The sequence below is a fragment of the Apium graveolens genome, chromosome 5 (genome assembly GCF_009905375.1).
Source record: "Apium graveolens cultivar Ventura chromosome 5, ASM990537v1, whole genome shotgun sequence".
In the NCBI taxonomy this organism is placed as follows: Eukaryota; Viridiplantae; Streptophyta; class Magnoliopsida; order Apiales; family Apiaceae; genus Apium; species Apium graveolens.
The window spans coordinates 123,686,769-123,758,857 of record NC_133651.1 but is presented as its reverse complement, the minus strand read 5'-3'; the positions used below and the strand labels follow the sequence as shown (position 1 = coordinate 123,758,857).

The following is a 72,089-nucleotide window of genomic DNA, read 5'->3' as shown; positions in this document are numbered from 1 at the left end:
TCAGCATATTTCCCACATTACAAATATAATCACGTCTTACATTTTTGAAGAAACAAAAAATTAATAAGGATCGACTCGTAACCTGTTTCTCTATTTTTCGAATAGGTTACATTATGTGTCACTTGGAAGAACACCTCGCACCTAAGCAGGGAAGGTTTGCACCTCTTTTAAGCTGTTGTGTAAAGCGAGGCATTATTTCCTTCTGTCTAGGCACAGGGTCTGGGCTGATACAGAAGGGGGCTCAGGGTGATTGAGCCCACCCCTAGCCTCAAAAATCTTAATATTAATGTTACAAATTTAAGATAAGTTGTACTTCAGCCCGCTCAATTAAAATTTCAGACCACCTACTTTGAAGACTACTTGATGCTTATAATTTTTTTCCTATAAGTGAAGCCCCTCTCTCCCCAAATTCCTGGAGCTGCCACAGCCTAGGCAAGAACCATGTGTTGCACGAGGTGCTCCTCTTTTAAGTTGTTGCACGAAGCGAGGCATTGTTGCCTTGCGCTTAGGCATGAGCATTCTTTAACTATGAATAGAAGTGAACAAAAAATGATTGAACATTTAATTGCTAGACATTCCAAAATAGAAGCAATTCCAGAACTAATGAACAAAATTTTGCAAAATATATAGACAAACATGTAGCTAAAATACATAACTAAAAGTTCATGGTTAAGATTTGAATACATAACTAAAAGTTCATGGTTAAGATTTGAAGGAATCACGGGGCTTAAAATATAAGGTGTTGAACACCATTTAGACCCTCTGTCCCTTTACTTACACAAGTAATAGAAGTGATTAAATAATGTGAGTACAAGGTAAGATGTCGAAAGGTTTAGAGATGACTATATATGTTAGGTCAATATTTTCAGGCATCAGATCCTAGCTTTATACAAACTTCATTAGCATACACTTTATTCATAGTAAGATGAAAACATAAGCTGTATAGATGATCGCAAGAAAATTCAGAATGCATATTAATAAATTCTTTATTGTAAAAAGGCTAAATGACCCTTGTATTGACACTTTGGTCATTCACAATTCAAATATATGAAGTGGATCCTCCCTTAACCACAGTTTTGTGGTATGATTTCTAAAGAATTTCTGAACATAATTTTTAACAACTAAACGTACATGGGATTGGTCCATAGGTGTTTTTAGACATTTTCGTGATCACTTATGGTGCATCAGAAAATTCAGAATACAAACCTTTTAGCAACCACAGGATCATTACTGTACATTGAAATACCTGCCTCGACACGAGATAGCATGTCCAAACTAATTGTTGGGTAATGCGTGTAGCATACATATAACCTTGCAACCAAACATCCTCGCAACAAGATATGCAAAAGCATATCCACTTTATCAAAATAATATATAGGAACCAATTTGCACAAGGCTTCCCATGAAAGAAAAACTGAACCAAAACTTTGACTGATCATTGTAAAGCGGGTATATGTGGTATCTTGAATCCACTTCATTTTGTTTAGATGTACCACCTGATATAAGAGAAGTAAGCTACGTGAAAAGGATGAAAAGGATGTATGTTTACAGTTTACACCATTAGTCACCCATAGCATCCGCTACAACTTACATTCTACAACTAAGGGTTAAATCCTGAACTCGACTTGATAGACCATTTCACAACAAACTTAACTAAGAAACAGATGCAATTTGCTACAGTTTTTATATAGAAGGGGACACTTAATTTTAACTAGTGACGAGACTACCTACAGTGTGACTGCACAATTATTTTTCTCCAAATGTAGACATTTTCATTACCAATAAAATTGCTAACTTCTTTCCTGGTAGGATAATACATAAGAGACAGATTCGAGACTTAGTTACTAATTAAGGACCGAAATTCATCCAATGTGTCATACTTGAAGCATCTTCTGTACGCTAGTCAAAGCAATTTTCAATTTAAATTATTCAGTTTCAGCAGTCAACCACTAAAGTTTCTTTGGGCATCATCGACAAAAATGCATCCTCGACCAAACAAAGAGCCAATGATTGGCAAGTTCTCAGCCCTGTCTCTAAATTAGTCCGACATAACAGCAAAAAGACTTACAGTGTAACCACTGAAATAACAGTATAACATTTATATTGTTAATACAAATTGCTACTACTATAAACAGCAATTATATTTATTTATCAGGCAGATAGAACACAACATACAAACATACTCGCACTTATAGCGGTGGATACAAAAATTTATAAATGGTGTGTCACCGATGAATGATTAAGAATTAGACGCGCGTAAAAAACTTTTTACTGAGGCTAAAATGCTACATAATAACACTTATCTAATCACACAATCCCAAAACAAAATCCCAAACTAACTAAATACAATCCCAAATTAACTAACTGAGACTTATCAAATCACAAATTAACAAGCTAGCGAAAATAGAAAAAGAGTAAAGTAAAACATCTATTTGACAATTCGAAAAACAACTTGTCAACACTAGTATACTCTTGTTTTTCATTGATATGACCAACAAATGAGATGATTTTGGAATAAAAGTTGTACTTGTAGAACAAAATGAGACTTTTGTTATGCAGAAGTAGGAAAATAGTGATAGAGAATGGAGCCCAAGCCTAATCCGTATAAGCCGTAAAAAAAGAAATAATTTCCTTGAAAATAATGGTGTGTCAAGTGACACACCAAGCTGTTGTAAAACTCACTAACAAGTATAGCAACATAGAGGCAAGTGTATAAAGAATTTAACAAGTTTAGGCCAAGACCACAGTTAACAAAACAAAACATGCAGGTAAACAAAATCAGTAACTGAAATAACGAAGAGAGAAAGAAAGATGTACCCGAAACCATAGCTTTCAACAGTGACTGAAATAAAGGTTTACAGATACAAAATGCCAAGAAAATAATCACAGCTGAATCACCAGGCCTTGCTCGAAGTCCTGGCTGCTCTTGAAGAGATTATTGCCCCCTACCTGCTGCGTTTGAGATGTACGCAATATCTCAACCAGGATAAAACAGCTCGGAGTTTATGTTAACAGCAGCAACAAAACCTCCACTTCGACCAGCACCTCAGTCGCCGGAAAATATCAGCACTTCAGGACTTATGGGAGAGAAATGCAGAGAGGTTGAAGAGAAGAGATGAGAATGTAGTGTGTTGTATTCATTCAGTTTAGCCTCTATTTATAGGAGAGGAAAAATGAAACTGTCCACACACTTAATGTCTGAATTAAACTGCTCCATTAATGAAAAAATCAAAACTGATCAGATTTTGAATTCATAAATGAAAAAAAATCAAAACTGAACAGCTTTTGAATTTAAATTATTTGTAACAGCTTTTCACATTAACACCCACATTATTATCAGAACTTAAGTTAAGTTCTGATTCGACTCATCAGTACTTAAGTTCTGATTCGACTCATCAGTACTTAAGTTCTGATTCTGATATCAGAACTTGTTAAGTTCTGATTTTATTCATCAGTTCTTAAGTTCTGATTCTTATATCAGAACTTGTTACAGATCAGATTATTTGCAGGTTCAATATATTTAGACTACTTAGCCTATTTCAGAACTCAGCCCAATAATCCAATCACCGATAAATAAATTCGAATTAAAATAATTCTCAAATAAATAAAATCCTCGCCCAGGTCGCCTCGCGTACGCGAGACGCCGAGACATTCGCCCAAATCGCCCTTCGACCCGACCCGGTCCGGTCCGGTCCGGTCCGGTGCGGTGCGTGGCGGGGCGCGCGTGTGTGTGTGTGTGTGCGCGTGAAGCACACAACAACACAATAGACCATCACACACCTTAGTAGTTGTATACTACTCATGTGGGTAATACCATATAAAACACACAACCCCCTTTATTTATTTCAATGTGGGACAAACATTCTCAAATTTTCCAAGCTTTTCCAAGCTACTTTCATCTCTCATTTCATATGGATTTCATTAAGAAAATTCTTAAAACCATACATGAAAATTTAAGTTCAAATATCATTGAACAATTTCCAATCATTAGATTTTAGGATTAACATCAAGAACATAATTAAATTAAGCTCTAAAATCCTAATTTTCTAACAATCCCCCACAAATCCATACAGAAATGTGATCAATTTCCCATCATGACTTGTTTTTCAGAGTCGGTACCCTTCCGGGTTTGAACCCTCCTAATTCCTCTACTTCAATGGCTATCGGACTCAGATGGAATGTTTCACCTTGAATCTTAATCCGTTTAGTATAACCATATTCCATAGACGACGACAAGTCAAAGGTTATGGTGCCAATCTACGGCTTTGAGACATTAATGGTCATGTCTCGATCCTGTTCGTCGAATGCTTCAAGGATTAACCCTATCCTCTAATTGCGACCACACAATTACATTCGCTTAGCTGGGCATCTCCAGAGATATACTGCCTCTATCTCGTCAAATGACTTGATCCCATTCAGAGTTTCAACACTCTTGCTTTTCTGGCAGTGTCAGTACCTTCTAGGTTTACAGGGGATAGATTCAGATACTGTAGTATCATCTATGTAGCAAAGGTACTACCAACTCATCCTTACAGCTTGTTATTACCCATTGAATACACTTCAAGGGATCTCCTCTCATGTGTATTGGGTTCCCACTGTTGATGAATTATGATGGGTTGACAATCCCATCCCCAACCTTGACTTAAGGACCACTGCAGGTTCCAGTCCTTTAGTAAGAGGATCAGCTATATTATTCTGAGTTCCTATGAACTCTATAGCTATGATCCTATCAGTCACTAAACCCCTTATAGACTTGAGTCTAACTTGGATGTGTCTCTTAGTTTTAGCATTATGCTTTTTACTGCTAATCTTGTCGATAGTTGTTCGACTATCACAGTGAATAGAAATAGCAGGAAGCGGTCTGCTTACTACAGGTATTGCAGACATAAGTCCATGTAACCATTCAGCCTCCGTCCCTGTGGCATCAAGTGCACACAACTCAGCCTCAAAAGTAGACCGAGTAACAATAGTCTGTCTGCTTGACTTCCAGGATATTGCTCCACCAACCAAGGTGAACACGTATCCAGTCACTCCATTGGAACCAGACTTCTTAGCTATCCAACTTGCATCACTGTACCCTTCAAGCACACCAGGAAATCTCCTGTAATGTAAACTAAGGTACATTGTGCCTTTTAGATATCTAAGTACTCTATCAAGAGCATCCCAATGAGTTCTGTTTGGACAGCTTGTATATCTCGCCAATTTAGACACAGAATATGAAATATCTGGTCTAGTACAGTTAGCAAGATACTGCAAGCTCCCAATAATCTGAGAATACCTTAACTGAGACACAGGCACTCCTGAAGTATTCTTGACAAGGGCAACTTTCGAATCATAAGGTGTACTAGCGATTCTACACTGTGAATAACCATATTTCTCAAGTATAGATTTCTCTATATAATGAGATTGAGTCAAGGTTATTCCTTCAGTGGACTGAATCAATTTGATTCCAAGAATCACACTTGCCTCACCCATATCCTTCATTTCAAAATGCCTTTTCAAGAATTCTTTAGTCTCGTTAATAATCTCAATATTGGTTCCAAACAATAAAATATCATCCACATATAGGCACAAGATAACACACTCATTACCTTTAACTTTAGTGTAGACACACTTATCACTTTCATTAATCTTATAACTGAAAGGCAATATAGTTTCATCAAACTTTTTATGCCAATCTCTGGGAGCTTGTTTCAAGCCATAGATGGACCTGATCAACTTACATACTTTCCTTTCATTGCCTGATGCAACAAATCCATCAGGCTGATCCATATAAATCTCTTCCTCAAGTTCACCATGAAGAAAAGCCGTCTTTACATCCATCTGATGGATGATAAGACCATGGACTGAAGCCAATGCTATAAGCATTCGGATTGTTACCATTCTTACAACTGGAGAGTATGTATCAAAATAATCAATTCCTTCCTTTTGCTTAAAACCCTTAGCTACCAGTCTAGCTTTGTACTTATCTATTGAGCCGTCAGGGTTCAACTTCCTTTTAAAGACCCATTTGCACCCAATAGTAGAACACCCAGGAGGGAGATCAACCAACTCCCATGTTCCATTGGAAACAATAGAGTCAATTTCACTCTTGATAGCGCCCTTCCAGTGCCTTGACTCAGAAGAATCCATAGCTTGCCGGAAAGTTAAAGGTTCGTCCTCGATATTGTAAGTGATGAAATCACCTCCAAAATCCTTGACTATTTTTGCACGCTTACTTCTCCTTGGTTCCTCTAATTCCTTAGGAATAGAGCTACTACTAGGTTCCGCCCCCACATTTGTCATCTTTTCCACATGATCAGGAATAGAACTTGATGTGTGAGTAGGATCTTCCTCAGAAGTCGTTTCAGGTATTCCAGTCTTCATAGGGTAGACATCCTCAAAGAATGTCGTATCTCGAAATTCAACTATCGTGTTTGCCACTATACCATCTATGTCAGATTTTAACACTAAAAATCTCATAGCTGTAGTGGTTTCAAGATAGCCCAGAAAGATACAGTCAACAGTCTTTGGACCTAGTTTCTTTCTCTTGTGTTCAGGAACAAGCACCTTAGCAAGGCACCCCCACACACGAAGATACTTAAGACTAGTCATCCTGCCTTTCCATAACTCCAAGGGTGTTTTATCCATGTGTTTCAGAGGGACTCTATTCAAAATATGGCAAGACGTATTTAGAGCCTCTCCCCACATGTATTTAGGCAACCCAGAGTTAATAAGCATACTATTAATCATATCTTTAAATGTTCTGTTCTTTCGCTCAGTAACCCCATTAGACTCAGGTGTGTATGGTGGAGTAACTTCATGAACTATACCATTGTTTGCACAAAATTCATTAAAAGCATTACTCGTATACTCACCACCTCTATCAGATCTCAATCTTTTAAGTAACTTACTAGTTTGTTTTTCTACTTCAGTTTTATATATAATGAATTTACTAAGTGCTTCATCCTTATGTCTAAGTAAATAAACATAACAATATCTACTACTATCATCTATAAAAGTAATGAAGTATCTAAACTGGTCCTTGGTCAACACACCACCAAATTCACAAATATCAGTGTGTACTAAATCTAACAAGTTTAAATCCCTAACAACGTTATGAAAAGGTTTCCTTATCTGTTTAGCAGACACACATACTTGACATTTAGAATTCTTTTCTATGGTATATTTTGGAATCAACTCTAAGTTCATCATGTTCTTAAGAGCACCAAAGTTTAAATGACCTAGTCTAGCATGCCATATATTTGAGGATTCAATACAATTAACAGTAGGAATAACATTATTATTCAAACTTCCCAAAACGGGATCCGCATTAATAACAAATAAACCATTTGACAAGTAACCCTTGCCAAAGAATGTACCAGTGTGAATAAGAACTACTTTATTACACTTGAACGAAATTTCAAAACCACTAGAAACTAAACAGCTTCCACTTATTATATTTCTACACATGTCGGGAACATGATGCACTCTCGTCCGAGATAGAATACGTCCTGAAGGGAACTTCAGATCCACGTTTCCAACTCCATGTACTTGAGCAGCACTAGCATTCCCCATCTTCACAGTCAGGCTATGACTCTGTTAATAAGATACAAATAAACTAATATCAGCACAAATATGTACATTAGCTCCAGTATCTATCAACCATTCATTTGACAGATAGGTAGAAAATATCACAGGGTTGTAGGATACATACCGGTCAACGTTGGTTTCAGAAGCCGTAGCCTCACCAACAACCATGTTCACTACAGGCCCACTTGCGGTTCCAAGCACAACATTTGCTTGTGCTACCTCGGTTTTCTTCGCTTTCTTCGTAGGGCAGTCCTTACTCCAGTGCCCAACCTGCCCACAAGACCAGCATGGTTTGTTTGCCTTGGGTTTCTTGGCCTTGTCCTTGTCACTCTTAGGTTTATTACTATTAGCTTTCTTAGCAAAAGCCTTCCTCTTTTGTCCTACAGTTGCTATGTTTACCTTCGAGGTACCGTGTTCAGTTGGCATCACATGTCCCTGTTTGGACTTGTGTTGTTCTTGCACCGAGATGTCCAGCATAAGGTTGGTCCAGGTGATCTCTCCTTTCTGTCTTTTCAGGGAGAGAGAGAACTCTTCCCAAGACTTCGGGAGCTTTTCAATCACACTCATCACCTTGAACTTCTCCGGGAGATTCATTCCAGACTCCTTCAAAGCATGCACTATCATCTCGAACTCATGCACCTGCTCAGTCATGGACTTATTGTCCACCAGCTTGAACTCGAGGAACCTTGCCACAGAATACTTTTCTAGACCTTGTGAGTCAGTATTATGTGTCTGGTCCAGCTTCTCCCATAAGAGTTTTGCAGAGTAGGCATCAGAAGAATAGACATCAAACAAAGTGTTTGTTAGTGCCGCCAGAATGGCCGCTCTAGCCACTCCATCCTTCTCAGCCCACTTCGCAAAAGCCTTAACTGTGTCAGCCTTCTCTTGATCCACTACTGGTTTCTCATATTCCACAACCGGCCACAGACCCTTTATAGTCAACCACAGCTTCATCCTTTTCTGCCAGCGAGAAAAGCCAATGCCACCGTTGAATTTCTCCGGTAAACCGGTTAGTTCAACAGCCTGTGGGAAACTATAGGTGGTCCAATCAATGGCCCCAGCAGTTACACCCGAACTGCTACCACCACCAACGATAACCTCACTTTCGTTAACCATTATGCTAAATTCTAAATAACCAATAATCTCTTCAAGAATGTTGTAAAACTCACTAACAAGTATAGCAACATAGAGGCAAGTGTATAAAGAATTTAACAAGTTTAGGCCAAGACCACAGTTAACAAAACAAAACATGCAGGTAAACAAAATCAGTAACTGAAATAATGAAGAGAGAAAGAAAGATGTACCCGAAACCATAGCTTTCAACAGTGACTGAAATAAAGGTTTACAGATACAAAATGCCAAGAAAATAATCACAACTGAGTCACCAGGCCTTGCTCGAAGTCCTGGCTGCTCTTGAAGAGATTATTGCCCCCTACCTGCTGCGTTTGGGATTGTAACGACCCGCACATCCGGACCATTAATTCTAAACCAAAACTAAAAGCAAATACAATTTCTTGATTAAAAAGTCTATTACAGAGGTCACTATTACAAAAGCGCAGCTAACGGAACCGGTCCAAAAGTCAATCTACTCCAATCCTAAGTCCTCGAACTCCAATATTATCCAACTCGAACTCTTAGGCGAAACCTGAAATTGTAAGAATGAGCTACGAAGCCCAGCAAGAGACCAATCGATCCAACTAGTAGGCCAAGCAACTTATACACACATAACAAAATATGATATTTTATATGATACGATATACGAAACAAACACTTTCGAGATATATTCTTATTCTTATTCTTATTCGATACACAAAATACATATAATCACATAACAACAATAATTCAAAACCCATAATCCATGCCACGACCACTACAACCCGGTGATAACGGTCCTAAATTTTCATAAAACTGTCACTACAATCCGGTGACTGCGGTCCTAAGTTCTTATTCGATATTTTCACAAACCATGGCACAAATCAAAGATCTCAAATTATCGTCTAGACATCACATATATACATCGATACATATTCTATATCACATAATAATATCAAATATATGATCACTTAGCCCAAGTTTTGATAATCAAATATAAACGTACAACACACAATTTTGAAAATACTAGTAAGATCGATCGAAAACTTACCTAAAAACCTGACCAGATCTGAAACTACTCGATTTTGACCCTCTAAATGACAATTTCTTGGAAAACACGAAACATCAAAGTTGTAGAGAACGAAAAGACCTTTCCGAAAAGTCCAGAATCACTGAATTCTGACTTACGATGAATTTTCTACGAATTTTACAAAACAGCTGATTTTTGCTGAGAAAGTCCTACGAATTTTAATGATGAAAACAAGGAATACGAATATGGTGTATTTATAACGATACAAAACCCTATTTCTTAACCTACAAGTTATCCATATTAGAATCTGATCCAAATTTTAGGCCCATTAGTCTAATTAAATTTTAAATCCTAATCTTAATCAAATTTTAATACTTTTTTCTATTATTCTATTATTAATCGAATTCTAAAAAATTACGGAATATTACATATATGTAATATTATCCATATTAGTTATTATTATCCATATTAGTTATCCATATTACATATATGTAATATTCCGTAATTTTTTAGAATTCGATTAATAATAGAATAATAGAAAAAAGTATTAAAATTTGATTAAGATTAGGATTTAAAATTTAATTAGACTAATGGGCCTAAAATTTGGATCAGATTCTAATATGGATAACTTGTAGGTTAAGATATGGGGTTTTGTATTATGTAATATTCCGTAATTTTTTAGAATTCGATTAATAATAGAATAATAGAAAAAAGTATTAAAATTTGATTAAGATTAGGATTTAAAATTTAATTAGACTAATGGGCCTAAAATTTGGATCAGATTCTAATATGGATAACTTGTAGGTTAAGAAATAGGGTTTTGTATCGTTATAAATACACCATATTCGTATTCCTTGTTTTCATCATTAAAATTCGTAGGACTTTCTCAGCAAAAATCAGCTGTTTTGTAAAATTCGTAGAAAATTCATCGTAAGTCAGAATTCAGTGATTCTGGACTTTTCGGAAAGGTCTTTTCGTTCTCTACAACTTTGATGTTTCGTGTTTTCCAAGAAATTGTCATTTAGAGGGTCAAAATCGAGTAGTTTCAGATCTGGTCAGGTTTTTAGGTAAGTTTTCGATCGATCTTACTAGTATTTTCAAAATTGTGTGTTGTACGTTTATATTTGATTATCAAAACTTGGGCTAAGTGATCATATATTTGATATTATTATGTGATATAGAATATGTATCGATGTATATATGTGATGTCTAGACGATAATTTGAGATCTTTGATTTGTGCCATGGTTTGTGAAAATATCGAATAAGAACTTAGGACCGCAGTCACCGGATTGTAGTGACAGTTTTATGAAAATTTAGGACCGTTATCACCGGGTTGTAGTGGTCGTGGCATGGATTATGGGTTTTGAATTATTGTTGTTATGTGATTATATGTATTTTGTGTATCGAATAAGAATAAGAATAAGAATATATCTCGAAAGTGTTTGTTTCGTATATCGTATCATATAAAATATCATATTTTGTTATGTGTGTATAAGTTGCTTGGCCTACTAGTTGGATCGATTGGTCTCTTGCTGGGCTTCGTAGCTCATTCTTACAATTTCAGGTTTCGCCTAAGAGTTCGAGTTGGATAATATTGGAGTTCGAGGACTTAGGATTGGAGTAGATTGACTTTTGGACCGGTTCCGTTAGCTGCGCTTTTGTAATAGTGACCTCTGTAATAGACTTTTTAATCAAGAAATTGTATTTGCTTTTAGTTTTGGTTTAGAATTAATGGTCCGGATGTGCGGGTCGTTACAGGGATGTACGCAATATCTCCACCAGGATAAAACAGCTCGGAGTTTATGTTAACAGCAGCAACAAAACCTCCACTTCGACCAGCACCTCAGTCGCCGGAAAATATCAGCACTTCAGGACTTATGGGAGAGAAATGCAGAGAGGTTGAAGAGAAGAGATGATAATGTAGTGTGTTGTATTCATTCAGTTTAGCCTCTATTTATAGGAGAGGAAAAATGAAACTGTCCACACACTTAATGTCTGAATTAAACTGCTCCATTAATGAAAAAATCAAAACTGATCAGATTTTGAATTTATAAATGAAAAAAAAATCAAAACTGAACAGCTTTTGAATTTAAATTATTTGTAACAGCTTTTCACATTAACACCCACATTATTATCAGAACTTAAGTTAAGTTCTGATTCGACTCATCAGTACTTAAGTTCTGATTCGACTCATCAGTACTTAAGTTCTGATTCTGATATCAGAACTTGTTAAGTTCTGATTTTATTCATCAGTTCTTAAGTTCTGATTCTTATATCAGAACTTGTTACAGATCAGATTATTTGCAGGTTCAATATATTTAGACTACTTAGCCTATTTCAGAACCCAGCCCAATAATCCAATCACCGATAAATAAATTCGAATTAAAATAATTCTCAAATAAATAAAATCCTCGCCCAGGTCGCCTCGCGTACGCGAGACGCCGAGACATTCGCCCAAATCTCCCTTCGACCCGGTCCGGTCCGGTCCGGTGCGGTGCGTGGCGGGGCGGGGCGGGGCGCGCGTGTGTGTGTGTGCGCGTGAAGCACACAACAACAAAATGGACCATCACACACCTTAGTAGTTGTATACTACTCATGTGGGTAATACCATATAAAGCACACAACCCCCTTTATTTATTTTAATGTGGGACAAACATTCTCAAATTTTCCAAACTTTTCCAAGCTACTTTCATCTCTCATTTCATATGGATTTCATTAAGAAAATTCTTAAAACCATACATGAAAATTTAAGTTCAAATATCATTGAACAATTTCCAATCATTAGATTTTAGGATTAACATCAAGAACATAATTAAATTAAGCTCTAAAATCCTAATTTTCTAACACAAGCATTACACTGCATCCGCCACTGTGCACTTATGCCAACAAATACTATAGAAAAATATCAACTCAGAATTAGGTACAACTGTAAAAAGAAAGGAAAAAGTAAGTCGACATATATGATACCCTAATATGTAAATATATTAACTACGCTAAACATAATTACATCAAAAAATAGGTTTTTTTACCCCTCACTTCTACAATCACCCTAATATATAGTAATGATACCTATATCCTAACTTCATTAGGTGTTGTTGTAGTGAACTGAAACTAAATTCCATTTTCGTTCTTCAGATTCAAGACTGTCAATATTTGCTTTCTCCCTTAAAAATGCCAATTTTAAATATTTTAAACGATAAGTGAACCGAGTAGATTTTACTAGTTTTAGTAAAATCCGATGTCTTTGTGATTCGTGAGTGATGTAAATTGTATTTTTACAAAGACATCGGTTTTTAGCCTATGTCTGGCGGCACCTTAGACAACGCTGCAGAGATGTTCGTAGACAAAGATGATCTTTATCAGTATTTTGGAAGATAAATGAATAACTACAACAGTATCGTAATATTAGGAAGAGTAGGCCTATTTTAGACTGATGTCTAAAATGCCTTACCTGACCAACTAATGTCTGAGCACCAAAGTTATATCATGTTTTTCTAGTAGTGATTCATGCAAAAAATTTCATAATTATGATTTAAACAAGCATTTTAATCCACCATTCTATGAAACGAGGGGAAGATACAATGAGATAATAAGATACATTAGGAGGATTAAGTAATGTAACTCCAAAGCGATCGACGGCACGTGCAGTAAGACTTTCCGGCGAAGCATCTTGATCGCCGGTATAAAAAACACAATCAAGATCGGGAGAGAGTTCTTGGATACCCTTGACGGCACACCACAACACTCTTTCTCCTCCACCACCGTCGTTGGTGTAAAGGTGAAAGAAGGCGACGACATTTTTACGGTTCCGGCGACATCTTATAACGGTAAAAATGAGTTTTACAATCGGGCTTAAAATTACTGTGTGTGAAGCCACAATGATTCCTCCTTTCATGTAATCTTTTCAATGGCTATGCGACTAGTGATTTTAAGTCTAAATGTGCAAGTTTGAGAAGAGAGGGTTTGCATGTGATGCTTTGATGTTAGAATTGACATTTGTTTTTGAAAGAATGATGTTGAATTGACATCAGTGTGCAACTGTGAGATGTTTTTGTGAAAAAAGTAAAAAATAAGCAGAAATAAAACGAGTCACAAAGAGTTAAAGATAAATAAGTAATAAACTGCGTCGATATCGTGTTTAATTGTAAATTTTATCCGTTTAAATATATATTCAACTAAATTAACAATAACATTCTTATTCTCGACACTATTAGGTTTTACAATGTTGAGTTCCTTACCGGAGTTCAAAAAGTCATTAGCTAGATTTTCAGTTATTGAAATGATTTTTTCGATTGATTAAATAATTAAATAGCACTTATCCAAAATATTTAAAATTTGAATTAATTGATAAATTATATAAAGAAGATAAAGATGAGGTGCTAAGCTAGCTGATATGCTCACCAAGTTGGTTTCACATAGTAAATATCAACATTATTTGAACTTCCTAAATATTTGGAGTTATTGTTGATTTTTTATGATACATCTGACATTATTGTGCTGCATCTGACATATCTGTTTTTTGTGAGACAATTCAAGTCAAGTCGAGTAAACACCCCAAATGCTGAATTTCGCAGGTCTCGCGAGTCGGGGTCCAGGGGCGAAACGCCCTGGCTTAGGGGGTTCGGGGACGTAACGCGGTTCCCGCCGGTGGGTCGGCCCCTGACCTTTACGTAGGGGTGGCACTGGCTATAGACGGATTAGCCTTATGTCTAGGGCCTCCAAAATACAAGGGCCCCAAATATTTTATACGTCTGTATATATATATAAGTGTGTTTTTATTATTTTATAATTAATTTTTATTTATTTGATTTATTTTATAATTTTAATTTAGTTTTTAGTACTTGAAAAATTAGTATGTAATATTCAATTATTAAACTTATTTTTTTGACTAATATTTAATTTATTTTAGTATTTAATATTCATGCTTTTACTGTTTTAAACCTTTATTTCATTTAATTTTTCTGTCAAATTAAACATTCAATTAATTTTGTAAGTTAATATTGTTTTATTAAACGAGTACTAATATGGTAAAGTTAAAAACAAAGAGACAGAGGGCCTGATACTCTGATTTGCAAGAGACAAGTGAGAAAAACTGATGAGTGGCATTTTATACCACTTAGAACATCTTAAAATGGCTTAAATTGGTGCATTGAAATCAAGTATTTTGTGTATTTGATGCGTTTTTCTAGTATTTATGCATTTCAGGGTATTAGTTGCATTTCGGAGGAGTAATCATCAAGAATAAGCCTTGGCATATGTTCATCATTGAGAGAGGGAAGAAATGGGCAGATTACGGCGAAGGAACGGAGCAAACTCAGGAATTTTCCAGAAGGGTCCTAAGCGCCCGCTCAGCAATGCTGAGCGACCGCGCAGGGTCGGGAAAAAAGATAATTTGTTTTAGGACTTCTATTTCTGTTTGGCTTCCACTTCTATGTAATCTGAGTTGTATGGGACTATTATATAAGTAGATTTGGAGACGTTTTTAAGAGAGAGGATCGTGGTATTACGCAAGGAGCGAAGGAGATAAGGAAGAAGACCGTTTTAGTACACAGCAACGAAGAGGAAGCATATTTTCTTGTGATTCTTGTTTCGTTGTAACGTTGGATGCTAGTTTTCTTACTTTGAACCTATTTACTCTTGTGACGTACTCCGATTTAATATAATTAGTTTAGTTATTATTTTCTTGTGTTTGTTTATCATGATTTTATATGAACCAATGATGACGATAAGTGCTATTATGGGCTAATCGTGATCATGGGGTTGCAACCGATTTACTATGGAATTCTTTAGTTAATTGTTTAATACTTTAGTGTGTGATGATTGTATGATATCTAGTATTGGTTGTGCGTATTCGTCTTATGTGCGTCGCGAACATATAAGATAGGGTGTTAATCTCTTGTGAAGCGACGGTGGATCTTGAGATTTAGAACTTGCCATGCTAGTATAGGTTCATGTACGTTGTGCATGATTAGTGGGTAACTCTAACAGTTTTATTTGCCCTATGTAATCAAAAGGAATAACTTGTGCTTAAATCGTTGTGTTGTCAATTTTTGTAGACATATAGGAACTCAACATAATTGATGACTATTCAACTTCTATCTTAATTGTGGATGTTTGGTAGAATGATATTAGTACAATGAAAGTTGGCTTTTATCCGTTTCGTGTTATTTGATTAATATCACTACAAGAAATATTGAATCAGACAATGGTTATACACCGTTGTCTAAAAGATGAATATTTCGTTGTCTATCCGGGGGCGGTGTGTTTGGTACTCATACAATGGTTACGCACCATTGTAACAAATACATCACACAACTGAATATTAAGCCTTTATCTCATTTTATTCACACAACACATATGACCCTTTCTAATATTCTACGAACAACAGTTTTCTAGCCGTTGTAACAATGTAGAGGCACAATAGTTAAAAATAGTGTTATGTGAATTGACTCCTACAACGGTTTATGTATTTATTTCATCTAGTTACACAATGGTTTTTATTAAGAAAACAAATGTATGACATACTTTAGACAACGGTTTTTTGTTTTTGGGTATTGTGTTTTAGCAATGCTCACAACAGTTTTTGTAATGACCAAGATATTGTTAGAAGCTAATCTAACAATGGTATGTAGTGATCCCAGAGTGTTGTTAGGATTTGTACATACAATGGTGTTAATAATTTGATCTATTGTGCAAATCATTAAGGCACAATGTTTAAGTTCTACTATTCAGTTGTATAAGTTTGGTTCATACAAGTGTATGCCTTTTAAAACATCATTGTCGAATATCTTTAGCACAATGGTTTACTTTTGTGCCAAATATTGTCTGATATAGCTTAGGACAATGGTTTACTTATGTACCAACTGTTGTCTAGTATAACTTAGCACAATAGGTATTTTTATTTTACTAAACAATTGTCTATCAAACATAGCAATGGTTCTATACCTATTCTATTTATAAATAAAGTCTTTACAAATACAAATTGCAAAATCAAATACCAAACCATTCAAAAACCAAATGTACCATGCGATAAATACCATAACATCCGATAAACTTCATAATTTACCAACTACACCAAAGATCCACTTCAACCATAAGTACATATATCCACCAAACTTCAACAACCATAAAAAGTTCAGAAAAACTCCACTTAAACACCATACCAACAACGTCAATATAACTTAAACTAGTTCATCTTACCATCACAAATTACATATAAACTATTCGCGAGACTAACTTAACATGAATAAAACTTCATGAAGAATTTGGCGAAGTCCATCTTGATCACATTTAAGTCATCCTCATTGTAAGCCAGATTGCCTCTACGAATCCACTGAAAATTAAATAAAGTTTTGACAGTTTTGTAAGCCACTATGTTGATAGTGAAAATAAAGTACCAGCCAACATAAAGTTGTAATTTAAAATTAAAAACAAGAAAAAATCATACCTTAGTTGCAAATTGAAAATAACAAGAACTGAACATAACAAGCTTAATCAAGTAACATGCAACAACAAGCAAGAACTGAACAGATTAAAACATGCAAGTACCTTTCTTAGATTTGCTTCGATTAGAAATTGAGAAAAGAAAATGGAAGAGAAATAGGAGGGGAATGAAGTATTATCGGGTAAGAAAAGAGAAATCACAAAGGGGGGAACAAAAGGGGGAATGAAAATGAAAAGAAGAGCATAAGAATCAAAACAAACAAGTAAAAACATTACAAATCAAGAAAAAGCAAGAACTGAACATAACCAATGAAGAACAAGCAAGAGCAAACAAGAACTGAACAGAACAAGCTTAATCAAGTAACATGCAACAACAACCAAGAACTGGAAAGATTTAAACATGCAAGTACCTTTCTTAGATTTGCTTCGATTAGAAATTGAGAAAAGAAAATGGAAGAGAAATAAAAGAGGGGAATGAAGTATTATCGGGTAAGAAAAGAGAAATCACAAAGGGGGGAACAAAAGGGGGGAATGAAAATAAAAAGAGGGGGAAGTGAAATAATTTTGGGGAATAAACCAACGGCTTGGATTGTTAGTGTTTTACCAATCCAACGGTGTATTTTAATTGATTGATGAGTGAATTATTCATAATTTTTAGAAATTAATTGAAAAGAAGAGAATATTAAATATTTTTTAAACAACGGTTACTATTAAATCTATCCTTAATCTACGATTGGGAAAATTTTGAAGTAACATTTTGATTTTTTTTCTAAATAATTTCGATATTAATTAATTCATAATTTTGAATTTTCTCAGTTGTGTATCTCGTGTCGTGTACCTTATTGTGTCGTCCTTATCATGTCGTGTACTCAAAATCCAAACACAAATACTAAATTATCGTGTTGAGTTAAAAATTGTCGGGTGTAGCTTATATAAACAGCTTTTTAGATATACTTAATTTATACATGACTTTGTTTACTTACTAATTCATTGCCTTTTTCTAATTTTTGGAAAATTACTTTCGGGCATGATACTCAAGAATCCTGGTATGTTATGAAATATTCTCCTGGTATGTTGGCAAAATTTAGGGAATATTTCATAACATACCAGGAATCTTGAGTATCATGCCCGAAGGTAATTTTCCAAAAATTAGAAAAAGGCAATCAATTAGTAAGTAAACGAGGTCATGTATAAATTAAGTGTATCTAAAAAGTTGTTTATATAAGCTACACCCGATAATTTTTAACACACCACGATAATTTAGTATTTGTGTTTGGATTTTGAATACACGACATGATAAGGACGACACAATAATTTACATGTTCTTACAATGGGAAATTGCAAAAACCGTTGTCTTATATAAGAAAAAATTATTCCACCAAACCCTAAACCCTAAACCCTATAACCCTAGATCAAACAAAAATTAACAAAAATTAAAGGCGAAATATTCAAATTTGTCGACATTAAAATGACTCGTTTCGCTTTTGTAACGGATATAGTGTCTATTTAAAAACTTAACAAATCCCGAATTTTTTATATAGAGTTATCGACTATATAGTTCGAAAGTAACCACTGAATGCACATATAGTATATGATTACAATGTAACAAATTAAAAGAAGACACTTGTAATTTATTTCATAAATAATTAGTGATATTTAAATATATATTTAATAATGTAAGTTTTAACATGTCAATTGTTCCTCTTGTTGCATGTCTTCGAAGCCTACAAAATCATTTATAGTCCTTGTGTTTGTCGAAAAAGTTGATATAATACGATAATGGTTTATTGAAAAAACACTTGTTTGTAGGTGTTACTACAATGATAAATTGTTGAAACCGTTGTCCAAGATTTTAAATAAACTATGCTACAAACCATTGTGTTTACATTTTTTTACAATGCAATATTGTTGAAACGATTGTCCTGAGTTTTAAATAAACCAAGAAACCAAATTCTTTTACTTTAAGAAAATTTCTATTTTTTTCAAAAAAAATATAAGTGGGAACACTGGTGAAAGAGGGGGAAAGTGTAAATAATTGTGACTAACAATAAAGTATTTGACTAGCATTATTATACGTGATCATTGTCTGTCTGAAGTATCTATGTTTTATTATGCCTCTTTTATTGTCTCCTTCATACACCATTTCTTAACCATATATTTGTCTCAGTTCTTTGATGTCTGAAGTAATCCAGGGGAACTTCACTTTGCTGAACTCAGGTAAGTTTCTGCTGAATTCATATCAATTTGGGGATTTGGTGTTTATATCGATTTGGAGAACTTGAAATTAGGGTTCATATCTGTAACACCCCCAAATCTGGGGTCGGGGATCCGGGTTGTCACGAGTTCCATTTCCCTTAATAACACCCAATCTTAATAATTACTCAACTACTCTGTACTGTGACCCCACAATAAACACACACACCATAAGTTATAGTCTCAGAGATGAATATCCAAAAAAATAATCACAAGTCGTTTTATTCCACAATTATATGCCAATACACCTTAAACAGGTTTCTGAATAAATTTACATTTCTTTGCCATTATTACAATTCATAAATATACATAATCTAATACATCAAAAGTTGAAAGCCTAGCCTATTGGTAGTTCCTACCTCAGCTACAGCGACATCAACGCCTATAGGAAACTGCGGAACATTTTCTATCCGCTCGCGAATTGGGAGCTTGGTCCTGTTCATCTTGTCTATCTGATGTTGTGTGATGAAAGAAGAAAGCAAGGGTGAGCAGCAAGCCCACCAAAATAATATGTATAATGATTAACAATATATGAGCCTTCTCCTAGTACTCATAAAAGTCTTGGTCAAAAGAAATGAACCAAGTTGATATCTTAATGCGATGAAGTCGCAAAATATTCAGTATATATATATATACACATATACTTTTCAAAATATTGGAAGTCCTCTTCCATGCATAATATACACAAAGTTCCAGTGTATAACTGTATAAAAAAAATATCGTTGCAAGGTGATCTCATATATCTAACCTTGTCTCAACGTTTTTCTGAAAATCTTTGACATTCATAAGATAATCATTTACTAGATATAAGTTTAAAAGATGAAGTTACAAGATTGGATACTTACTAGAATCTTTTATCATGTGTAAGATAATTACTTACTAGATATAAGTAGAAACAAGGGATGAAGTTACCAAATACTTCACTACACTTATATCATTTATAAAGCTACTTGAACTACCACTGTTCAAAGTATAATGAGCTTTCAACAGTTCATCACATAGATGAGACTACCAGACAAGATTTGAATAGATTAAATCTTTGAAATATTATTAAAGGAAATGAAGTTATGATATACTTCATTTAGTTCTGATATATATATATATATATATATATCCACATATACATCTTCTTTATACATTTCCTGAAAACCTCTGTCATGTAAAGTATGAACAGAATTGCAATATCCAATAAATTTGGAAAGGAAAAGAATTTTGGCATAAACCAGATATCTTGCTGATCAGGAAAAGATACCCATAAGTAACCTTTTCTACTAGTAGATGGACGAATTCCCCACTGGTCATCACCCTGGTCGTAATAGGACCTTATGCTGGACTGCCACTCAGCCACTTATGCATTTGATGGACTCCCACTGAGCCACTTACACTATCATGGACGCCCACTGAGCCCATGTTGCTTATGCCGACTCAATAGATGGACTTACTTCCCGAATGTTGGGTAAGTAATCAATTCATTTACCAAAACTGCAACCGTGTTACGAATATAAAATACACCACAGAGCCGGATCCCTCAGGTTTTGAGCGAGTATTTAAATCCCCTTAAAAAGGAAGATCTTAAATATAAAAATGAGTCTTGGGATCCGCTCTAACTTTTAAAAATCATTTTGAAGACTCGAAAACACTTTATAGAGTGTTTGGAGTAAAGCTGATTTAATGAAGTAAATCAGTCCCCAGAATATTTAGAAAATGACTGAATATTATTATTTAAATAATATTCCCATAAAGAATAATGGAGGTAGAAGTTGGAAAACTTATAATCGAATGAATAGCAAATAATCAAAGATATACTTATACGAAAGTAATATCTTTATTTGAATAATCAAAAATAAGTTTGATTATCGACACCTTATTCTTTAATAAAATAAAGAACATATCTCAGCAAATAATCGGAGTCATAGATCCTCAAATGAATATTCAAATAATATTCATTAAATAATATAAACTGAGTCATAAGCCCTCGAATGAATATTCAAATAATATTCAACTAATAAATAAAAGGAGTCATAAGTCCTCGAATGAATATTCAAAATAATATTCATTTAATAAAATAAAGAAGTCATAAGCCCTCGAATGAATATTCGAAATAATATTCAATAATAAAATAAAGTTAAAGTTATCGAATAAACCTTATTCGATTAATAGTTTTGAAAACTATGACCATATATATATAAATATATATGTATATATATATACAAAATCTACTCGGGATTCTCGACTCCCGGTTTAGAAAATATTTTCACCTTTGGGTCCCAATACTAAGGGTATATGCAAATTACCGCTATCCTCTAGCATATGTATTATCAACTGAATCAACAATTAGATATGGAAAGAATACGAAACAGGCATGCATATATATATACCATAGCAGTATGCTTCAATATATTGCAACATTTGCTAATTAACCAACATGCATCTATCGCAAGATAATGCATATACATATATACATCACAACAACAGTTATAACGGGTAGAAAACTTCCCTGAGCGACTTGGGGGTTACGAATGGCTCCGGACGAGTCTGGTAACCTATAAGCAACAAGTAAGTTGGAATTAAACCAAAGTCACTTGTAAATCTATACTCTAACCAACTCAGACTCTAACGCTCGTTTTGCGCTTACTGATTCTCTTAAGTCACTCGAGTACCCTCGGCTCCACCATTTTTAATAATTTAACCTTTACGAGTTTTAAAGTGATTCCTTAGCGAGTGTCTTACCAACTGCCTAATACACTTACCATAAATGTTTCATACATTAATTAACCCCTTTTTGATCTTTAACCTATGTTTCAAAGTAAGGCGAGGGGAAAAGTTTCGTTCGCGAAACGCCGTTACTTGAAACGGTCGTTTCTCCTAAACCGTGCATCGGAATCGAACGAACTACATATCAAAACGAAGCTCGTAACATGAGCTATCTAAACATGGCAATGGTCATAATCTAGCAGTGGTCCTCGGGTCCTAATGTTATGCACATAAACAGTCTAAAGAAAATCGGACGTTACGACGGCTATGTTTACGCGATTTCCCAATTTAAAACCATTCAAAACCAACCCAGTTCAACCTCAAATCCAACATACAACCAACATCCATCCTTATCACATCATAACAACCCCAACCAATTCAATTTTAACATTCATACTTATGCCTAAGCTTGAATTTAACTATACTACATTCTTTTAACCAAAACAACAAGATTTACCAATCCGATTCAATACCATTTCAATCCCAAACTCTAACTCACAAACATCAAGCTACAATATCACCTTACTAATCAAAATCATCTTATAATACATAGGAATCTAGGGTTTGGAGATGATATACCTTCCTTGAAGTGGTGGAGAATCAAGAGAATGGCTTGGAATCACCCTTAAAGTCCTTATCCAAGCTTAATTTAAACAAAACTTCAAGAACACAAATTTTATTTCTTGAAAAACACTATTCACCATCTTCTTCCATGATTTATAGAAAAAGATTGGCTTGGAATTAGAAGCTTAAACTTATAGGAAGTATGTAACTATCCATGGGGAAGCTTAGATAATTACCTTGCTAAATAGTAAGTGGTGGAGCTTGGATCTTCAATTTCTAAGAAAAGAAGCCGAGAGCATGAAGAAGAAGAAGAGAGATTTTTTGTGTTTTGCCTTGTTTTGCTTTTGGTTGGTTGATTTTTGTTGTTTGTTTTAGTAAATTACCTAGTTGCCCTTGATTTTGTGTGGTTAAAAAGTCACCACATCTCCTTCCTTCCCATGTCATGCTTGTGTCATCCTCATGATGTCATCCTCCCCTCCTTGTCCTCTTCTCATTGGTTGGGTGACATCATCCTCTCTAATCCCTTTGATTAACTTCCTAATTGTTTGCCTAATGACCGCTGATCTGTTATACAGTTCGCTTAACTTTCGTTTTCGTTTATCGTTTGAGGGATCATACCCGGGATCTTATTACTTAGGTTCCCTTAACCTTTCTCAATACATTATATTCCTTTTTATGATCCTCTATTATAATCCTTTAATTTAAATCCTTTTATCCTATTACCTTATACTCAATCCTTTCCGTATCTATTGGATTTCCGGAAAAAAATCAAGGTGTTCGGATTTGGATTCTGACGATCTTTACATACACTTATATCCCATATAAAGTACTAATAAAATCTCAGAATATCCATATCAGAACCCCTACCTAGTGTGGCATGAAAAGTTTTCTCATTCAGTAAAAACACTATTCATAAAGGTTTCAAAATTTCCCAAAAATTGGGGTTATTACAGTATCCCCTCCTTAAAAGGATTCCGTCCCGGAATCAGATAGAAATGAATAGGGATACTTTCTTAGCATTGCACTTTCTAACTCTCTAGTCAATTTTCCCACATTGTGGTTCTACCATTAAACTCTTACTAGTTTGATAACCCTTCTCCTAAGTGCTTGTTCCTTTTCACTCTATAACCCTTCCTGGTTGCTCCGTATAGGTTATGTCTGGTTGCATGTCTATGCGCTCATATGCCCCTATTTATCTGGCATCCGAATTACACTTCCTTAACATTGATACGTGAAACACGTTATGACTTGCTACATGTTCTGGGGTAAGGCTAGCTCATACGCTAACTTCCCAATACTTCTTAATATATCCAAGGGTCCGACAAATTGTGGACTTGGCTTTCCTTTCTTTCCGAATCTCATCAATCCTTTCCAAGGGTTTCCAAGGGGATACCTTTAACAACACTAGGTCCCCTACTTCCTATTCTTTGTCCTTTCGTGTCAAATCAACATACTTCTTATGTCCATCTTGGGCTACTACCAGCCGTCCTCTGATTAGATCTATTATATCCCTGGTCCTTTGGACTACTGCGGGTCCGAGCATCTTGCGCTCTACAACTTCATCCTAACATAAGGGAGATCGACATTGTCTTCCCTCAAGGATCTCATAAGGCGACATCTCGATAATGACATATGATCTATTGTCGTAAGATAACTTAATCCGCGTTAAGTGATCATTCCAAATTCTTTCAAGTCTATTACACAGACTCTCATCATAGCTTCTAATCATTATAGCTTTTGCTTCTCAATACCCATTCTTTTCCAGTTCGTAATGGCTATCACCTTCCGTTCCTAATATTATACTGGTTATACTTTTGCTCGTTAGCGTTCTATAACCTTTTAATAACCACGTCAACCTTAGTATCACGAATGTGTTTCCATCCCGAATACTATCACAATTTTATTATCCTTTTTCAGTTGTTTCTATTTTCCAAAATTTGATCAATCAAATAGAAGTAAAGGAATTTGTTGAGAGATCACTATGATCATGAACACTTGTTATATCGCATAGTTAGTACAGAAGGTGGCCAGCCTTTAGTACTTGACAAGCAATTAAACAATAGCTGGTATCCTACTCGGCTTCTATCACACAGATAGATAGTCATTCGGCAATACCTCCCTTTCTGGAAGGGTTGTTCTTCTCAGTTTACATGAAATGAAAAGAAGAGAAAAGAACGAACTGAAGAGAATTGTATATATGAAAAAATATTACCATAAAATATCTGGCTTGGAACCTACCTCTGAACTATAGAGGTTTGTCATAGGAGAATAAAACATATATGTATTTATATCAACATCAAGTATTATAGCATCGTATTTCACATGCCTAAATATTTTTGCTATTCCGTCCATCATTCTATGGACCCATGCTCTTCCTCGAGCTTATACACAATCACCTTTGAAACTCCTTCGATACCGAAAATCGATTCTGGAATCTCATTTTATACATCATCGTTAATAGAATTCTATGCTTGCACCGCAACCTTCCTCGTATAGTAATACGACTCTCTTTTCATAAGAAAGAATAAATATACAATAGGTAGATACTCTACTTAATTAGTCTATCAATGATAACTTATACACTACCACGACCCGATTAGTGGTACTCAATTTCAACACCCATTCCAATACAACTCTCACAGTTGTAATCAGCTCAATACTCACAGAATCATTGCTGCCTTACTATGGTCCACCACTGACCTACTGTAGTCATTCATTTTCCATGAAGTCTTAATAGCTAACCTTACGGAGTCCATACATCTCGTATCTAATTCTCCTAAGGAGTTAACATAACCACCAATCACAATTCATGAAGAACACTCTAAACTCTGACGTACTTTCATGACATGAAGTAGATAAAATTGCAGAAGAGTTTCAATCAAAGTAACGATAGCAGGTTAATACCATTCTTAATCATATACCTTCAGTAGAAGACTTAACTCGAAGGTTCGTTTAGTCCTTTTTGAAACATGGTCCTGGATTATCCTCATGATAGGACCTTCTAAGATAGATAGCCCGCTCATGGCGATTACACGAATTAACCTTTACCAACTATTATTACGGTTGGGTATTGCACAGTCATCAGAAGGAATGTCAATCTTCCAAACCATAATACAACCTTCATAGCTTTAACCATCATCACTGTATTCCTTTGGCACAAGCGCCTATAATTATCCTCTTACCTTTAAAGTGTCGGTGACCTCTTTGGCCTTTCCTGATAGTAAAATTTCCTTACAGTCAATGTCATTTTAACCACTTCCAAATAAATTTTCTACCTTATTTCAATCACAGCTTATGTGAAGATGTTTTCCTTAAAATCTGATGAGTAAAAAAAAAATCACCATTTTTTTCATAAGTTATTGCCTCAGTCTTTAGAGGTTAATCACTGTCACGACTGACTCTCAATTATACTTAGAACATCTTTTATCTTAAGTCCTAATTGCCCTGAACAATTTCGACCATTACTGGTTCGATCCATACTTTCTCGTGGTTTAACACGTGCCCCACTTGGCATTATTATAATTATGTCATATTTCCTTTATTAACATTTCTATTCTTGAGAATTTTGAATATTACCTTTCTCCTTGTAAAACCTCTAAGGTTATCCTTCAATCGTTCCTCCTGTATTCCCTAGATACAGGGCATATCACAATACCATTTACTAATACTAGAACCATTATCTATATTCTTCTGAAAAATTTGTCCACTGATTCTTAAAGGTTGTTGTTACCTTAACCCTTTCCCAATCATACTGTCAAAACTCATACTGTCCCTATTAAGGGTGACATGCCAACCTTTATGCAGTCCCCTAGGATTCATTTTAAGTTACCAATGTTCTATCCTTAATTCCACCTTTAAAAGGTACCTGCATCCTTCCATGGATAAATCAAGTCATATATCCTTGATAGATTATCTTATTCATCATTCCCACCTCGATAGTCTATACCTAACTTCATAATAGCATCCTTATTCAAATTGAGGTCAATCTATATGGCCTCCAAAAGATAACAATGGTCATCCGCTTTTCTTTCCTGATTTGGTAATGATAACATGGATGTTCTGGAAGATATTGGTCATGTTCAACGTGAACTTCTTCTTAATAATTCCTTATTTCCTTTTATTGTTTATCTCAACAGTCATCTCAATGTTGGGATACCTCTCATACCTGGCGTCTCCCTTTCTGAGTATCGAGCCACCGGTCTTACATTTCACATTATTGAAGGTCACTTCCTTCATCCAATTTTCCTACTTTCTTACTTTCTTGTCTCCTTAGTCTATCCGCGTCTTATTATTTATCCTTCAAACTATCTAAAGGTTTCCTTGAATCCTCCCAACTTACAGGGGATAAAATATATGTATCTCTTATGCCCTCAACCATCAATTTTAACTCATGGTGAATCACCCTCATCCTGACGATTACATACTCTTCTATTTCTATTTCTACGAGTCTTTAGGGTTTCCTCATACCCAACTCCCTTATCATTCCTCAAACTCTATTGCCGTTATATTCCTTTCCACTTCAATTTCTTTTTATTTTCCTTTCTCTTATCATTATTTCATGAACCAACACAATATAAGCATTGATTTCAAACATCCCGTCATTCTGGATTCGTGTCCTCAGAACGAATCTTGACAACTTTTACATCTTAGATTCATAATTCATCATACTCTTCTGCCTTTGTTCTGGCTCTAAAGCTTTTACACTATCTCCTTATCTTTGGGAATTACTTTCCCGAAAACAATTGACTGAAGTTAAATCAGTTTATTATAATCTCTTACTCCGTGCCTTCCTTGGTCTCTCACCAGCGGGTGGTCTCTCTCTTAGGAGGGTAAGTGACAAAAACAGTCTTTTGTGGTTTGTCAATCATTCAGAATCTCAAATGATTCCTCTATTTCCTTTAGCCAGGCTCTTGCCTCGACTAGGTCAATCTGTTCCTTAGAACTCTGAGAGCTTAGAGACTTAAAGGTCCTGAAAGAATTTCCTATCGCATTGTTTCCTCAAGGTGGTGGTTGGGGATAATAGTCTAAGTTCTGTCTAGACAGGTCCATAAATTGCCGTATAGGAGTACCGTCTCGGATCTCCTTTCCTTACTCGACTTTCTGTTTCCTTAGTATAAAATGTTTCAACCTTCTCCCATAATCGGGGTTATCTTATACATTAAAAACCTTGTTTTCCACTCTATTATGTTATGGGTTCTTTCTTTCTTGATGGCAACCTCCCTGACTATCACATTCAGGGTTTGCCCTAAATCCTATTCCTCAAACTATGGCTCTCATCTAAGTTCTCATCCTTAAGCTCTTGAACTTTCGGAACCCAAATTCTATAGGAATACCTCATTATTCCCTTATCATCTTTCTCGGTATTAATCTCATATTTATTTGTTGGCTCTCTGCCTTCATTCATCACCTTTTTCTGGCACAATATGCTCTTTTCCAATAATTCGGTCTCTATTGCAATCTCAAATAGCTTTTCGGTACCGGCTCCGGTTACCTTCACTTCTATTTCCATCTTCTCAAAATCTCTTATAAACTCTCTCAAAGACATTATCATCTTGAGTCTCTCCTTTTTACTAAGGGCATCAGCCACAACATTGGCTTTCCCTGAATGATAAAGAATCTCATAATCGTAATCCTTGATTAACTCTAACCACCTCATTTTGCACATGTTGAGCTCTTTTCTGCGTGAAAATGTACTAGAGCACTTATGTCTTAGGTAATTCTCGCACTTCTCTCCATACAAGTAGTGCCTCCAATCTTTAGGGCAAAACTATTGCCATGAGCCCAAGCTCATAGGTGGGGATATCGAATTTTATATTCCCTTAATTATCTTGACGCGTACGCGATTACCTTGCTGTGCTGTATAAGAAACACCCTAATTCCTTATGCGAAGCGTCACTACAATTCACAAAATCTCCTTTTTCATCCGGCAACGCCAACATATGGGTCGCCACCAACCTTTGCTTTAGTTGTTAAAATCTTTTCTCGTATTTCTCTGTCCATTCAAACTTCTTAGTCTTATGAGTAAGCCGCTTCAAAGGGGCTACTATCTTTACAAACTTGAACGAACCTCCGGTAGTGACCGGCCAATCCTACCTCTGGTAGTTTCCCTAACCATGGTCATCAATTCCTCAATGGTCCTTTATTCATTCTTGTCAGGATCCTCCATGGGATCCTCCTCAGCAACTATCCCTTCTAGGACAACATCTTCAACCGCTACATCCTCAATATCAACATCATCCGGTCCTGCATTAGGACACTCTATCGGATCCACAATCCAATCTCCAATTAGTAATAAACATAATCGCGCTGTTGCTCCTCAACCTCAGGGTTCGGAGTCCCGCTACCATCTACGATAACGAACTACGCTTCTATCACGATATTTATAAGGGTTCCCATAAGGGTTTTAACTGTCAGTACTACGTTAGGTAGCCCGACTATGAACTTGGCAAGAGTTCTTATTATCTTAGTGAACTTATTATCTTAACGTCACATCATCTCTGGGGTTTATAACGCTTAGCTCTGATACCACTTCTGTAACACCCCCAAATCCGGGGTCGGGGATCCGGGTTGCCACGAGTTCCATTTCCCTTAATAACACCCAATCTTAATAATTACTCAACTACTCTGTACTGTGACCCCACAATAAACACACACACCATAAGTTATAGTCTCAGAGATGAATATCCAAAAAAATAATCACAAGTCGTTTTATTCCACAATTATATGCCAATACACCTTAAACAGGTTTCTGAATAAATTTACATTTCTTTGCCATTATTACAATTCATAAATATACATAATCTAATACATCAAAAGTTGAAAGCCTAGCCTATTGGTAGTTCCTACCTCAGCTACAGCGACATCAACGCCTATAGGAAACTGCGGAACGTTTCCTATCCGCTCGCGAATTGGGAGCTTGGTCCTGTTCATCTTGTCTATCTGATGTTGTGTGATGAAAGAAGAAAGCAAGGGTGAGCAGCAAGCCCACCAAAATAATATGTATAATGATTAATAATATATGAGCCTTCTCCTAGTACTCATAAAAGTCTTGGTCAAAATAAATGAACCAAGTTGATATCTTAATGCGATGAAGTCGCAAAATATTCAATATATATATATATACACATATACTTTTCAAAATATTGGAAGTCCTCTTCCATGCATAATATACACAAAGTTCCAGTGTATAACTGTATAAAAAAAATATCGTTGCAAGGTGATCTCATATATCTAACCTTGTCTCAACGTTTTTCTGAAAATCTTTGTCATTCATAAGACAATCATTTACTAGATATAAGTTTAAAAGATGAAGTTACAAGATTGGATACTTACTAGAATCTTTTATCATGTGTAAGATAATTACTTACTAGATATAAGTAGAAACAAGGGATGAAGTTACCAAATACTTCACTACACTTATATCATTTATAAAGCTACTTGAACTACCACTGTTCAAAGTATAATGAGCTTTCAACAGTTCATCACATAGATGAGACTACCAGACAAGATTTGAATAGATTAAATCTTTGAAATATTATTAAAGGAAATGAAGTTATGATATACTTCATTTAGTTCTGATATATATATATCCACATATACATCTTCTTTATACATTTCCTGAAAACCTCTGTCATGTAAAGTATGAACAGAATTGCAATATCCAATAAATTTGGAAAGGAAAAGAATTTTGGCATAAACCAGATATCTTGCTGATCAGGCAAAGATACCCATAAGTAACCTTTTCTAATAGTAGATGGACGAATTCCCCACTGGTCATCACCCTGGTCGTAATAGGACCTTATGCTGGACTGCCACTCAGCCACTTATGCATTTGATGGACTCCCACTGAGCCACTTACACTATCATGGACGCCCACTGAGCCCATGTTGCTTATGCCGACTCAATAGATGGACTTACTTCCCGAACGTTGGGTAAGTAATCAATTCATTTACCAAAACTGCAACCGTGTTGCGAATATAAAATACACCACAGAGCCGGATCCCTCAGGTTTTGAGCGAGTATTTAAATCCCCTTAAAAAGGAAGATCTTAAATATAAAAATGAGTTTTGGGATCCGCTCTAACTTTTAAAAATCATTTTGAAGACTCGAAAACACTTTATAGAGTGTTTGGAGTAAAGCTGATTTAATGAAGTAAATCAGTCCCCAGAATATTTAGAAAATGACTGAATATTATTATTTAAATAATATTCCCATAAAGAATAATGGAGGTAGAAGTTGGAAAACTTATACTCGAATGAATAGCAAATAATCAAAGATATACTTATACGAAAGTAATATCTTTATTTGAATAATCAAAAATAAGTTTGATTATCGACACCTTATTCTTTAATAAAATAAAGAACATATCTCAGCAAATAATCGGAGTCATAGATCCTCAAATGAATATTATAAACTGAGTCATAAGCCCTCGAATGAATATTCAAATAATATTCAACTAATAAATAAAAGGAGTAATAAGTCCTCGAATGAATATTCAAAATAATATTCATTTAATAAAATAAAGAAGTCATAAGCCCTCGAATGAATATTCGAAATAATATTCAATAATAAAATAAAGTTAAAGTTATCGAATAAACCTTATTTGATTAATAGTTTTGAAAACTATGACCATATATATATATAAATATATATGTATATATATACATATATACAAAATCTACTCGGGATCCTCAACTCCCGGTTTAGAAAATATTTTCACCTTTGGGTCCCTATACTAAGGGTATATGCAAATTACCGCTATCCTCTAGCATAGGTATTATCAACTGAATCAACAATTAGATATGGAAAGAATACGAAACATGCATGCATATATATATACCATAGCAGCATGCTTCAATATATTGCAACATTTGCTAATTAACCAACATGCATCTATTGCAAGATAATGCATATACATATATACATCACAACAACAGTTATAACGGGTAGAAAACTTGCCTGAGCGACTTGGGGGTTACGAATGGCTCCGGACGAGTCTGGTAACCTATAAGCAACAAGTAAGTTGGAATTAAACCAAAGTCACTTGTAAATCTATACTCTAACCAACTCAGACTCTAACGCTCGTTTTGCGCTTACTGATTCTCTTAAGTCACTCGAGTACCCTCGGCTCCACCATTTTTAATAATTTAACCTTTACGAGTTTTAAAGCGATTCCTTCGCGAGTGTCTTACCAACTGCCTAATACACTTACCATAAATGTTTCATACATTAATTAACCCCTTTTTGGTCTTTAACCTATGTTTCAAAGTAAGGCGAGGGGAAAAGTTTCGTTCGCGAAACGCCGTTACTTGAAACGGTCGTTTCTCCTAAACCGTGCATCGGAATCGAACGAACTACATATCAAAACGAAGCTCGTAACATGAGCTATCTAAACATGGCAGTGGTCATAATCTAGCAGGGGGTCCTCGGGTCCTAATGTTATGCACAAAAACAGTCTAAAGAAAATCGGACGTTACGACGGCTATGTTTACGCGATTTCCCAATTTAAAACCATTCAAAACCAACCCAATTCAACCTCAAATCCAACATACAACCAACATCCATCCTTATCACATCATAACAACCCCAACCAATTCAATTTTAACATTCATACTTATGCCTAAGCTTGAATTTAACTATACTACATTATTTTAACCAAAATAACAAGATTTACCAATCCGATTCAATACCATTTCAATCCCAAACTCTAACTCACAAACATCAAGCTACAATATCACCCTACTAATCAAAATCATCTTATAATACATAGGAATCTAGGGTTTGGAGATGATATACCTTCCTTGAAGTGGTGGAGAATCAAGAGAATGGCTTGGAATCACCCTTAAAGTCCTTATCCAAGCTTAATCTAAACAAAACTTCAAGAACACAAATTTTATTTCTTGAAAAACACTATTCACCATCTTCTTCCATGATTTATAGAAAAAGATTGGCTTGGAATTAGAAGCTTAAACTTATAGGAAGTATGTAACTATCCATGGGGAAGCTTAGATAATTACCTTGCTAAATAGTAAGTGGTGGAGCTTGGATCTTCAATTTCTAAGAAAAGAAGCCGAGAGCATGAAGAAGAAGAAGAGAGATTTTTTGTGTTTTGCCTTGTTTTGCTTTTGGTTGGTTGATTTTTGTTGTTTGTTTTAGTAAATTACCTAGTTGCCCTTGATTTTGTGTGGTTAAAAAGTCACCACATCTCCTTCCTTCCCATGTCATGCTTGTGTCATCCTCATGATGTCATCCTCCCCTCCTTGTCCTCTTCTCATTGGTTGGGTGACATCATCCTCTCTAATCCCTTTGATTAACTTCCTAATTGTTTGCCTAATGACCGCTGATCTGTTATACGGTTCGCTTAACTTTCGTTTTCATTTATCGTTTGAGGGATCATACCCGGGATCTTATTACTGAGGTTCCCTTAACCTTTCTCAATACATTATATTCCTTTTTATGATCCTCTATTATAATCCTTTAATTTAAATCCTTTTATCCTGTTACCTTATACTCAATCCTTTCCGTATCTATTGGATTTCCGGAAAAAAATCAAGGTGTTCGGATTTGGATTCTGACGATCTTTACATACACTTATATCCCATATAAAGTACTAATAAAATCTCAGAATATCCATATCAGAACCCCTACCTAGTGTGGCATGAAAAGTTTTCTCATTCAGCAAAAACACTATTCATAAGGGTTTCAAAATTTCCCAAAAATTGGGGTTATTACAATATCTATTTGGAGAATTTTAATAAGGGTCCATATCGAGTTTTATGGAATATATATGTTTGTGGAATTTGAGCAAAAGAATGGGTTTAAACTTGGTTGAGTAAAAATGGATAGATCTTGGTTGAAAGCAGATAGAAGAACACAAGAATTTAAACTTGGAGTGGATGAATTGTTAAATTTTGCATTTCTGAATGGGTTTAAAGAAAATAAAATTAGTTGTCCATGCTTAAGATGCGCTCATAGTAAATCTTGGAATGCTCAGACTGTTAAGGATCATCTTTATCAATATGGTATTGATCAAACCTATACGTGTTGGATATGGAATGGAGAGTCAAATTATGTACAGAGTCATGTAGTTTCTGAATAGGAAACTTCAGAATCATCCGTTGATCCTACAAACATGAGAATGAGGCAGGATATTGTCGATGATGAGGATATTTCGTTAGATTTTTCTGATTTTATGAATCATGTTCAAGGTGAAAATGAACCACTTTATCCTGGATGCGAGAGTTTTACAAAAATGAGAGCTTTAGTCAAGTTGTATAATTTAAAAGCAAAACATGGTATTTCTGATAAATGCTTTTCCGATGTTCTTCTTTTGCTTGCATCAATGCTTCCGGAAGGCAACAGTATGCCTTCATCTTTTGGTGAAGCCAAGAAAACTTTATGTACTTTAGGCATGGATTATGAAAAAATACATGCGTGTCCGAATGATTGTCTCTTATACCGCGGTGAGAGGGACGAAGATGAGACGATTTGCTGAATATGTGGGGCATCTAGATGGAAGTTAAACAAGAAAGGAGAAGAATTGGAAGGGATCCCTGCTAAGGTTCTATGGTACTTTCCATTGATACCAAGATTGAGAAATTTGTTCAATACAGCTCAGATTGCAAAGGACATGACTTGGCATAAAACCGAGCTACAAAATGATGGTAAAATTAGACATCCGGCTGACTCAAAGACATGGAAGGATGTCGATCAAAGGTGGCCTGAGTTTGCTGCAGAGGCTAGGAACCTTCAGTTAGCTTTATCCTCCGATGGATTTAATCCTTTCCATGGACCAGGAAGTGATCACTCAACATGGCCTGTGTTGCTTTCAATTTACAACCTCCCACCTTGGCTTTGTATGAAGAGAAAGTACATTATGCTAAGTCTATTGATATCCGGACCAAATCAGCCTGGAAATGATATTGATGTATACCTTCAACCACTTATAGAAGATTTGCAGAAATTGTGGCATGGGAAACAAGTTTATGATGCATTTAAGAAAGAGTCTTTCATATTAAGAGGAATTTTATTGTGGACAATTAGTGATTATCCAGCCTTAGGAAACTTGTCGGGTAACATCATTAAAGGATATAATGCTTGTGTAGTTTGTGTTGATAAAACAAAAGCTACCAGGTTGGCTACTTACAAAAAGACGGTGGTTATGAGACATCGTAGATGGCTGCCCAGAAATCATCCATATCGAAGGCAAAAATCAGCCTTTGAGAACACCATGGAGAAGTTATCAGAACCTATTCCTTTAACTGGAGAGGAGGTGTTAGAAAGGGTACTACCACTAGCGGACCATGTTTATGGTAAGACACAAAACCAACCTCGGTGGAAAAAAGGGGAACCTCGACCAATTTGGAAAAAGATGTCTATATTTTTTCAGCTTGAGTACTTGAAGTTTTTGCCAGTTCGCCATACCCTCGATGTGATGCATATAGAAAAAAATATATGCGAGGCTTTAACCGGTACATTGCTAAATATTCCCGGGAAGACAAAAGATAGAGAATCTGTTCGTATTGATATGGCTGAAATGGGAATAAGAATGGAGCTGAGACCAAAAAATTCTAGAAAAAAAGAGAAGTTACCGATGGCATCTTGGAACTTATTGCATAAAGAAAAAAAGATTGTCTGCTCGTCCTTGATTGGCATGAAGTTACCTGATGGTTTTTGTTCGAACCTTAAGGGTATAGTATCAATGGACACTCTGCGACTTGTTGGAATGAAATCTCACGACTGTCATACAATGTTGCATCATTTGCTCCCCATCGCACTTCGGTCAGTACTTCAAAAACAGGTCAGGTGCACTATTATCAGGTTTTGCCTTTTTTTCAAGGCAATTTGTAGTAAAGTCATTGAGGTCGATAAATTAGAAAAAATGCAGTCTCAATTGGTGGAGACCTTATGCCAGCTAGAAAAGCACTTCCCCCCTTCCTTGTTTGATGTAATGATCCATCTCTCAGTTCATCTTGTAAGAGAAGTTGAGCTTTGTGGTCCTATCTTCCTACGTTGGATGTATTCTTTCGAGAGATATATGAAGACGTTCAAGGGATATGTTCGAAACAGGGCTCATCCGGAAGGTTGCATCGCTGAGGCCTATATTGCAGAAGAGGCGGTTGAGTGTTTAGTTAATTTTGAAGAACCAACAGTTGGGTTACCGGGAAGGGATAAGAACAAGGAGAAATACAGACCCTTATCTGGTGCAACAATGATAAAGCCGAGCATCAAGGATTTGCACCAAGCACATCTGTGTCTTCTTCAAAACAGTAATGAAATTACCCCATATTTCAAGTAAGTTTCTTTATTTAGATTTCTGATTTTTCAGTAATAAATACATCTGTTTTTTGTTCCATGATTTTATGATTTTTTTTAACAAAAGCTGAAATTGATTTACTCACAGTGAACATATGGCCTTCTTGGTGGCAAGATATCCATTACATGAAAATGATGAAGAATGGCTTAAGAACAAGCAAAATGAAACATTTCCTAATTGGTTTCAAAAGAAGGTAATAGCTAGACAATAATTTTTTCTAATTTAAAGAAATCAAGTAAATGTCTAATTGCTTTAGTATTTTATTTTTTGGACAGATTTCGTCAGAATTGCTTGATGTGAAAAGTATGGTATCTAAGGAGGTAATGTGGCTTGCAGAAGGGCCTAACAAGTATGTCCCTACATTCAGTGGCTACAAAGTCAATGGTGTTACCTACAGCACAAAAGATCGTGATGATACGCGATAAGTTCAATGCAGCGGTGTTTGTGTTCATGCTGATAAAATGCTCGTGCAGGATAAGGATAAGAACATTGAACATATTTCACATACATTTTATGGAGTAATCACAAGTATTTGGGAGTTGGACTATAACCATTTTCGAGTCCCTATCTTTCGGTGCAATTGGGTAGATATGAACAAAGGGGTTAAGATAGATGATTTAGGATATACAGTTGTTAATTTACACAAGTTAGGTTTTCTAAACGACCCTTTTGTGTTAGGTAAACATGTCAAGCAAGTTTGTTACATTGACGACCCTCTTGAAAAATTCTGGTCAGTTGTATTAAAATTACCAAACAAGTTCGATGATCAAAGTGACGATGAAAATGAGGGATCTGTAGAAATTGAACTTGAAAATGAGGTAGATGTCACCATGTTCCCAACTGTTGATGAAGTCGAGGAAGAAAATAGCAGTTACATGCGGGAGGAAGAAGAGATGATTCAACTTCCATAATTATATCAACTGATCAGATGTTGCCTATAAGTGCCTATGTTATCCCCTTTGCTTATAATTTGTACTAAATCAAATTTGGTTGGACAGTTTAGTGTAAGATTTGTTTTGGCATTGTTCTTGAAGGATTTGGTTTGATTTTTATCCAAGAATTGTTATATGTAATTTGTACCTTTCAGTTAGGTTGAGAAGTTTTTTGTACATCTAGTTTGACAACTTGTTGGAAGCATTTATTTGACAATGTTCTTAAAGCATTTGGTTTGCTTTTTGTCTAAAGATTTATGTTTTAGGCAATTTTTTTAAAACCCTCTGAAAATTAGACAACGATTTTTCATAAAAGTTGTTGTAACATATTTTCTAATGCAGGTGATTCAGACAACGAGTAAGACACCATTGTCTGAAACTCTTTTACTCAACAGGGGTGATAAACTATTGTCTGTTATGCTTTGTTTCTAATATTGGTTTTTCTGCACTATTGTCTCAAATAAATAACACATTGGTACCGGAAAACCGTTGTCTAAGTTGCACAACAGTCCTTAAAACCCATTGTGTAAAACCATAGAAAGCACACCGGTTTATTGTGACCTAAACAACACTTGTACCAATAGATGTCACACAATGAGGATAAATACAACCATTGTCTCATTGGAGCACAGGGGCACCATTTAGACAACAATTTCGAATAAGTTGAATCACCATTGTGTGAAGCAGAATGATACAAGGCTTTTTGGTCAACTACCAATTAATCATTGTCTGATTTTTTGAGACAACAGTTTTATTGGCCACCATTGTGTAATAGGTGTTGTCTGATTCAGTTTCTGGTGTAGTGTATCATCACTGTCACATGCTAAAGGAATTAACAATGACTATTGAAGGAAGTAGTAATGAAGTTGTGATCTCATGAGTATTTTATTATTGATAAATTGAAGTGTTAATTAAGTGATTAATTAAGTAGTTAATTGTAGTTAATATTTAGTCAACAATTTTAAGTGTTAGTGTCTTAACATTGAGAAGTAATCATACATTGGTGAGTGAGTTTAATTAGACAATAAATTAGTCTGAGTCTCTGTGGGAACGAACTAGAAAGTATTCTATATTACTTGCGAACGCGTATACTTGCGTGAATATTAGCGTGTGTTTTCGCCCTAACAAGTTTTTGGCGCCGCTGCCGGGGACTCGGTGTATTTGTTTAGTTTATGTACTTACCATCATTGGTCATTATAACTCAGTGATTAGGACGTAGTAGTTACTTATTGTTTCCGGTTGTGTTTCAGGTACTTTAGCGAGCGTTTATGCAAACTCGTTCTCGTACTCGCAAGAGGACTTTAGATACAGCTGAGGAGACAGACGAAGTTCTTGATATTCCGGAGAAGTTAGATTTTGAAGATTCTGATTCAGGAACTGAGCGGAAAGAACCAGTAAACATGGGTGATCGTATTGTTCAAGCTGATCCAGCTCTCATGGACTTTTCTCGGCCAAAAATTGAAGACATTCAGTCAAGCATTCTTCATCCGGCCATTCAAGCTAACACCTTTGAAATCAAGCCGGGCACTATTCAGATGGTGCAGAATTCTGTTTCTTTCGGAGGAGCGGCGACTGAAGACCCCAACATGCACATAAGGAATTTTGTCAAGATCTGCAGCACTTTTAAGTATAATGGCGTGACTGATGAGGCTATCAAGCTGAGGCTTTTCCCATTCTCACTAAGGGATAAAGCTAAGGACTGGTTACATTCTGAACCAGCTGGGTCCATCACTACGTGGCAAGATCTTGCGCAAAAGTTTCTGGTGAAGTTTTATCCAATGGCAAAGACTGTTGCTATGAGGAGTGCTCTTACTCAGTTTGCGCAGCAACCTACAGAATCTATGTGCGAAGCTTGGGAATGCTACAAGGAAATGTTGAGAAAGTGTCCACATCATGGAATGCCTGATTGGATGGTGATCACGGGTTTCTATAATGGTTTAGGGGCCCAATCTCGGCCCATGCTCGATGCAGCAGCTGGAGGCGCTTTATGGGCTAAAAGCTATACTGAGGCTTATAATCTTATCGAGACTTGGCTGCAAATGAGCATCAAAACCCAACTCAGAGGATGATGCCTGGTAAGGTAGCAGGTATTCTGGAAGTTGATGCAGCCACCGCTATTGCAGCACAGCTTCAAGCACTGTCAATGAAGGTTGATTTTCTGGCTACATATGGAGTTAATCAAATAGCTATGGTTTGTGAGCTATGTGCAGGTTCTCATGCTACGGAGCAGTGTTCTCTTGTCAACGAATCTGTTCAGTATGTGAATAATTATCAGCGACAACAGCAGCCTATGCCAGCGACCTATCATCCTAATAACAGAAATCATCCAAATTTCAGCTGGGGGAATAATCAGAATGCTATTCAGCCACCATATCAGCAAGGAGTGAGTAAACAGTTTAACCCACCTGAATTCCAGCAACCACAGCAGTATGCTCAAAGGCAATCATATCCTCAACAGGGAAGTGCAGCTGCACCTACTAGTGCTGATTTTGAGGAACTTAAGCTGTTATGCAAGAGTCAGGCGGTTTCTATCAAGACCTTGGAAAATCAAATCGGTCAATTAGCCAATGCAGTGCTCAATCGTCAACCTGGCACTCTTCCCAGTGACACGGAAGTACCAGGCAGGAAGGAAGCTAAAGAGCAAGTCAAGGCTATTACCTTAAGGTCTGGAAAAGTTGCTGATGCTGAAGAAGGAGAAGCTGAAATTAGAGATGAAGAAGCTAAGCAAAAGGAGAAAGCGGCGGAACCAAGGAAGGCTACTGTTGAACACACTCTGCCTGAGGGTAATATAGGGGAGAAACAGATCTATCCTCCACCACCTTTCCCTAAGAGATTGCAGCAACAAAAGCTGGATAGACAGTTCGGTAAGTTTCTGGAGGTGTTCAAGAAACTTCACATCAATATACCTTTTGCTGAGGCTCTGGAGCAAATGCCTAGTTATGCGAAGTTTATGAAGAGTATTCTTTCAAGGAAGGTGAAACTGGATTACCTTGAGACCGTTGCTCTCACGGAAGAATGCAGCGCTGTTCTGCATCAAAAGTTACCGCCAAAACTGAAAGATCCAGGTAGCTTCACCATTCCTTGCACCATTGGCAAGTTGACTTTTGACAAGTGCCTTTGTGATTTGGGAGCAAGCATTAATCTGATGCCGTTGTCGATCTTTAAAAAGCTGGATTTGCCTGATCCAAAACCCATATACATGTCTCTACAATTGGCTGATCGTTCCATTACTTACCCAAGGGGCATAGTGGAGGATGTGCTAGTCAAGGTGGATAAGCTCTTCTTTCCTGCAGATTTTGTTATTCTGGATTTTGAGGAAGATAAGAAGATTCCCATAATCTTGGGAAGACCTTTCTTGGCTACTGGCCGTACCTTGATAGATGTGCAAAAAGGTGAACATACTATGCGGGTACAAGATTAGGATATGACCTTCAACGTCTTCAAGGCAATGAAATTCCCTACAGAAGATGAGGAATGCTTAAAAGTGGATGTGATTGATTCTGCGGTTACTTCGGAACTCGATCGCATGCTAATGTCTGATGCATTGGAAAAGGCCTTAGTGGGGGATTTTGACAGCGATGATGAAGATGGCAACGAGCAATTACAATATCTGAACGCTTCTCCCTGGAAGCGAAAGCTGGACATGCCGTTTGAATCTCTTGGTACTTCTGACCTCAAGAATGCTGAAGGAAAGCTCAAACCATCAATAGAGGAAGCACCTACCTTGGAGCTCAAGCCATTACCTGAACACTTGAGGTATGCTTTTTTAGGTGATGCATCTACTTTACCTGTTATTAATTCATCTGACCTTTCAGTTAGTGAGGAAGACAAGCTCTTAAGGATTTTGAGAGAATTCAAATCGGCTATTGGATGGACCATAACAGACATCAAGGGGATAAGTCCTTTATATTGTATGCATAAAATTCTGCTAGAGGAAGGTAGTAAGCCGACTGTTGAACAGCAGCGCGGACTGAATCCCATCATGAAGGAGGTGGTGAAAAAAGAAATTCTGAAATGGCTGGATGCAGGCATCATTTATCCTATTTCTGACAGTTCCTGGGTGAGCCCTGTACAATGTGTACCTAAGAAAGGAGGTATCATTGTGGTAGCAAATGAAAAGAATGAGCTCATCCCCACTCGAACAGTTACAGGATGGAGAGTATGCATGGATTATAGAAAATTGAACAAAGCCACAAGGAAGGATCACTTCCCTCTTCCGTTTATTGATCAGATGCTTGACAGGTTGGCTGGTCATGAGTATTTTTGTCTTCTGGATGGCTATTCAGGGTATAATCAGATTTGTATTGCACCAGAGGATCAGGAAAAGACTACCTTCACTTGTCCATTTGGCACATTTGCTTTTCGCAGAGTTTCGTTTGGGTTATGTGGTGCACCGGCCACTTTTCAGAGATGTATGATGGCTATATTCTCTGACATGATTGGAAATAATGTCGAAGTGTTCATGGACGACTTCTCCGTCTTTGGACATTCATATGATGAATGTTTGAATAATCTTCGCGCCGTACTCAAAAGGTGCGTGGAAACTAATTTGGTGCTCAATTGGGAGAAATGTCATTTTATGGTGCGTGAAGGCATTATTCTTGGGCATAAGGTCTCTAACAAGGGTCTGGAGGTGGACAAGGCCAAGGTGGGAGTCATTGAAAATCTTCCACCACCTAATTCTGTGAAAGGAATCCGTAGTTTTCTTGGTCATGCGGGTTTTTATCGGCGATTCATCAAGGACTTTTCAAAGATATCTAAGCCGTTGTGTAATTTGCTTGAGAAAGATGTGCCTTTCAAATTTGATGATGAATGTTTGGAAGTATTTGAGACTCTCAAGAAGAGTTTGATCACTGCACCAGTTATTACAGCACCAGATTGGAAAGAACCGTTTGAGATGATGTGTGATGCGAGTGATTATGCAGTAGGTGCAGTTCTGGGACAGCGCAAGAAAAATCTCTTCCATGTGGTCTACTATGCGAGTAAGACTTTAAATGGGGCCCAAATGAACTACACCACTACTGAGAAGGAGCTCTTGGCTATAGTCTTTGGTTTCGAGAAATTTTGATCTTATCTACTTGGTACTAAAGTAACAGTATTCACTGATCATGCGGCCATTCGCTATCTGATTTCCAAGAAGGATTCGAAGCCGAGACTCATTCGTTGGGTGCTTTTACTTCAGGAATTTGAGTTAGAGATCAAGGATAGAAAAGGTACTGAGAATCAAGTAGCTGACCATCTCTCTAGGTTGGAGAATCCCGATTCTACTTCACAAGATAGGACATTAATCAATGAATCTTTTCCGGATGAGCAGTTATTTGCAGTTCAGGAGGAAGAACCATGGTTTGCAGATATTGTAAACTATCTCGTCAGCAATTTACTGCCTCCTAAATTGACCTCAGCTCAAAAGAAGAAGTTTCTGCATGAGGTGAAGTGGTATATGTGGGATGAACCATATTTGTTTAGACAGGGAGCTGACCAGATCATTAGGAGATGTATCCCGTTCTGTGAGATGGAGGGGATATTACGAGACTGCCACTCCACGGTTTATGGTGGACACTATGGTGGTGAGAAGACGACAGCTCGTATTCTGCAAGCAGGTTTTTTCTGGCCTACTTTGTTTAAGGATACTCATCAGTTTGTTTTAAGGTGTGATTGTTGCCAAAGAGTGGGAAATTTGACGAGAAAGGATGAGATGCCGTTAAATGTGATGCTTGAAGTCGAGGTCTTTGATGTTTGGGGAATCGATTTCATGGGGCCTTTTGTCTCGTCTTGCAATAATCAGTACATCTTGCTGGCAGTCGATTATGTATCAAAATGGGTAGAAGTCAAAGCTTTACCGACAAATGATGCAAAGGCAGTGCTAAATTTTCTTCATAAGCAGATTTTCACAAGGTTTGGAACACCTCGGGTAATCATAAGTGATGAAGGGTCGCATTTCTGCAACCGTAAGTTCACTTCTATGATGCAGCGTTATAATGTGAATCATCGAGTGGCTACTGCCTATCATCCGCAAACAAATGGTCAAGCGGAAGTGTCTAACAGAGAGATCAAGCGCATTCTAGAGAAGGTTGTTTGTCCGTCAAGGAAGGATTGGTCTTTAAAGCTCGATGAAGCTGTTTGGACTTACAGAACAGCATACAAAACTCCACTTGGTATGTCCCCGTTTCAGTTGGTGTACGGTAAGGGATGTCATCTACCTGCGGAGCTTGAGCATAAGGCCTACTGGGCATTGAAAAAGTTGAACCTGGATTTAGATGTAGCTGGTAAGAAAAGAATGCTTCAGCTTAATGAACTTGATGAATTTCGACTTCAAGCGTACAAGAATAACAAAATGTATAAGGAAAAGGTGAAGAGGTGGCACGATAGGAAGCTACATCCTAAGTTATTCGTGCTGGGGCAACAAGTTCTCTTATTCAACTCTCATCTCCGACTTTTTCCCGGGAAGTTGAAATCGAGGTGGTCTGGACCTTTTATTGTCAAAACTGTGTTTCCACATGGAGCGGTGGAAATTTTTGAGAATGATCTGGACCAAGCATTCAAGGTTAATGGTCAGCGTTTGAAGCACTACTATGGGGACATGGCAAACCGAGAAGTGGTTAGTGCCATTTTGTTGACTACTTGAGAAAGGTACGCAACGTCAAGCTAATGACGAAAAAGAAGCGCTGCGTGGGAGGCAACCTATGATTTGTTGTTACAGGAACCCTTAGAAGTTAATAACCTATCCAAAAACATAAAAAAATCAGAAAAACGGGGCTGAAATTTTTTTTTCCAGTGACCCCCTGAGCGCCCGCTCAGCTTTGCTGAGCGACCGCTCAGGAGTCGACTGCCAGAATTTTTTTTTAAGTTCATAAAAAAAAACAAATTTTAGCCCATAAACCCACGATTTGTTCCCACTACCCCATCATTTTAACCCTTAATCCCCAAACCCTAATCTAATTTAACCTATTCCATACCCTATATATACATACACATATCCTACATATCTCCCACAAACTTCCTACACTTAAACTCTCTCCCAAGCACCAAAACTCAGTTCGTAAACACTTTTATTGGAGAATCAATGGCACCCAAGAGAGCACGAACTATCGATAGCAGCAGCACAGTCCCTACTGCTGATTCATCAAGGGGTACTGCTGCAAGGCCTCGGTTGACTGACAGAGCTGCGGAGGAGGAGTACACTAGGCTTTTGGGGAAGCCGATTCTGAAGGAGAGAGGGTTTTTACCATCGTGGAGGGATGGTGAGTTGCTACCCATGATTGCAGAGAAGGGGTGGATAGCTTTTTGTGAGTCGCCCGAAGCAGTACTGATGAGCGTGGTTCGCGAGTTCTATGCGAACGCGAAGGCCGAAAAGAATGGGTTTTCTGTGGTCCGAGGGCTGACAGTGGATTATCACCCTGCGGCGATTCGCCGTGTGATTGGACAGCGAGAGAGGAAGCCCGAGGAGGAGAACTGGAATGAGAAGACTGCTGAGGATTTTGACTTGGATATGATTTGTGCGACTCTCTATAGGCCGGGCACAGTTTGGACCTTCAAAACCGGCACTAATGAGTATCGTCACTTCCCGGCGATCGCTATGAACAGGTATGCCCGTGCATGGAATGCATTTATTTGTGCTAATATTTTGCCTTCTTCGCATGCACACGAGGTCACAGTTGAGAGAGCACAGTTGTTGTGGGGAATTCTTAATGAGGAGTACTATGTGGACCTTGGTGAGTTTATCTACCAAGGAATTCTGAAGTTTTTGAGGGGAGCTAAGCATATGAACATCCCTTATGCATCCACGGTTACGAAGCTGTGCCAAGCAGTAGGAGTGAACTGGCCGGCTCATGAGCAGTTGCAGTTGCCGGCAGCTCCGATTGATTCTGGGACTCTGAATGGGATGTAGGAGTGGACCGGTGGTGAGCCCGAGGAGCATGGGCTGGGTTATCATCTTCCAGGAGGGCGTCCAGCACGAGGTGCTACTATGGCTAGGCCTGGGCGTGATGAGGCTGGTTCTTCGAGAGCTCAGGAGGGTGCTGGGATGGCTGATACCCAGTATAGGAGGCTTTCACGGCGGATGGATGCCATGTACAAGACGCAGAGCAGGTTTGCTCAGGAGCTCACCCTTGCGTTAGGGACTGCTTTTCGGGGCCTTGGAGCTGATATCCAGTGGCCAATTTTTGGTGAGGACTCTGCATACCCGCCGCCTGATACTCCACCCACTGAGGGTGATGATGATGATGACTCCGAGTAGGTATACCCTGTGTTCCTTTCTACTACCTTCACTGGGGACAGTGAAGATTTTAAGTTTGGGGGGTGGTAGTTAAGGAATACTGTGTGTGGGTCATATAGCTGCATATTCATGATAGTTTAGTTTATATAGTTGCATAATTTATGCCATATAGTTTTTTTTATATAGCTTTATTTGTTTATCGACTGAATTGTGATATTGATGCGAGTGTAGTGATAGCATTAAAGTGATATTAAGTCGTGTAGGTTGATATGCATGCTAGAAGCACTTGTAATTCCACTAAGTCTTAGAGAATGCGTAAGGGCTAGATTGTTGTTATGATTTGATTGTTTTCGAGGTTAATCTATTTATTATGTTTAGAATTCGATAAGAGGTTCTTAGTGATAAATGCATGAAAAAGAAAAAATTGGAGTAAAAAAAAATGGAATTTGTCGCTAGTTGTGACTAGGCGTCAAATGGCTAGTAGCCGGCTCGCATGTTGTGCGAGTAGTCTAGGGTTGAGCAAGATGGAGCGAAACGCACTTGCTCAGAAATTTTATAAAAATAAATAAATAAATAAAAAAAAAAAAATTTTGTGGTGTTTAAGCATAATTGATCAGGAGTGGGCTATTTGGTATTCGAGTTATTAAGTTCTTAGGGGACTTTGTGCCTAGTGACCTAAGGCTTTTAGAGTCTGGGATCCGCTAACCTAACGCTCGTTACATGGATACCATTGTATAAGTCTTTTGTGGACCTCACTCATTGCACGGTCAACTAAGCATTTATGTTGTGAATAAAAAGCATGATTCCGTAATAAGCTCCAGAATTCTTGTAGTGTTGTATATCACTTTGTGCCTAGAATTTTTATTCTTTGTATAATCATGTGATTGCCTTGAGGATAGTCGAGTCATAATAATTGGTCTAGTTCTGAAGCATATCTGTTAAGCATTTGCACACACCACGTTTCTGGCTGTATGTCCGTTTGCATGAGTTTATTGATCTTTAGTCGTCTAACTGCATTTGTTGAGATGTTGCAATTTGGTTGGTTCGTTCGTAGTAAGGGGGATCGCTGCATTTTCATATAGATTGCATTCATGCATGTTTTTATTTGTTTTTGAGTCTGTGATGCTTGAGGACAAGCATCGATTTAAGTTTGGGGGTGTATGAGTGGCATTTTATACCACTTAGAACATCTTAAAATGGCTTAAATTGGTGCATTGAAATCAAGTATTTTATGTATTTGATGCGTTTTTCTAGTGTTTATGCATTTCAGGGTATTAGTTGCATTTCGGAGGAGTAATCATCAAGAATAAGCCTTGGCATGTGTTCATCATTGAGAGAGGGAAGAAATGGGCAGATTACGGCGAAGGAACGGAGCAAACTCAGGAATTTTCCAGAAGGGTCCTGAGCGCCCGCTCAGCAATGCTGAGCGGCCGCGCAGAAAGCTGAGCGCCCGCTCAGCTATGCTGAGTGGCCGTGCAGGGTCGGGAAAAAAGATAATTTATTTTAGGACTTCTATTTCTGTTTGGCTTCCACTTCTATGTAATCTGAGTTATATGGGACTATTATATAAGTAGATTTGGAGACGTTTTTAAGAGAGAGTATCGTGGTATTACGCAAGGAGCGAAGGAGATAAGGAAGAAGACCGTTTTAGTACACAACAACGAAGAGGAAGCATATTTTCTTGTGATTCTTGTTTCGTTGTAACGTTGGATGCTAGTTTTCTTACTTTGAACCTATTTACTCTTGTGACGTACTCTGATTTAATATAATTAGTTTAGTTATTATTTTCTTGTGTTTGTTTATCATGATTTTATATGAACCCATGATGACGATAAGTGCTATTATGGGCTAATCGTGATCATGGGGTTGCAACGGATTTACTATGGAATTCTTTAGTTAATTGTTTAATACTTTAGTGTGTGATGATTGTATGATATCTAGTATTGGTTGTGCGTATTCGTCTTATGTGCATCGCGAACATATAAGATAGGGTGTTAATCTCTTGTGAAGCGACGGTGGATCTTGAGATTTAGAACTTGCCATGCTAGCATAGGTTCATGTACGTTGTGCATGATTAATGGATAACTCTAACAGTTTTATTTGCCCTATGTAATCAAAAGGAATAACTTGTGCTTAAATCGTTGTGTTGTCATTTTCTGTAGACATATAGGAACTCAACATAATTGATGACTATTCAACTTCTATCTTAATTGTGGATGTTTGGTAGAATGGTATTAGTACAATGAAAGTTGGCTTTTATCAGTTTCGTGTTATTCTATTAATAGTGATGTGAATAATGCTACTGTAGTTGAAAATCAATTTGTGAATGATGAAAATGAGAATGAAAATGTAAATGAAAATGAGAACCAAAATTCTAATGGTATTGAGGATGATAGTGAAAGTGAGGAAGAGAATGAAAAATTGGGTGCCGGGGATATTTTTTCTTTTGATGTTGATGATCCAGGATATTGGAGTAGAATTGAAAATAACAAGATAGAGTTTTTGGTTGAGAGGGGTCCGAAAATAGTCAAAGATGTAACTTTTCCTAAGGATATTTCTGATAGGCGTTTTTCTTCTAGACATTACATTAGAGATTTGCCAAATGGGGAAAAGCAGGATAGAAAGTGGTTATTACATTCAGTTGCTTTAGATAAAGTATTTACTTTTGTTATAAATTATTTGCCCAAAACAATTTGGTGGGTCGGTTACGTGAGGAGGGCATTAATGATTGGCATAACATCGCACAACGTCTTAGAAGTCATGAACGAAATCCACATCACATTGAATCTATTGCACGTTGGGTATAATTGGAGAAAAGATTGAAGTTGAGTGTTACAATTGATTCAACTATACAAGAAAAAATCACTCAAGAGAAGAAGCATTGGAAAAAAGTGTTAGAGAGAATTCTTGCTATTGTGAAAAGACTTGGGAGAAATAATTTGGCATTTCGGGGTAATAGTGAAAAAATATATGAAAATAATAATGGAATTTTTTTACAAATGATAGAACTACTAGCTCAGTTTGATCCTATTATGCAAGAACATACTCGTCATATTTTACAAGGTGACACACATTATCATTATTTGAGCCACAAAATTCAGAACGAGATCATACAACTACTGGCCCAGGAGGTCAAAGGCAATTTGCTGAGAGCACGGGTGAAGATGTGACACAATCGGCTGAGGAGAATTTTAAGAATAATTATTTTCTCTACATTATTGATCAAGCTATTTCATCATTTGGTACCAGGTACATATATATGATTTATTTTAAAATTATGAGATATATTAGTCATACATTTTTAATATATGTATTTTTTAATTAGGTTTCAACAATTACAAATTTTTGAAGAAAATTTTAGAATTTTATGGAATTTTGAGAAGTTAAAGTCCATTGAGCCTGAAAAGTTGAGGACCTTTTGTGATAATCTTGCAAACATTACAAATTATGGAGAGAATTCAGATCTTAATGGTGATGATTTGTATGAAGACTTGTGTATGTTGCGCCGAATTTTTTCAGAAAGTACAAAGAGTGCTATAAACGTGTTGACATACATCAAAGAGATGGAAGGTGGCTACCCAAATGCCTGGATTGCTTATAAGATTCTTCTAACAATATCAGTTACTGTTGCTTATGCAGAATGAAGTTTTTCAAAGTTGAAGCTGATAAAATCCTACCTCCGTTCAACTTTGTCTCAAGAAAGGTTATGTGGCTTAGCTATGTTATCAATAGAAAATGATATGGTTGAAAAACTTAATTATATAAATTTGATTGATATTTTTGCATCAAAAAATACAAGACTTGTTATATTTAAGTAATATAATAAGATTAGTTTGCATAATATTTTGTTTTTCCTCTTATTAGTATATTCGTAGCTCTCAATATATATTTTGTACTTAATTTATTAATTTATAAGGGCCCCATAATTTGAGTTCGCCTAGGGCCCCTGAATTCTCACGGCCGACCCTGCCTTAATGGTATGTTAGGTTATATGTTAGGGTTATCCGTTTTGGGCCTATTTTTTCTGGGTTTTTCTGTAATCACCTGTAGGATATTATATAAAATCTCTACTGCATAACCTAAACGTATGTTGTAATATGTATCCTCAAAATTAATAAAACTTTTCTTTCCTGCCTATTTGTGTTCTTTATTTACATTTATAATCATTTTTCTTGCTTCCGTTATAACAAATATATTAATAATACTAAAAAATATAAAAATATACAAAATATCTTATAGATAATAATATATTCGGTAGCATTCTAGAGAGAACCATACTATTAAAAGAACTAAGAGAACGCATCTTACACCGTTAATTAATATATTAAAATATATTTATAAAACAGAAAATCATAATGGCATTAGTGTAAATAAAAGATTGGATGATGGCATATGTACTGATAATTTATAATTTCCCGGCATAACATTTTTTAAACATGTAAACGATTTGATAGCAAACAAGATTGACGGTTACAAATTTAGATCGAGAGCAATCAAGATTTTGATAAATATGGCGATGACAAATTATAGGTGTAATCATAAATATTAAATCGTAAACCTTAAACTTCATTATTATAATATATATTACATTAATAAATTCATTGACAAAGCATAATGCTAGAGCACTATGACTAAAAGGTATATTAAACACAACTTACAGACTTCTTGTACACTATGATCCATTATAAGTTCCATAAGTGTTTATTTTTATTTTATTAATTATGCTTGTTGTGTCATTGTATTAACTATTATAGCGTTTAATATAAAAATGTTATACAAGTGATTATATAGTACAATTAAATAAAAATAAAGTTAAATTAAAAATGTCTAAGATTACGTATGGGAAAGAAGCACTACGTAAGAATTTGCTTTTATAGCATTTTCTTGAAGCTATAGAATTGTACATGTTTTAAGTAATATTTTCCTTTTTCTTTTTAATTTTTATAATTCTTATATAGCGTTTGCATAAGTGATGAAAGTTAATGTATTTGAAGTCATTATTCTTATATATTTTAAAAAACTTGTAAAGCTTGAATATCATTAAAATAAATGTTATGTAAGTAAATGCATTCTGATTTTTTTTCATAATCCTAGTTTAATACTAAGAGTCCCGTAATTATAATAAAATATACTTTAATAAAACTTCCTGATTTCTGTATTATATATCCCTCTCTCAAATAATGGCTTAATCGTCGTCTCTCTATCTCTCTTCCCGCAATCATCATATCTTTAGAAGTCATTCTTCCCCTCGATTGATCACATAACGTTTGGGTTTATTTTCTCATGCTGGTCTGGTTGGTTGTTTTTTCTTCAAATTAGGATTGCTTCACTAGGGTCGGAGCAAATTCATGGTTTAATATTAGGTTTTGGTTTGGGATTAAAGGTGATTAAAATAATTTCCCAAAAGTTTCACTTGTTCCCCTAATTTAAATACTAGGGTTAAATTAATTAGGGTTTTTAATTTTATGTACAACTGGGTTTTTAATTATTTTTTGCTTTAATAAATTAATTTTCTAATTTTGTAGCTGCTTCACAAACCAAAGTCGAGATTCTCTGCGGGTTTCAGTTTTTCTCGCGGGTATAAGGCTATCAACAGACCTCCACTCTTGAAGAACTTCTTCTTACCTGTTTCTAAAATTAAAGAATTAAAGATACACACAATTTAACAGAGACTTGCTAGTTATTTTATTTGATGTTTGTTCACGATTGAGTGTGGTATATTTAATTATAAGGTTAAATATTTTTACGTGTATATTTGTACAAATTATATGTTCTAGTTTATGTTAAATATTTTATTAATTGTGATATTTGAAATGATTCTAATTTGACACATGTATTTTCATGATAATTGTAGTCAAATTATGGGTCTTCCAAAAAATAAAGATTGAATTAATTTTGTGAGCAGTACTTATAGTTCATCAGGAAATATTTTTTTTAAAAAGTGACAGAATTTGATAAAACAATAAATGTTAGTCTAATTTATCAAATGTGATGAAGGAGAGTAGAGATAAATACCATTATTAATAATCTTACTACAAGATACCTATACCAAAATAGGTTAAGCTTGCGTATATGCAGGTGACAAAGTAACATTAATGAAGTTTTTTTTTGCATTTGATACATGGAAGGCGGTTAGAAGGAAAATGTTTGAGTTTTTACAAGTTGCAAAACTGGAGTATCATAGCTATAAAAGCAAATTCAGCTGAATTTCAACATTTAGGATTAAATTATTTCACACATTTAGGACTAAATTATTTCACAATAATGGTTGAGTTCCAATGACTATACAAGTCAGGTACCATTATATAATCTTCCCTATTACAGTTGATAAAATATTTAATACATCAAGTTAATACCAGTGAATGCCTCAAATAACTATAATTAAAATACTTATAACGTCTTAGTGTTTGACAAGTGGTCAATATATCATGTGCTAGTTTAAAATAGGTAAATAACTAATACACTTTCACATTTATTCTTAATTATTTACGACTACTAACATATTAATATATTCACCTGCATATATTGAGATTTAAAACACTGCTCGACTCTGAATAATAATTGGACAAATGTGAAATTTGAAAATAAAAATTGATCCTCTGGTCATCTGCAACCATGATCTTAGTAATTAGATTTGAACTTAAATCAAACTTATTTCATGACAAGATACATATACAGAATTATGCTAGTAATCGATTTCTAAAATATTGAAAAATGTAAGAATGGATATACTGATTATATTACGGTTAATCGGTCTGAATTTGTTATTTTTTTCATGAAATATTTATAAGTATTTACTTAGTATCAAATTTTTCTTTACCTTTTATACAATTAGTTTGATACTAAATTGTATAGTATAAAACTTTATGTTGTATATTTATTAATGAACTAATAGATCGTAAATGGATAAAATCATATCTGATGTTGGAAGAATACAAAGCTGGTGTCAAACACTTTTATAAGCTTACAGCCGAACATTTCAAGAACATTAATTTCATCTTATTATTAATAAATAATTTTTAGAGGATATTGGGTCTTGGTTGTCATAAATACAGAAATAGAGCATCTACTTTATGGATCCAGCTCCAAAGGCTACCATTGTAAAATACAAGAATTTGAAGGCACTTATAGAAACGTAAGTAAAAATCGGCAGTTGATACCATATATATCATACTTACAAAGGTTAATGCTTATTTCTTATGTAAAATGTATTTTCAATTCAGTGCCTTGGTTTCTTTTCGGACTGGAGGTGGGAACACTTATAAAAAGATGGCATATAACACTTTTAAATGGACAAATATACAGGTAATCACTAATGATTCACCTTACTATCTAAATGTTACAACTACAAATAATGTTAGGAATATGTTGTAGTCTTGATGATAACTCACCAAAATACCTTAAGTAGATTTGTTAAGTGTTATTTAGAAGCCTTCAACGGATAACCACAACCTGTCTATCCTGTTGAAGGAGTAGCTTATATTAATAAGTATGCAGCACATTCTGTACACTATGATAGCTAAAGAATTTGGGAGTTTTAGTGATTTCTAAGTCATGTTGACTACTAGCAAGATATACAAAATAGGTGGGTTAAGTATAAATATAAAATGCCTTGTAATTTTGTATAAGTGAAAGGGGTCCAACTGCTAAGGAAACATCTTCAACTGCTAAACTACAAGCTTCAACGGATGACTAAATATGCCTTCAACGGATAAGCTAGTCAAGATGTCTTGAACTGATATCAGATAAAACTTCAACGAATGCTATCAAGAAAGCTTCAATGAATGACACTAGTATAGTATCAACGGATGACATCAATGAAGCTTCAACGGATGATCAACAAGATAGTAGTTGATAGTGACTTGACAGAGGCTGGCAGAGTCACATGAGTTGATAGTACACAAAAGGAATGTGGCAGTCTACTTACAGGTTTTAGAAGAAAATGAAGTATTTCCATTTCCATGCAAATAAAGGTTGTTCAAAGATGCTATATCTTTCTTGGATTGCATTGGACATAGATTTGAAGAAGCGTGTGCTTGGACCTAGCTGTTAGGAATATTATTCTTGTTTATTTGCACATGTAAACTTGATTAAATTTAAATCAAGTGTAGAAAGTATTTAAATAACAAGTAAGAACTCAAGAGTTTAGAAAGGTATATCTTTAGACAATACTCTCAAGTTCAAAGTTGTAAGAAAATACTTGTAAGGATGTATGTGCAATTTGCATCACAAAGATTTCTTCAAATATACATCTCTGGTGGAAAGACAAATCCACCAGAAAGTTTTTAAATATTGTGTTTATTTACTTTGTGTGAGTAGAAAACTTCAAATGTTTTATCTACATTCTTGCTTATTCAAAAACACAGTCGCATATTTTATAAAGAGTTTTTCAGAAAACAAAAAGAAACCATAATTTCATTCAACCCCCCTACTATAATTCTGTTGTTGTGTTTTGGGAAATAACAAATACCTCTGATATGGTTTGCATTAAAATCCATTCATATATTTATTTTAAATAGATCATGGTGCAAGTTCACTTTTAACTTGCCTATTAATATTTGTATTTTAACATTTAGTAGATGATTCTGAAATTTAATCTTATAGCAGTTATAGCTTTTTGAAAAATTTAGCCATTAAACACCACTTATAAATTAATATATTCTAGATAAAATATTTAAGATATAAATATTTTATATAATAAACATTTAGTGCTATGCGTATATATAGAGTAGTTTTATTCTTTATTATTATGAAAACTAATATAAATTTACTTATACGATTACCAAAATATAAAAAACAAAATTAAACAAGATAGATAGTTTTTCAGTTTTACTTATTGTTATGCAAGATATGCCTGTACTATAACAAGACTAAGTCAAATTGACAGCCCTAAGTAAGTTATATGATAATATAAGTTTGTATTTTGTATTGTATTACTTGAGTATGTAAAAGTGTCAATAGATTAGACTGGAAAATTTTTCTGTAAGTAGTCTCAAGCCTAAGAATAAACTTTGGAAGAAGATCATGAAGATCATGCCTCAGAGACAATGTGAATAAGCTTGGAGTTGAATAAATCTGTTTTGAGAAAAACATTTTAAGTCAAGAAATCTACAAGTCACAGATCAAGTCATATAGAGAAGTCATTCGAGAACTCCAGAATGACTTATCGACAAGTCAAAAATAGCTTATAGAGAAATATCAGAGATACCGACAAGCCAAATGAAGATATGAAGATTGGAGATATCGACAACTCATTTCTGCAATAGAAAATTAGAGATATCGACAAGTCAAATTGAAGATGTGAAGATTGGAGATATCGACAAGTCAAACTCTCATTAGAGATCTCAGTGTTGGGTTTCGAGCACATAAACGCAACGGAAACAATAATTAAAAACGTAAAAAATCATAATTTTCGAAACCCACTGCATGATCCATGCGAAAAACATATATTTAATTTGTAGATCAGATTGTTTACCTTAAGAAGCTTTACCAATTGGTTGACTAATGGAAATCCAAAGCTTGTTCAATCACCATGCATCCCGCTCTCGCGATCTACACTCTATCGGTATCCACACGAATGCTTGAACTCAAGGATTGAATGTGTACTAGCACAAACTCGTTTCTTCTTGCTCTCTCCATCTTCTCCCTTGGTGGCTAGGCTTTTAGTAAAATTCTTGCTTTCAAAATCAGCAACACAAGAGATATTATATAGAGAGTAGAAAAACAAATTATAACTCTTATTTAATTAGGAGTTATTATTAATTCAAAAATCCAATTTGTATTATAATTAAGTCTCACTTAATTATTTAACAAATAAATTTCATAATTAATATTAGTAAATTCGAATATCAATATTTATCTAATAATTAAGTCATACTTAATTAATATTATAAATAATTCGAATTACTTTAATATAATTTAAATCCAATTTAAATTAAAAAATCCTTCAATCATTCTTAGTGTGTGACCCTATAGGTTATTATTACATTGGCAATGAATTTTAAATGTAATTTAAAATCGTAAACAATGAGCGACATCTAGTAATACATCATTGCTACCCAAGTAATAATAATTGAATTGGTGATCGATTAAACCTTTTGTGAATAATGTACAATGTAATATAATCCCTTTAACCAAATATTATAGATTAAACTAGAGGCATTTAGTGTCATCCTCATCATAGTTTAATCCAAGTTTCCTTGATCAATGAGTAGACTATCATATCAAATCAACATTTGAGCGTGACCACATATTTCATAGTCTAGCTCACACAAGAGGCCAATAATATCACTCTTAAAATAGGAGGCTTAAATCCCATCTAGACCATTCATATTTCTCAAACGATTCATAATATACCCAATGTCTACTTTTATCATTACCTGGTCAAGGATAACTTTTAATGAAATCAATGTATATTAATTCTCGTATAGAAATATAATGACTTCAGGTTTAAGGACCATTACATCATTATCACTGTGAGAATTACTTATGACACAACAGACATGTAGAATCTCACATTGGATCTGTCCAGCACCATGTACATATACATCTTCCTGTGTTTTTGACTTTAGTATCATCATACCTATGATCAATGAGATGTGATCATCAGTCAACAAACACACCAGTCTTAATGCAATATTATTGTCCCTTAATAATAATACTCGACTAGGGACCTTTAGGAATATTGATACTATTCTCAAAATCTCATTTCTAAGTCAGTACTTAGAGATATAGAATTGCATATCATATTCCAAGGACATTTATTAATCTAACATTTATATCGCAGTAAATTAAGAATTAATAAATATAAAGGGAATAATTGATAGAACATAAACATTAATAATCCTAATGTCTTAAACTAAAACATCATAGTGTTGTCTCTAGGGCACAAACACTAACAATCTCCCACTTGCACTAGAGCCAATCACCCATGTATCTAATACTCATGGAACTAGTATGACCATCGTGCTTCTGCTGTGACAAAGCCTTAGTCAGTGGGTATGCAACACTATCATTACTATGGACTTTACATTTATATCTCCTTAATCATTAATCTCATTAATAAGACGATATTGCCTAAGGACATGCCCAAACAGTCTCCATGGTTGTTTCAAAAAATGTCAATATATTCCGCTTCCATAGAATCATCAATGTTTTTACTGTGAACTATTCAAGCTAACATCAATTATATTTAGACAAAACACAAACCGGACATAGACACATAATCATCCTTGTCTATCCAAAAATTAAGTTAAGAAACTAGTATCAGTGTAACCCTTTACAACCAGTTCCCTATCTTCTCCATACACTAAAAATAAATCTTTAGTCCTCTTTAAGTACTTAAGAATATTCTTGAAAATTATCCAGTGACCCTCTCCTGGATTAGACTGATATCTGCTCGTCATGATCAAAGCATACGTAACATCAAGATAAATACATATCATTGTACATGTTAGATATATTTGAGATGTCATGTCTAATATGTTTCATGTTTAGTTTTCAGATCTTAACAAATAGGAAATATCAGTACGTACTGGAATCAGTACTTACTGGAAGTCAGAACTTAAGGATATCAGAACTTAGATTATCAGAAGATAAATATCAGAAGATGGATATCAGAACTTAAGTACGAGAGGACTTACAGTTAAGGAAGGAAGCTGATTTATAAGAAAGAAGATCGAGACTAATACAAAAGAAGATATGCATGGAAAGAGTTACATGACTGAAAGAATTGTATAAGATATCTGATTGATATATTTTAGGAGACAGAATTATATTCCATATCAATTAGAAGTTATCTTGTAACTGTGTACTATATAAACACATACATAGGTTTACACTATATGTGTTATCATTATCGAGAAGATCATACATTGTAACCTAGCATCTCTTGTGATATTTGTTCATCACCGAGAGAGAACAGTTCCATTGTAACAGAGTTTATTATATTGAATATATCTGTTTACTGTTACTTGTGTTCGAAATCAATTTGATTATATTAAACACTGTATTCAACCCCCTTCTACAGTGTTGTGTAACCTAACAATTGGTATCAGAGCCTATCTGTTAATACACATATAGTAAAGATCCAAACAATCATGTCTGAAGAAGTAGAAAATCCAACCAAGCCCACCAAAACTGAAGAAACTAAAAACACTCAAATCCATAGTCGATATGAGACTATTAGGATTCCCATACTGAGACATTCTGAGTATCCCATATGGAAAGTGAAGATGGCTATGTTTTTGGAAGCTACAGATCCAGAATACCTTGACAGAATTAATGAAGGACCGCATAAGCCAACCAAGCTCTCTGTTGTAGTTGCAGATCAGCCAGCAAAGACCATACCGAAGGAGAAAAGTGAGTATACAGCTGGAGATATCTCATCTATTGTCAAGGATGCAAAGGTAAGGCATTTGCTGCATAGTGCCATTGATAATGTCATGTCAAACAGGGTAATTCATTGCAACACTGCAAAGGAGATATGAGATGCTTTGGAGACAAGATGCCAGGGAACTGATGCAATCAAGAAGAACATGAGGACTATACTCACTCAAGAGTATGAGCACTTTGACTCAAAAGCTGATGAGTCATTAACTGACTTATATGACAGGTTTGTCAAACTCTTGAATGATCTGTCACTAGTGGACAAGGAATATGATCTTGAAGATTCAAATCTAAAATTCCTTTTAGCTCTTTCTGAAAGTTGGGATTTGAAGTCTACTACTATAAGAGACAACTATGCTCTTGATGAAACTACTCTCGATGAAATTTATGGTATGCTCAAGACTTATGAACTTGAGATGGATTGTTAGGTCACACACACACACTGTAGAGGGGGTGAATACAGTGTAAAGTACAATCAAATCAAACTTTAATAACTCAAGTAACAGAAAATAAACTTTATCGAAACAATAAACTATGTTACAGTATGGAACTGTTACCTCTCAGTGATGAACAAATATCACGAGAGCTGCTAGGGTTACAATGAATAATCTTCTCGAATATGATAACACTTATAGTGTAAACCCTATGTCTGTGTTTATATACTACACAGTTACAAGATAATCGGTAATTGATATTGAATATAATTCTGCTTCCTAAAATATATCAATCAGATATCTTTTCTTCCAAGTATTCTATTCTTCGTAGAATTCCTTCTTCATGCATATCTCTTCTTATGTGTGTCTCGATCTTCTTTCCTTTAATCAGTTGTTGTCCTTATCTGAATGTTCTTCAGTATTTAAGTTCTAATATCCATCTTCTGATGATTATCTTCTGATAATATAAGTACTGATATCCTTAAGTCCTGACTTCCAGTAAGTACTGATTTATCCTGTTTAAGTAAGATCTGAAAACTAAACATAAATCATATTAGCCATGACATTATCAAATATATCTAACAATCTCCCCCAACTTGTAAATTAGCATAATATACAAGTTTAACAGATATTTGATGATGTCAAAAACATTAAGTACAAATGTATGAGAATTAGACTAGATAACTACAACTTACAGTCCTTAAAGCTTTACCAATCTTTAACTTCTGATAACAACTTCAGTCTGTACAAATATCAGATTTTAAGAAGTTGTAGATCTTGACTTGGCTTCATCTTCTGATCTCTCTGATGTTAGGAGTTGTTCTGAGATAGTTCTTCAACAAACATCTCTCAGCATATCTGAGTTTATCAATCATCCTCCTTTTAGCATCTTTAAGCTCTGCAGTATCTTCACCAATTTGAAAGATTGCAGCCCTGAGATCATTAATCTTAGCTTTTCTTATATCCTAATCCAGTCTGATCAAATAAGCTTTATCAGACTCAAGATTGAATTCCACAGCCTTGTAACCCAGAAAGGTAGTTATAATCTTAGCAGTGTTGGTCTTCATTTCAACTATATCACCCTTGTGATCTCTGTACTTTGGAACATATGTGCTGTCAGACTTAACAGAATAAAGCCTTTTCTGTCTCTGAATCTGATCCTTCAAATAATTTGCAGCACTTCCTGTCAATCTATCATTCACTTGAAGTAAGAATAGTACATGCTCCAATTCTTCAAAATACTTCAATGGAATGGCATTTTGCCTTATATGATAAACCCTACCATCTGTCATGAAGTATAACAAGATGTGTTCTTTCAAGTAGGTATGGTATACCATTTGTACAGAATCTAGTTGATTCAATCTCTCAGGAGTTGCCCCAATACCTGGTTCACTCAAGGAAGTTGGATCATTGGTAGTGTTCTGTATTCTTCTTTCATCAGCACTTCCCAATCCAGTTTTATCTCTTGCTTCCTTTCCAGTAACTACTCTTGCTTCAAAACCACTTGCAGCAGTCTTCAAAGGTTGAGTCTGTTTTGCTTTAGTGAATCCTAGTAGGAGTGTCTTTGATTTATCTTCTGATATCAAGTTAACTTGAGCTATGTCAGAGGTTACTTGCTTCTTCGAAATATCAGAACTTACTGTCTCTTGACTCTGAACAACTTGAGCTATGTCAGAGGTTGTCTTATGAACTTTTCTTGAAGTCAGAGCAAGATCAGCATCTTTATCAGTAATTTCTTCATTCTCAAAAGGCACATAAACGTTGATAGGTTCACCAACCTTTTCTTTACCCTTGGATCTTGGATCTATCTGCGGTTGTGATTTAGCCAATGTTGCTTCAGTATTTGTCCTTTCTTTTATCACAATGCCTTTGAGTTTTGGAAGTATCTTTTTACCAGAAGCTTCAGATTTAGACTTGACTTTTTCTGATTTAAGTCTGGCTTCTTCTTCCACTAAACTCTCCAAGTCCATTCCTGGATTTTCCTGAAGAAATAACTGTCTTGACATTTCTTCATCAAGATCTAAAAGTTCATCAGAACTTATCCTTTTACCAGTAGCAGAACTAATTCTTTTTCCAGTATCATAACTTGTCTTGTGACTTGTGATTTCATCTTTTCTTGATGAAAAACCTCTACCTTGACTATGACCTCTACCCATTCCAGAGTTTCCTTGGTCATCCCTTTTATCATCCTTCCCCTTCAGTGTCTTATCAGTCTTGCATTTGGACTTAATGACTTTCTTCCCCTTTTTGGCATCAGCAGGTAAAAGAAGATAGACAAGCAATTCCACTGAGGCTTGGATTTCATCAAGTTGAGATTGCTGAGAAGATTGATTTTTCAGAATATCATCAATCTGAGCTTGTTGTTTCTCTTGAGTCTTCTCAATATAAGCAACTCTGTCAAAGGTAGGTTGGAAGAACTTTTTCTTGTCAATTTTCTAAATTTGTTCCTGTTTGATAAATTCTTCCTGAATCTTGTGTAGCTCTGCATGAGTAGTTGAATGGAGACCTTGTAGATGTTTAGTACTCAATGCAGTGACTCTAAGCTGTGTTTTAAAATCATCAGTATTTAACATTTCATCAGCTTTTGTCAAGTGCTCAGCCAGATTCTTTGCAGATGGAACACAAGTAATTGAGTTCCATTCCTTAGTCCACTCATGACCAGCAGGGGTTTCACTCCAAGGCACTGGTGCTTCTCTGGTAACAAACTTCTTAACAAGTTCAGATTTAAGAGCTGTTTATTGAGGGGCATGTCCTGAAGGACCTGCTTCATCAGCATCTGTAGTTAAAGCAGCATCACCAGTATCTCCAGCATTTGCAGCATCAGAACTTACAGAATCAGTATCTTCTGATAAAACAATAGTATGAGTAGCAATGGAGGCTTCAACAGCATACTCTAATTGCTGATCTGGTTCCAAGTTATGATCAACAGCCATATCCTGATGCTCACCAATATTCTGATCATCAGCATCTAGATGACGAAGAAGCAGCTTAAGCATAAGCTGAAAGAAATAAGGAATGTCAACAAGGTTAAGGCAACTAGGAAAAATTGAATGGAAAGGAAGGTGTGAATAAAAGCAATAATTATATGCATGTTCCTAATGCTCCTAGAAAAAATGTTATAACTGTGGAAACTCTAACCATCTTGCTTTTTTTTACAGGAAGAATAAGAATATAAACTCTTTACCTCCTAAGTCAGGAGTTAAGAGTCAGTTTGTTAGGTTTAAGCCACAAAATCCTTGTTTTCATTGTGGTAATTTATGGCATTCCATTTATACTTGTAAGGAATATCATAATTTGTAGTATGATTATTATCAAATAAAATCTTCTTTGAAGAAAGTTACTTTAATTTCTTCTAGTGTAAAGTCTGATGCAAAGTCTAATATAAGTTCTGATAAACAGCATGTTAGCATAAACTCTGACATTAAATCCGCTGCAAATGCTAACAAACTTAAAAAGGCCAAAGGATCCAAGCAAGTCTGGGTCTTTAAAACTAACCATTAGTGGTCTTTGTGATTGCAGGGCAATAGGAAAAACATCCTAGTACTGGATAGTGGATGTTCAGGACATATGACTGGAAATAAATCCCTGCTCTCAGACTTTATGGAGAAGGATGGCCTAGGAGTTTCTTATGGAGATGGCAACATGGGAAAAACTCTGGGATATGGTAATATTAATCTTGGGAATGTCATCATTGAATCAATAGCTCTTGTCTTAGGACTTAAACACAATCTGTTGAGTGTGAGTCAAATCTGTGACAGAGGTTATCATGTGGATTTCGTTGAAGAACACTGTAAAGTTGTAAGCAATTCTAGAGGCAAAGTGGTTCTGATAGGTTACATGCATGGTAACATTTATAAAGCCAGACTTTCAACAAGTTCTGATGGTTCTACAATCTGTCTGTTGAGTAGAGCATCAATTGAAGAAAGCTGGAATTGGCACAAAAGACTTTCTCATTTAAACTTCAAAAACATAAATGAGCTTGTAAAGAAAGATCTTGTGAGAGGACATCCAAAATCAGTATTTGCTCCTGATGGCCTTTGTGATTTATGTCAAAAGGTAAAACAAAAAAAAACTTCTTTCAAGAGCAAAACTGAGTCATCAATTCTTGAGCCTTATCACCTACTGCATGTTGATCTATTTGGTCCAGTCAATGTCATGTCTATTGCAAAGAAGAAATATGATATGGTTATAGTGGATGAGTTCACAAGGTACACTCGGGTGTACTTCTTGCACAAGAAGAATGAAACTGCATTTACTCTAACTGATCATGTCAGACAGCTGGATAAGTTGGTCAAAGATTCTGTTAAAATTATAAAAAGTGATAATGATACTGAGTTCAAGAATTCAATCATGGAAGAGTTCTGCAAAGAGCATGAAATCAAATAGGATTTTTCTGCACCTGGAACTCCACAGCAAAATGGAGTTGTAGAAAGAAAGAACAAGACTCTCATTGAAACTACACGAGCTATGCTTGATGAAGCAAAGCTGCCAACCTACTTTTGGGCTGAAGCTGTGCAGACTACTTGTTTTACACAGAATGCAACAATCATAAATAAGCAAGGAAAAACACCATATGAGATGGTGAAGAAAAAGAAACCAAATCTTAAATACTTTCATGTATTTGGTTGCAAGTGTTTTGTTCTTAAGACTCATCCTGAGCAGTTGTCAAAATTTGATCTAAAAGCTGATGAAGGAATTTTTGTTGGATATCCACTTTCCACAAAAGCCTTTACAGTCTACAATTTAAGAACAAGGGTTGTCATGGAATCTATCAATGTATCTTTTGATGATAAGAAGATTACTGGACTTGAAGATTTCAATGATCACGATCAGCTGAGATTTGAAAATGAAGACTTAAATTCTGATTCTGTAAATTCTGATGACTTAAACTCTGATCCTGTAAGTACTGATGTCATTGAATCCGTGGTAACAACTCCAAAGGAAAATGCACCTGTCCAGGGGGAGCAAGCTGGAAATCCTACCACATTTCAAGACTCTCAATAAGCATCAGAACCTATCACTAGCTCTTCAAGTTCTGATTCATCTTGTTCTGAGGAGCCAAATTCTGATAATTCTGGAAGCTCTGATACTTCAAATCCTGAAGGATCCAAGTCAAATTCTGAAGTCTCAGAGAGCATAACTACAGGGGGAGCATCAGAAAATGCTGATGGAGATAACATGGATTATGGGGGAGGATCCAGTTCTAGAAGTCAACTTCAATCTGCAAGGAAGTGGACCAAATCACATACACCTGACTTAATTATTGCAGATCCTGAAGCAGGTGTCAGAACTAGAACTGTAACATCAAATGAATGTCTCTATCACTCTTTTCTATCTCAGACTGAACCAAAGAAAGTGGAAGAAGCTCTTCAAGATGCTGATTGGGTGCAAGCAATGCAGGAAGAGGTAAATGAATTTGAAAGAAATAAAGTCTGGACCCTAGTGCTAAGACTAAAGAAACGATCAGTTGTTGGCACAAAATGGGTGTTCAGAAACAAAACTGACAGTGATGGCATAATTACAAGGAATAAAGCAAGGCTGGTTGCTAAAGGCTACCCTCAACAGGAGGGTATTGATTATGATGAAACATTTGCACCAGTTATTAGATTAGAAGCCATAAGAATCTTTTTGGCTTATGCTGCTCACAAAAAGTTTAAAGTCTTTCAAATGGATGTGAAAAGTGCTTTTCTTAATGGAGAATTGGAAGAAGAGGTCTATGTTGAACAACCTCCAGGCTTTGTAGATTCAAAATTTCCAAACCATGTCTACAGGCTTGACAAAGTACTTTATGACCTTAAGAAAGCTCCTAGAGCATGGTATGAGACTTTAGCTCAATTCCTTCTGAAAAGTGGATTTCACAGAGGTACAATTGATAAAACACTGTTCTACCTCAACCATGGAAAGGACTTACTTTTGGTACAGATATATGTTGATGATATCATATTTGGTTCTACAAATGCCAAACTCTGTGAGAGGTTTGCAAAGCTAATGCAGTCAAGTTATTAAATGAGCATGATGGGAGAACTTAGTTATTTTCTGGGCCTTCAAGTCAAGCAAAATGAAGAAGGTACTTTTATCTGTTAATCCAAGTACACCAGAAATTACTGAAGAAATTTGGAATGCAAGATTGTTCAACTGCATCCACTCCCATGGCCACTGCAACCAAGTTAGATAAAGATACTGGCTCACCAATAGATATTACTAACTACAGAGGTATGATTGGTTCATTACTCTATTTAACTGCAACTAGACCTGATATCATGTATGCTACCTGTCTTTGTGCAAGATTTCAGGCTGATCCAGGAGAACCTCAATTAATAGTTGTGAAAAGAATTTTCAAGTACCTTAAGGGTACAACTGATCTAGGATTGTGGTATCCTAGAGAATCAGATTTTAAGCTAATAGGTTACTCAGATGCAGTTTTTGCAGGATGCAAAATAGACAGGAAAAGTACTAGTGGAAGTTGCCAATTTCTTGGAGGCAGACTGGTTTCTTGGTTTAGCAAGAAACAGAAGTCAATTTCCATATCAACTACAAAAGTAGAATATATTGCTGCAGAAAGCTGTTGTGCACATATTCTTTGGATGAAGAATCAGTTACTAGATTATGGGTTAAAATTTTCTAAAATCCCTATTTACTGTGATAATCAAAGTGCTATTGCTATGACAGGTAATCCAGTTCAACACTCAATGACAAAGCACATCAGCATTAGATACCATTTCATAAGGGAACATATGATGGAAAGTACAGTGGAATTACATTTTGTTCCAACAGATCAACAACTAGCAGATATCTTCATAAAACCACTATGTGAAGCTACTTTTACAAGACTGGTAAATAAACTTGGAATGGTTTCAGGTTCTTTCTCTAAATCTGCTTAATTTTTATTCTCATGCATCAGACTTTATGATTAGTGTTTACAGATTGTCTTATCTTCATGAAATATGTTCTTTAATTGAAATTCATTAAATGCTGATTGTTATCTAATATGGATCTTTAAACTCTGATAATATTTTGAATGTTCTGTGACTATTCAATCCAATGAGGATAACTGTGCTAGATGCTGACCTAGTAGTCTTTTATATACTAGAAATCCCATGTTTGAATTAGTTGTTTATGTGGAAACTCATTAACACAAGCACATTCTGATTTTGAGCTTAGTCAAGTTTACTTTGTGTATCTTATTACTAAGTCACAAACTAGATTCTTGCTTCTTATCTGTCAAATTCTAATGTCAATAAATCTTAAGGATGAACTAAATGCTGATAAGCCTCACTTATCAAAAGAAAAGAAAAGAAAAAAAAAGTCAGGTACCCCTTTAAGATCTAGAGTAAATATGTGGAAGGGAAGACCCAAGTGCATTGCTGGTATTAAGTAATATGCATTAAAAAAGCAAATAAATTTTGTTGGTGACTTTTCACATTCTCTGATTACTGGAGAAATACTATGACAACATCATAAATTCTGATAAACAGTCGTGACTCACTTACACTGAGAAGCCACTGTAAAAAGGAATTTCAAAAGATGCATAAAATGAGCACAAACAGTTGAGGTGGACTCTTGCATAAATTTGTTCTATAGTAGAATTCATGATTAATGACATATTTTAAGCACTTTTCTTAGTTATGCCTTATTTCTAAGATGTACTAAAGTTTATCAGACTTTAATCTTTATCTGATATTCTGCTGAATGCACACACTTTCACTCCATATGAATGATGAAAATTACTGTGGTGATTAAGTTGTTTTTGACAAACAGTTAAGTTTCATTTACATAAATTCTGAGGACAAGTTCTGATGGAAGTTCTGATGATTAAACTCTGAAGAAAACAAGTCAGTATTTGTATGAAGAATCACAGAAAAAGAGATTCACTTTTTGAGTTCAGAAGCCATATTCTGATGACTGTTAAAATCTGATATAAGTTAAGTTATGATATTAAATCCTGATACAATCTCTGATGCTTACGTGGCATTATTCTTTACTTGACTTATTTGTGATAAAAACTGAAACAATCATATTTAATCAAAATATTTAGGTGAGATAAAAACATTCATATTCATTAAGGGTTAGTGGTAAACGTGTAAGTCCTGAAAAACTGCGCATGATTTAAAAATATAACTGTTGAGTGGAGAGAGTATATATATGGGAGTTAAAAGATTTTCTAATCTTTTACTTACTTTTCTATTCTTAATCTCTTTTATTCTCTCTCTCTCTAATATTCTCTGAAGTGTTTTCTTACAGGCATTCTCACAAACACCTTTCGAGCAATATATTTTCTCACTTAATTTCTTACAGAGATGGAACCAAAAGACTTGATTTTCAATGGGGCTAAGTTTGTTCCCAACAACTACTCGTCTATTCTTAGCAAGGCTGAAGCTCCATCGGAACTTCACTTTATTCAGGATTTCCTTGCTAATTCTGATATTGGGTATGCTTTGACCCAACCTGAAGTAATATCTTGAACCCAAGTATTCTCTTTGCAACAGGGGAGGATGAGCATGTCATGACTTTGGCTACAGTTCGCCAAACATTGCAGTTTCCTGAGAACTGTGCTTATACAACTGTTGAGGAGCCAGTTCTTTAAAATATGATGGCCAGTCTGAGTTATGAAAAGACATTGGCCAATATGGGTTAATTGAAGAGATCCAACATAAGGAGGGAATGGAGTTTCTTCTTTGACTGCATTACAAAGACCTTCGCCAACAAATGTTCTAATTTCAATGCAATCCCCATACTCAGTCAACAAATCGGGTATGCTCTCATTAATCAAACTGATTTTGATTATGCAAGTGCTGTTTTAGGCTTTATTGGGGATAGGATAACAGAAGATAGGAATACTGTCTATTTTTCTAGATTCTGTCAGCTTATCTATAGTGTTTGTTGTTCTGATAAGCCCCAATTAGCTAGTGAATCACTTTCACCATTTAGACTAGCTAAAAGAGCTTTTAATGACTTACTATCTACTGATAATAAGAAGGCTGTGTTAAGACCCCTCCAAATCCTTTATCTGTCAAACAAGCCTTAATAACCTATGATCCAGTTACGTACACTACACTATATCCTGATGTCCAACCATCTGAACCTCAACCATCAACACCTACCACCATTACCCAAACACCTCAAACTTCTCAACCACAATCTCAACCTGAATCATCAGCATATACCATCAGATCTTCATCTTCCAGACCAAAGAGGACAAATTCTTTTCCTCAACCTTCAGAAAAGAGAAGGAAGATGATTCTCAGAGATGAATCTGATAGTGAAAAGGAAACAATTGAAGCACGGGTTCATGCATCAGAACCTGTGATAGTTGAAGCCGAGAATGTTACTTCTCAAAAAGAAACAACAGCTCAAAGTTCTGATACTTTGAAGAGGAAAACTGTAAGTTCTGTTGTTGTTGAAGCAACTCTTTCATTGGCAAGGGGATTGAAGAAAATGAAGGCTAGGAGGTATTTGGATAAAGCTCCATCAGAAGATACTGAAGAAGCTGAGGAAGGGGATCAGGAATCTCTCATCTCATAAGAACCAATTATCATTGAAGCTCTTCCAGCTCAAGCCAAAGACACTGTTAATGATACAGTGGTCACCCCTCATGTCTCTCCTATTAAAGCTACATATGATGCTAAAGAACAAACTGAAAACTCTGAAATTGATATTCACAATTTGAATATACCAAATGTTCTTTATCAGGAAGCTCCATCTAAAGAAGCTCAGCAATCTCCAACTCATTTTCCAATTTTAAATGCTGAGATACCATCTACACCAACCACACCAGCTCTGGAGATAAATTCTGATGCTTAGAATTGAAATGAAGTTGTTCCTGAATCTCCAGTTGCTTCACACACTGTTGTGCTGTCAAAACATAATGAGTCTTCCTCAAGTTCTGAAGACAGTGTTTTCGTTGAGACTCCAGTTCCCATTCTGGGCAAGGAAGAATTGGTGAAGAAATTTGTTGAACAGGAAGCACCTATTCTTTGGGAGGATACTCACAGAGGTGTGGAGTGGACCAAGAAGTGGAATGACATTGATTTCATTCCAAGCCCTAAAATTCTGACAGAGCATATTGCTAAAGCTGATGAGTTGCTCACAAATGCTGATTTAAAGTCACAACTCAAGATCACTGCTCTTTCTACCAAACATCTTCAAGGTCTACATTCTTCTACTCATAAAAAGGTTGATACACTAAAGGAACATGTTGATAAGCTAGATCTACAGATCAAGCTTGACAAAAACAGATATATCAGACCTACTCTTGAGAAAATTGAAGACATTGAGAAGATTCAAGAGAAGCAACATGCCCAAATTGATGAGGTTCTGGCTAACCAAGTTTCTCAGAAAGCTCAATTGGATGAAATCCAATCTTCAGTTGAACTTCTTCTTTCTCTCTTACTTCCTGATGATGCCAAAAAGAGGGAGGAGGTAGTTAAGTCCAAATGCTCACCTACTCAAATACTGAAGAAGAAGGATGATAAAGGTGATGACCAGGGAAACTCTGATAAGAGCAAAGGTCAAGGAAAAGTTCAAGGAAAATCTTCTACACAGAACAAGTCAAGTTCTGATGCTGTGAATGCTAAAAGTCTGAAGTCAAGTTCTGATAAGCAAAGTCTGATGTCAAGTTCTGATATTCAGATTCAGTCAGGATCTAAATACTCTCAGAAGTTTTTACAAAATCTGAAGCTAAAGGGGAAGCAGACTACTGTTTATTACAAAAATCCTAAAATCCAGACACTTGATGAGGAGATAGCTAGAAGATTATTTCTGAAACAAAATCCAGGAATGGATTTGGAACTCTCAAGGAGGAAGAAGCTAGATTTGCAGCTGAGAAGACAAATCTTAAGTCTAAAGCTTCTGATGCAAAGAAACCGCCAAGGCCTAAGGAAAAAGGCATTGTGATCAGGGAAAAGTCAAATTCTGAGACTTCAAAGTCCAAGACTAGATCACAAAATGAGATTGATCCTAAGTCAAAAGGAAAAGAAAAGGTTGGTGAACCTTTAAAGATTGAGAAAAAGATAAGTTCTTTTGTTCCAATCTATCAAACTATAATGCATGATGATGATTTGATAGAAGATGAAACTGTTCAAATTCTGAAGAGAAGAAAGATAATTGAAGAATCTAAAACAACCTCTGACACTGCTCAAGTTGTTCAGAATGAAGAACAACAAGTTACAGAAGAAACATCAAATTCTGATCAAGTTGATTCAGAAAAGATGACAATTGCTGATAAGAAGAAGCTGTTATGGAAGAAAGCTACTCCAGTTGAATCAAAATCCAATCTTATGATGAATCAACTCACAACATTTAGATTGAGATCCAAGCAACCTAGATATAGAACTGGATTAGTTTCTGATGAAGAGAAGATACAAACTGGAGTAGAAGTTACTCTAAGAGATCCTTTCATGTTGACAGACAAACCATATGAACAAATCAAACAAAAGCACCTTGACAAAGTGTTGTCTGCTCAAATTGTGATTGATGCTCATGATAAGGATAATCTAAAGGAGAAATTGATTTTATTTCTCAATGATGAATTAACTTACAGACTAGCTGATACTGATGTGCTAAAGAAGTCTGTCAGAGAACTTCAACATATTCACTATCTTCTGGAAGTAAAATCTGATGTTACATGAAGATGGTCAAAATACATTTTGAAGGCTATAAGAGATCTATTTAGAATCTCTGGTACAAAGACTTCTCAGTATATACCAATGTTTATTGAAGGTGATGGAAGAGAAATTCCTATGCTGAAGAATTCTGCTAAGGTGGAAGTTATTCTGAAAGGAAAATGCTTATGTTATAATGAAAACTCTTCACATCCTAGAGTTATCAAACTTGGTGATGGACTTGAAAGAACATCAATTCAAGCTCTCAGAATAACCATTTATCAAATTGGTAATAGTAAAGATGAAGAACTGATGCAGGTCAAAGCACAGTTAGTTGAAGTTCTGAGAAAAGCTGAAGATAAGTTGGTAAAAGATTTTGTTAAGAATCATTATGGATTCAGATTGATCCATTGATATTGGTAAAGCTACAAGGAATGTAAGTTGTAGTTAATAGTCTTATTAAACTTTCATTGCATTTGAACTTAAATGTTTTTAACATCATCAAATCTATTAACTTGTATATTTTGCATAATTTACAAGTTGGGGGAGATTGTTAGATATATTTGAGATGTCATATCTAATATGTTTCATGTTTAGTTTTTAGATCTTAACAAACAGGAAATATCAGTAATTACTGGAATCAGTACTTACTGGAAGTCAGAACTTAAGGATATCAGAACTTAGATTATCAGAAGATAAATATCAGAAAATGGATATCAGAACTTAAGTACGAGAGGACTTACAGTTAAGGAAGGAAGCTGATTTACAGGAAAGAAGATCGAGACTAATACAAAAGAAGATATGTATGGAAAGAGTTAGAGGACTGAAAGAATTGTATAAGATATCTGATTGATATATTTTAGGAGACAGAATTATATTCCATATCAATTAAAAGTTATCTTGTAACTGTGTACTATATAAACACAAACATAGGTTTACACTATATATGTTATCATTATCGAGAAGATCATACATTGTAACCTAGCAGCTCTCATGATATTTGTTCATCACTGAGAGAGAACAGTTCCATTGTAACAAAGTTTATTATATTGAATATATCTGTTTACTGTTACTTGTGTTCGAAATCGATTTGATTATATTAAACACTGTATTCAACCCCCTTCTACAGTGTTGTGTTATAACGACTCGTGTATTCTTTTTGAATTATTTAATTATGCAATTATGGAAATTATTAAATAAATAAGATATGTGTGTTGGTTTTGATCGCTATGTGTTATTTGATTATTATCCATATGTGATTTATAGTGTACCGGGTTGTCCGTGCGATTAATTATGGGATCGTATTGAATTGTTTTCACTTTCAAAAGTGGAGTAGTGCAAATTTATTTGCATAAATATTGGGAATGTTTCTTAAATTGTTTTTATGATTTTATAAATTGCAATAATAATTTTTAGGATTTTATAAAATTGAGAAATCCATATTTCTTTAATTATTTATTTTTAAATAATTTTCCGAGTATGTTTAATGGTAAAATCCATATTTAATTCTAAAATTCTTCAAAAATTAGGAAATTCATATTTATTTAAGTTTGGAATATTCCGAGAATTTTAAAATTATGTTGTAAATTTTCGGGATTAATTTCACCCGCGCGTTGTTTCAGTTATTTGCTTAAAGCGGGTATAAACTGCCTTTCAGAAATTATTTTAAAATTATGAAAGTTACATTTTTATAAACTTCGGAATATTTCTAACATTTTAAGACTATTTCCGTGATTTTATGAAATTGTTTTATGTGTAGCTCGGATCGTTAATTTTTAATACGGGTACGAGTTGCATTTCGAAAATGCTTTAAAATTTTGGAATTTTATCCTATTAGTTTCGGGTTTTCTTTTAGGAATTTTAATAGTATTTTGGGGTCATTATGATTAATATTTATCTACAAGTTATGCCGTTAAATGATTAAAATCGATCCATAAGTGGGCTTCCACTCGGGGGAAACGAGACACGTGTTTTATTCTGAATAATCAAGCAGCTACGTGGCAAAGTCCTACATTTCGTTTCTTTTCTTATTTATTTTACTTCCTATCTCTTCCATGGTGGTAATCTCAATCTCTCCGCTCGGTTTTTCCGAATCTATGTTTCTCGAATTTCTTCTTTGCTTCCATAGGCTACTGTGTTTCGATCTCTCCCTCTTGTTTCCCTTGGTCGACGCCCTACCGCCGTGTTCTTGGTAAGCCACCGCTGGAAATTCCGGCTGATGGATGGTTCCGGTTTGGCCTCTGTTTCTGCTTGAAATCATGTATATATATACGTGTGTATATATCTTCGTTGCGATGCTGTTCTTTTTCTCTGTTCAGTCCGGTTGCCGCCGGATTAAACTCCGCGAGGTGACCTGTGCCTCTGGGGTCGCGCGTGTGCGTTGGTCGCCTGGTTCTGTGTTGTTGTTGCTTTGTGCGCATTTTCTGGAATAATTAATTAATTGTATTAATTTCTGCAGGGCTTATTGATTGCAATTCGTGAAATAAGTAATTGATAC

The 72,089-nt window shown here is 35.5% G+C and overlaps 1 protein-coding gene, 1 non-coding gene and 1 pseudogene across 2 annotated transcripts; 1 reads left to right on the top strand and 2 right to left on the bottom strand.

Moving 5' to 3' along the window:
- LOC141724461 (GDP-Man:Man(3)GlcNAc(2)-PP-Dol alpha-1,2-mannosyltransferase-like) overlaps positions 1-2,446 on the bottom strand; it is a 4,674-nt pseudogene extending 2,228 nt beyond the window's left edge.
- A 31,394-nt stretch (positions 2,447-33,840) lies between these two features.
- On the top strand, positions 33,841-36,449 carry LOC141660362 (uncharacterized). Its single transcript, XM_074467342.1, has 4 exons — positions 33,841-34,171; positions 34,322-36,002; positions 36,112-36,217; positions 36,300-36,449. Exons 1-4 carry the CDS (start codon positions 33,841-33,843, stop codon positions 36,447-36,449), a joined length of 2,268 nt encoding a protein of 755 aa, XP_074323443.1.
- Positions 36,450-38,749: 2,300 nt separating this feature from the next.
- On the bottom strand, positions 38,750-38,856 carry LOC141662744 (small nucleolar RNA R71). Its single transcript, XR_012550840.1, has one exon. It is a non-coding gene; the product is annotated as a small nucleolar RNA R71 (small nucleolar RNA).
- Between the last annotated feature and the right edge of the window lie 33,233 nt (positions 38,857-72,089).

Coding starts and splice junctions, on each gene's coding strand:
- LOC141660362 (XM_074467342.1), top strand. CDS start 33,841: ATGAGAATGAGGCAGGATATTGTCGATGATGAGGATATTTCGTTAGAT. Junction 34,172..34,321: donor TGATTGTCTCTTATACCGCG/GTGAGAGGGACG, acceptor TGTTCAATACAG/CTCAGATTGCAAAGGACATG. Junction 36,218..36,299: donor CTAATTGGTTTCAAAAGAAG/GTAATAGCTAGA, acceptor TTTTTTGGACAG/ATTTCGTCAGAATTGCTTGA.